The following is a 72089-nucleotide window of genomic DNA, read 5'->3' as shown; positions in this document are numbered from 1 at the left end:
ACAGGGTGGAACGATTCTGCTCTGAAAAGTCTATTTCTTGCTGGGCTCAATGAAAGGGTTAAAGACCTGCTAATTGCTTATCCTACACCTGAAGATTTGCAACAGGCTATGCAATTAGCTATACGGGTGGATAGGAGACTGCGTGCAAGGGTTAATGAGAGCAAATCCTCTGCTATGTCAGTTTCTGGTTATGAGAATGTGTGTACTAACAGCGGTGAACCGATGGAGATTGGATCGGTGGCACCTCGCTCTCAAGAAAAAGACCGTCGATTTTCTGAAGGCTTGTGTTTCTATTGTGGAAAATCTGGTCATTTGATTAAAGGCTGTGAGCTTCGTATGAAGAAAGAAAAAAAAATGGTCAGTCATGCCCGTATTGCCTGTTTAAATTCCAAGGGTGTATTTTTAGCTGCTTCCACGATTGCTCAGGAAAAATTAATGGAATTTCGGGTGTTTGTTGATTGTGGGTCTACTCTGAATGTAATTGATGGGGGATTCTTGGAAAGACTCAATTTAAAACCCGAACCTTTATCATCCCCCATTGCTGTGGTTTCTGTGGATGGTTCCCCTTTGAAGAATATTACTCTCAAGGTCTGTGAATTTCCTCTCACTATTAATGGTGTTCACCATGAGAAATTGGATTTGGTAGTTTTGAATAACTTGCCTTCTCCAGTAATATTGGGATTGCCCTGGTTAAAATTTCACAATCCTGTACTGGATTGGTCTACCAGTGAAATTAAATCCTGGAGCCATAAATGTTATGACAAGTGTTGTAACGGGCATATTGCAGCTTTGGATAGGGGAGAATTGCCTGTTCCTATTCAGGATTTTTGGAGAGTTTTTTCTGAGAAGGAATCGCAGGTTTTGCCTCCCCATAGAGACTATGATTGTTCTATTAAATTTGTCCCTGGAGCGACTCTTCCTAAAAGTCGTTTATTTAACCTTACTATTCCTGAGAGGAAGGCTTTGGAGGAATACATACAGACAAGTTTGGCCGCCGGTCACATTAGGCCCTCTAAGTCTCCTGTGGCGGTTGGATTTTTTTTTGTAAAAAAAAAGGACGGCGGTTTACGTCCTTGTCTGGATTTTCGTGAGATTAACAAAATTACTGTACGCAATCCTTACCCACTGCCATTGATTCCTGATCTGTTTAACCAGTTAATGGGGGCCAAGTGGTTCTCTAAAATTGACCTTAAGGGGGCATACAATCTGTTGCGCATGAAGGAGGGTGATGAATGGAAGACTGCTTTTAACACTCCTGTGGGTCATTTTGAGAACCTGGTTATGCCTTTTGGTCTTACTAATGCTCCTGCATTTTTTCAGAATCTTATTAATGACATCCTTAGACCTTTGATCGGCAAAAATGTGGTTGTGTATTTGGATGACATTTTGATTTATTCGCCGGATCTGGAGTCTCATTGGCGGAGCGTACGTGAGGTATTACAGTTATTAATGGACAATTCGCTTTTTGCTAAGCTGGAGAAATGTAAGTTCGCTGTACAGAGAATTAGTTTTTTGGGTTACATTATCTCCAGCGAAGGTTTTGAGATGGACCCGGTTAAAGTTCAAGCTGTACAGGAATGGCCTAGGCCTATTGGTTTGAAATCGATACAGAGGTTTTTGGGTTTCGCCAATTATTACAGAAAATTCATAAAAATTTTTTCTAGTATTGTCAATCCTCTGACCGATCTCACCAGGAAAGGTGCTGATGCGGTTCAGTGGTCTTCTGAGGCCATTGAAGCTTTTGTGTATCTCAAGGAGAGGTTCACCTCTGCTCCCATCCTTATGCAGCCTGATGTGACTAAGCCGTTTTTGGTTGAGGTTGATGCTTCCTCTGTGGGGGTTGGCGCAGTATTGTCTCAGGATAACGGGGATGGATTACATCCCTGTGCCTTTTTTTCAAAAAATTTTTCGGAGACTGAACTGAATTACGATATTGGTAATCGGGAATTATTGGCTATTAAACTCGCATTTGAACACTGGCGCCACTTCTTGGAAGGTGCGGAATTTCCCGTTCAGGTTCTTACGGATCATAAAAATCTGATATATCTTGATGCTGCCAAGCGCCTGAATGCCCGTCAGGCTAGGTGGGCACTGTTTTTCTCGCGGTTTAATTTCTCCGTTACTTACATCCCTGGTACTAAGAATGTTAAGGCGGATGCCTTGTCTCGCAGTTTTTCTCCCATAGTCGGTGCTGAGAAAGAGGAGAACATTTTACAAGAAGGTGTTGTGATAGCTGCTTTGGACTCCGTTTTGGAAGATGAGATTCTTAAAGCACAGGAGAATGCCCCATCTAACACTCCTCATGGGAGGTTGTTTGTGCCTGGGACCTTTAGGAGAGATTTGTTTGTTGAGTGTCACGAATCTCGGTTGGCGGGTCATCCCGGAATCTCTGAGACCAAGAGACTGGTGGGTCGCAGTTTTTGGTGGCCTGGATGGCAGAAGGAAGTCATTAAGTGGGTGCGTCAATGTACTATATGTGCTAGATCTAAGTCCTCACATACTCCTGCTGCGGGGTTGCTTTGTCCTTTGGAGATTCCCAGTGCTCCTTGGACACATTTGGCTATGGACTTTATAACTGACCTTCCCCCCTCTGAGGGTTTTACTGTCATCTGGGTGGTCGTGGACCGTTTTAGCAAGATGTGTCACTTGGTTCCCTTCGTCAAACTGCCCTGCGCTAAAACTCTCGCTAAGGCCTTTGTCAAGGAAATTGTCAGACTTCATGGCGTTCCTACTGACATTGTTTCTGATAGGGGTCCTCAGTTCGTGGCTCGTTTTTGGCGTGCCTTTTGTGACAGGTTGGGAGTTCATTTGTCGTTCTCGTCCGGATATCATCCTGAATCTAATGGCCAGACAGAAAGGAAAAACCAGGATGTTGAGCAGTTCTTGCGTTGTTTTGTGGCAGACAATCAAGAGGGGTGGTCTGAGTTTCTGCCACTTGCTGAATTTGCTCTGAACAATCATACATCTTCTTCTGCTGGTTGTTCGCCTTTTTTTTGTTGTTCTGGGAGACATCCGTCGTTTGGGTCGTTCTCCAAGTTGGGATCTGCCGTGCCTGAGGAGGAGAATTTTTCCGGTGATTTGGAGAGAGTTTGGACGGATGTGCGTGGTAATCTTCAGGAGGCCAACAGAAAATCTAAAGACTACTTTGATAGGAAACGACAGGAGGTTTTGTTCGCTGTTGGTGACATGGTCTGGTTGTCCTCTAGGAATCTGCGGTTGAGGATTCCTTCTAAGAAATTGGGTCCCAAGTTTGTAGGGCCCTTTAAAGTGCTTCAGGTTGTCAACCAATCTGCTGTTAGGTTGGAGGTTCCTACCTCCTGGAGAATTAATCCGGTATTTCATGTCTCTCTGTTAAAAAAAGCTGTTGTGTCGGATGGTGACGCCTCTGCCTCTGTTCCTCCGGTGGTGGAGGACGGGGAATATGAAATTTCTCGCATCCTTAACTCTAGACGGTATAGAGGTAGTTTGCAGTATCTTGTGGCCTGGAAAGGTTTCGGACCCGAGGATAACTCTTGGGTGAGGTCAGATGATGTTTCCGCGTCCAGACTTATCAGAGCGTTTCACAGGAGATTTCCTGATAAGCCTGGTCCTAGGGGATCCGGAGGATCCTCTTAGAAGGGGGGGTACTGTTAGAACCTTGCTCTTAGTTTTTTTTTCCTTTGCTGGTCACATGACCTTGTTGGCCTATTTAATCCTGCTCCGCCCTCCTGGCTTTGCTGGACTTCATTGTATAACTACTTTCTAGCTAGCCTGTGCTCTGTATCTAACTCTGTTAGTTTGCTTGGTCTACGGACCTCTATGTTCTATATATTTTGTTTGTTCGTCTGTCTGCTACTATTTCTGTTAGGAGGTGTCCCATTTTCCTCCCAGTCCTTAGTACTTGTAGGGATTCCTTCCCCACATCTATAGGTCTCCGTACAGACTAGCTTAGGACTTTAGCAGGTCTGATCGCAGGATCAGGTTCCCTGTTACATCGTAGGGATTCAGCTGAGTTCTATCGTAGGGACAGATCTCCTCTCTTTCCTTAGCTCTGGTAGCAGAACATAACAAGAGCAGGTGACTCCCACGGGTCAGAAGGCAGGGACTGACCGGTACAGCAGATGAGCACGGCAGGCAGGCTTACGGGTGATCTGGGCAGACGGACAGGAAGGCATGGCAGGTAACAAGCAGGAGCCTCCAGGTAGGCGGGCTGGTAGGCACGGCAGGTAACAGGCAGGTGCTTTTAGGTAAGCGGGCTGGCAGGTAACAGGCAGGAGCCTCCAGGTAGGCTGGCTGGTAGGCACGGCAGGTAACAGGTAGGTGCTTCTAGGTAAGCGAGCTGGCAGGCACGGCAACTGGCATGAGCCTCCAGGTAGGCGGGCTAGCAGGCATGGCAGGTAACAGGCAGGTGCTTTTAGGTAAGCGGGCAGGCAGGCATGGCAGGTAACAGGCAGGAGCCTCCAGGTAGGCCGGCTGGTAGGCACGGCAGGTAACAGGCAGGACTCCTTAGGACGGCGCGCGTGGCCCCTTTAAGAGGGAGGGAGTGCGTGCGCACGCGCCCTAAGTACAGTGCCCGGGAAGCTGCACGTGCCGGCACCAACAGAAGCAGGAGCGCCGGAGGACGCCGGGCAGGGAGCGCGGCGGTAAGTGGGACGGCGTCTCTGCCTGTCAGGGGGCAGGGACGCCGATACTACAGTACCCCCCCTTTACACCCCCTCTTTTTTAGGCCTGAAAGGAATTTTTGAAGGAGAAGCGGGGCATGGATGTTCTCCCTGGGTTCCCAAGTTTTTCCTCTTACCCTCTTGGTGGCCAGAATGTTCTCTACCTCATAGACGTCCTCAGCGGAGACCGGAGCTGTGGAGGTACCTTGATTGTCGGAAAAAGAATTAAGCACAACTGGTTTGAGGAGAGATACGTGAAAGGAGTTTGGAATCCTTAAGGTGGCTGGGAGTTTTAACTTGTAAGATACTGGGTTGATTCGCTGGAGGACTTCAAATGGGTCAATGAACCATGGACCCAACTTATCGGAGGGTATTTTGAGACGAACATGTTTGGAGGAGAGCCAAACCTTGACTCCCGGATGGAATTGAGGCGGATCCATGTTTCTTAATCCGCTCGGAGGATTGAAGAAGTGCGGACCTAGTGTCCTCCCAAATGGTAGAAAATTCGCTGACCAGAGACTCCGCAGGAGGGTTGTCCAAAGCAGCGGAAACGGGAAACGGAATCTGGGGATGTTGACCTTAGACCACAAAGAACGGGGACTTGGAAGAAGATTCGCTCTCATGGTTGTTGTAGGAGAACTCGGCCCATGGTAGGAGCTCCACCCAATCGGTATGGTGAGCGTTGACGAAGTGTCGGAGGTAGCTGGTAAGGATCTGATTGATACATTCCACTTGGCTATTGGACTGCGGCTGGTAAGCAGAGGAGAAATCCAGGGTGACATCCAGCAGTTTACACGTAGCTCTCCAGAAGCGCGAAGTGAACTGGACCCCTCGATCAGACACTATGTGGAGGGGTAGGCCGTGGAGACGAAAGATGTGATGGATGAAATCCTTAGCCAGCACAGATGCAGACGGGAGACCAGGCAGGCAGAGGGATGAAGTGGGCCATTTTAGAAAAGCGGTCAGCGACCAACCAAATGACCGTACAATCGGCAGAAACAGGGAGATCAGTAATAAATTCCATAGCAATGTGTTGCCACGGGGCAGCAGGTACGGGAAGAGGCAGGAGACGGCCGGCAGGAAGGTGTCTGGGAACTTTATTGCGAGTACAGGACGAACAGGCCGTGATGAAGTCTACCACATCCTGGCGCATGGTAGGCCACCAGTAATGCCGGGTAATGAGCAGGAAGGTCTTCTTCTGGCCAGCATGGCCAGCTAGTTTGGATGAATGACCCCAGTGAAGAACCTTCTTACGATCCGGAACCGCTACATACGTCTTACCGGGTGGGAGACGAGAAAGGTCCAAGGGGGCCACATTCATCACTTTGGAGGGGTCGATGATATGCATAGGCTCCTCCTCTTGATCGGGCGACAGAAAGGATCGGGACAAGGCGTCGGCTTTAACGTTCTTGTCCGCCGGGCGGTAATGTAGGGTAAAGTTGAAGCGGGCGAAGAACAAAGACCACCTGGCCTGACGCGGATTGAGTCTTTGGGCATTCTGTAGATAAGCCAGGTTTTTGTGGTTAGTATAGATGACCACCAGGTGCAGAGTCCCCTCGAGCAGGTAACGCCACTCCTCCAGCGCCAATTTGATGGCTAGCAGTTCTCGGTCTCCTATGAAATAGTTGCGCTCAGACGAGGAGAAGAGCTTGGAGAAGAAGCCGCAGGTTACCATTCTCCCGGATGGAGATTTCTGGGTGAGCACCGCTCCGGCTCCGGAAGAGGAAGCATTAACCTCCAGAAAGAACTGTTTGTTGCTATCTGGACAGTGCAGCACAGGAGCGGAAGAGAAGGCTTGTTTTATGGAAAGAAAGGCCTGCTCAGCTTCGGACGGCCATTCCTTAGGATTTGCTCCCTTTTGGGTGAGCGCAGAGATGGGAGCAGTCCGGGAAGAGAAATGTGGAATGAAGATACGGTAATAGTTGGTGAAGCCCAGGAATCGCTGAATCGCCTTCAACCCCTCCGGACGGGGCCACTTTAAGACAGCAGAGACCTTCTCGAGGTCCATCCGTAGACCAGTCTTAGAGATAATATAGCCCAGGAACGGAAGGGAGGTCTGCTCGAAGAGGCACTTCTCGAATTTAGCATAAAGGTGATTCTGCCTGAGCCTAAGCAGGACCTGATGAACATCCCTCCGGTGTGTGGGAAGATCCGGAGACAAGACCAAGATGTCGGCCAGGTACACCACCACGCAAGAATATAAGAGGTCATGGAAGATGTTGTTAACTAATTCTTGGAGGACGGCGGGAGCATTACAGAGGCCGAAGGGCATCACACGATATTCATAGTGACCGTCCCGGGTATTGAATGCCATCTTCCACTCGTCTCCTTGGCGGATCCGGACCAAGTTATACGCCCCACGAAGATCGAGCTTGGTGAAGATCTTCGCGCCTTTAAGGCGGTCGAACAGCTCAGAGATAAGCGGCAGGGGGTATTTGTTTTTGATAGTGATTTGGTTGAGACCTCTATAATCGATACATGGGCGTAGTGAACCGTCTTTCTTTTTTACTAAAAAAAATCCGGCTCCAGTCGGGGAGGAAGATTTCCGGATGAATCCCCTAGCCAGATTTTCTTCGATGTACTCCAACATGGCCCGGGTTTCAGCCAACGACAATGGGTAAATATGCCCACGGGGTGGAGTGGCACCGGGTATCAGGTCGACAGGGCAGTCATATGGCCTATGAGGTGGCAGTGTCTCTGCCTCCTTCTTGTTGAAGACATCAGCATAGGACCAGTAAGGTGCCGGTAGACCGGGTAAATTAGTCGGAGTAGATGGAGGTCGAGCCGGAACCACGCAGGTCTTATGGCAATCCTGCCCCCAACGAAGCACCTCACCGGATTGCCAGTTCAGAACGGGTTCGTGTTTCTGTAGCCAGGGTAGGCCAAGCAAAAGAGGGTGAGAGAGTCTGGAAAGCACATGGAAGGAGATCCTCTCTGAGTGCAGCATTCCCACCTGCAGGGTTACGGGCTCTGTGACAAGCAAGATGGTCACCGGAAGGAGTCTTCCATCCACGGAAGCGACTGCCAATGGTTCAGCCAGAGATTTGGTAGGAATTTGATATTTCTGTACAAGGGACAGGGAAATGAGATTCCCAGAAGCTCCGGAGTCCAGATGGGCAGTCTCAAAGAAGCGGTCCCTCCACAGGAGATAGAGACGGACAAAGTCAAGAACAGAGAGGATTTACTCTTGCCCAGGACGACCTCTCCGAGCGGTCCTAGACACTGGAGTTTCCCGGCTTCACCGAGCAGGAACGGATCAGGTGCTCCTTCTACCACAGTACTTGGCGAGCTTCTTGGCGAGACTTGACCATCTTGGTCTGGTCGATCTGCATAGGTTCGGGCGAGCGTGCCCGGGGAGTTGCTGATTGGGAAGCCGGTTTCTGGAAAACAGGAGCCAGACGAGGAAATCTTCTCTCCCGGGTAGTCTCCTTAGCACGTTCTAGAAAACGGATGTCAATCCAGGTTGCTAGTGACTCCAGGTCATCCAGGGTGGTAGGAATGTCCCGGCCGGCTAACTCGTCCTTAATCCGACCGGAAAGGCCCTCCCAAAAGGTGGACACCAGGGCCTCGTTGTCCCAGGCAAGCTCAGAAGCGAGGGTACGGAACCGTATGGCATACTGGGCCATGGTGAGACTCCCTTGGCGGAGACGGAGCAATGAGGAGGCAGTAGAGATCCTTCATCCGGGTTCATCGAAGACCTTCCGGAAGGCAGTGAGGAAAGCCGGAAGATCGGACACCAGGGAATCCCCTCTCTCTCATGGAGGGTTAAGCCATGCCAATGCTTCCCCGGTGAGGTGAGACATGATGAACGCCATCTTGGCCTGGTCGGAGGGAAACTAATGTGGCAGAAGTTCAAAGTGCAGCGTGCACAGGTTCAGAAAGCCCCGACATAGGACGGAGTCACCTCCAAAATGAGGAGGCGCAGAAAGCCGGGGTCCTAGGCTGGATGCGTGGTATTGGTAGGTAGCAGCGCTGCCGGAGCGGGTGTCGCTCGACTTGGGGCGGACACAGGTGGAACTGACAGCGTGTCCAGGCAAGAGTTGACAGACCGCAGGTAGGTCAGGATGGTTTCCTGTTGGGATCTCTGACGAGAAACCTCCTGGTACAGGTCAGCAAGCGAAGGGGCCTGGGGGCCACCGGGTTCCATGGCCCGTGCAAACTGTTACAGATCCGGGTGGTGGAACCTCTGTGCTGCGGTGCAGGGAGGGACCAGAGGGGCGTAACTAGGTATCAACTCGGACCGACCAAGGTCGTACGGCGGCTCAATCGACTCCGTGACCAGGGAAGGACCGAGCAGAGGGACCAGTTGTTACTCTGGGGACCGACCTTGTATGAGAGCAGGTGACTCCCACGGGTCAGAAGGCAGGGACTGACCGGTACAGCAGATGAGCACGGCAGGCAGGCTGACGGGTGATCTGGGCAGACGGACAGGCAGGCACAGCAGGTAACAAGCAGGAGCCTCCAGGTAGGCGGGCTGGTAGGCACGGAAGGTAACAGGCAGGTGCTTTTAGGTAAGCGGGCTGGCAGGCACGGCAGGTAACAGGCAGGAGCCTCCAGGTAGGCTGGCTGGTAGGCACGGCAGGTAACAGGCAGGTGCTTCTAGGTAAGCGAGCTGGCAGGCATGGCAGGTAACTGGCAGGAGCCTCCAGGTAGGCTGGCTGGTAGGCACGGCAGGTAAAAGGCAGGTGCTTCTAGGTAAGCGAGCTGGCAGGCACGACAGGTAACGGGCAGGTGCTTCCAGGTAAGCAGGCAGACAGAGCCCATAGACAGACTGGCCGACTGGACTGTAGACAGACTGTCGGGCTGGAGAGTAGACAAGCAGGCGGACTGGACTTGTAGTCAGGCTGGCGGGCTGGACTTGTAGTCAGGCTGGCGGGCTGGACTTGTAGTCAGGCTGGCGGGCTGGACTTGTAGTCAGGCTGGCGGGCTGGACTTGTAGTCAGGCTAGCAGCGGGACCTGAGGGCTGAAGCAGAGTATAACACACAAAGCTACAGCCTTGCACGGGCACCTCCATTTTGGAGGAGGTGCCCTTTATATGAGAGGGCCTCCGACCATTGGCCGGGGACTCCTTAGGATGGCGCGCTCGGCCCCTTTAAGAGGGAGGGAGTGCGTGCGCGCCCTAAGCACAGTGCCCGGGAAGCTGCGCGTGCCGGCAGCAACAGAGGCAGGAGCGCCGGGGGACGCCGGGCATGGAGCGCGGCGGTAAGTGGGATGGCGTCTCTGCCTGTCAGGGGGCAGGGACGCCGATACTACAGCAAGCCATATGTTCCCGACCCCTGATCTAGACGATGTGATAAATTACTGGTGGCTGAATTCACATTAGACACAATTGGTCTTCCTGGCGGATGACCTGTGTTTTTGTGTATCTTTGGGAGGTAATAAAAGTATTGTTTTGTTGAGAATGGAAGGATTAAAAAATATTTCTTTTTTATTAATTATCCTGCTTGCATGTGCATTGAGTATGAGTTTTTTGAGGTCAGATTCCAGTTTGGGGAACGGGTTGTGAGTGATCCCTTTATAATATTTTTCTTCAGAGAGGATTCTTTCCGTTTCATTATGATAATCACTTTTATTGAGAATCATTATTCCTCCTCCTTAGTCCACAGTTCTGAAGACAAGGTTGTGGCTATTTTTTAATAATTGTATTGCTCTTTTTTTTCTTTTTATCCTATTGAAAATAAAGGCCATTTCCTAAAACCTTTCATGACTCAATGACTACTGATCTAACCCAACTCCAGAAAAAAAGAGCAATATCAGTAAAAAAAAATCATTCATTACAGCGGATCGCTAGGATAATTACGTTCCGCCCAGAGGTTACACTGGGAGTCAGTGCTTATCAATCATTGACATAGAATCACTTCAGTCATCTCATTCAGGATAAAAGGATGGATGGTTTGGAGCTTGTATATCCAGAAGAGCCCCTCTTTTTTAGTAAGTTAAACCTATTTTGTGCACACTTCGGTATCTGAGTATCTGATCTATTGGTATTATTGTTATAAGTTTTTTTTTGCTGGGGCTGATGGGTAGCACAATGCCTGGACAAGCTGTGTTGCATGAATTTATTATTAATATTAGACTTACAGTCATGGCCGAGAGTGTTGGCACCCTTGAAATTAAGTATTTATCACAGAAAATTATTGCAATTACACGTTTTGTTATACACGTTTATTTCCTTTGTGTATATTGGAACAACAAAATAGAGAAAAAAAGGCAAAATTGACACAATTTCACACAGAACCCCAAAAATGGGCCGGACAAAATTGTTGGCACCATCAACTTAATATTTGGTTGCACACCCTTTGGAATAAATAACTGCAATCAATCTCTTCCTATAATCATCAACAAAATTCTTATACTTCTCAACTGGAGTTTTGGACCACTTTTCTTTTTGCAAACTGTTGCCTTCTCCCAACAGCAATTTTAAGTTCTCTCCACAGGTGTTCAATGGGATTTAGATCCAGACTCATTGTTGGCCACTTCAGAACTCTCCAGCGCTTTGTTGCCATCCATTTCTGGGTTCTTCTTGAAGTATATTTGGGGTTATTGTCCCTCTGGAAGACCCATGACCGAGGACGCAAATCTAGCTTTCTGAGACTGGGCACTACATTGCAACCCACAATCCTTTGGTAATCTTCAGATTTCATGATGCTTTGAACACAGTCAAGGCACCCAATGCCAGAGGCAGGAAAACAACCTCAATACATATTTGAACCTCCACGATATCTGACTGTAGGTACTGTATTTTTTTTTTGTAGGCCTCATTCCGTTTTCGGTAAAGAGTAGAATGATGTACTTTACCTAAAAAGCTCTATCTTTATCTCATCTGTCCACAAGATGCTTTCCCAGAAGGATTTTAGCTTACGTACATTTTGGCAACCTGCAATTTTTTTTTATGTCTTTGTGTCAGCAGTGGGGTCTTCCTGCCTTAGCGTTTAATTTCATTCAAATGTCGACGGATAGTTCACGCTGACACTGATGGATCATGAGTTTGCAGGACAGCTTGAATTTCTTTGGAACTTGATTGGGGCTGCTTATCCACCATCCAGACTATCGTGCGTTGCAAACTTTCATCAATTTTCATGCCGTCCACATCCAGGGAGATTTGCTACAGTACCATGGATTTTAAACTTCTTGATTATGTTGTGCATTGTGGACAAAGGAACATCAAGATCACTGGACATGGACTTGTAACCTTGATATTGTTCAACAATTTTGGTTCTCTAGTCCTCAGACAGTTCTCTTCTCCTCTTTCTGTCCTCCATGCTTAGTGTGGCACACACAGACACAAAATGCAAAGATTGAGTCAACGTCTCCCTTTTTTATCTGGTTTCAGATGTGATTTTCATATTGCCCACACCTGTTACTTGCCACAGGTGAGTTTGAACGAGCATCACATGCTTGAAACAAAGTTATTTACTCACAATTTTGGAAAGGTGCCAACAATTTTGTCCGGCCCATTTTTGGAGTATTGTGTGAAATTATGTTCAATTTGCCTTTTTTTCTCTGTTTTTTTGTGTTGTTCCAATGCGCACAAAGGAAATAAACATGTGTAATTGCAATAATTTTCTGGGAAAAAAATATTTCATTTTCTGGAACAATTTCAAGGGTGCCAACACTTTCGACCATGACTGTATGTTTATTGAGTCTGTTATGAAGGGCCTGTGTTGTTCTACCTTCATATTGTTTATGACAGCAGCAAGTTATCAGGTAAATAACATAATTGGATTGGCAGGTTAATGTGTGTTTGATATTAAATGTTTCTTTGGTATGTTCAGACATAATGCAAAAACATTTATTACTAATAGTTTGCAACACATGAATGAACAGATGCCTGCATCCAACTAACAGGAACAGATACAAAGTTTCTACTAACAAAGAAATCTCTGCTACATACTTTGTCTATAATAAAGCAATAGCACCACCTACTGGACAAATCCACATACTACAATACACAATGAACTATTATTAGAAAGATTCCCAAAAGCATGTTGGCTAGGGCATATCAACACACATAAGTGAGAGTGTGCCCGCACAACTCTATCAAACACAGGAAAAACTAGAGAAACTAGGAGTTTTTTTGAAAAAATATGACAAAATCTTTATTAAAGACATGTAAGTACATTGACAAAACATACAAATATATAAAACCAGTGTGCAAAGAACCAGTGCAAAATGCCCCTTATGGAATAACCAGCCGAAGATTCAAAAAATGGGATGACCCATGTGGTATGTGGGATGGAAAATCAGGGAACACTAACCTAGTGGCAGGTTGCTGGCATAAAAATGGTATATAGACCCTGTGGTCATAATATGAGCACAAAAAATGCTGCAATAGTGCAAATAAGAATGGCCAGCAACCAAAAGAGAGAGATTGTGAGTGACTGAAAATCCAAAATCACTTACCCACAGGCTGATGATCCTCAAACCTCCAGGCCGGTATACAGGGCTGTTTTGTTGCTTCCCAGATAAACTATTGTAATTCTAAAAAATTCCAATGAACTTCTATTACAACCATTAAAAAATTACATTTTTAGTTATGAACTTATAATTTTTTAAATTGATCTTATATACATATATACATTGTAAGATGGTCGCTGGACAGGTCCTAGAGTGCAGATATGTATCATCAAGGTTGGTAGCCTTGGTGATGTAAGCCTGGAAAAGCAGGCTCCAGCATGTATAGTTGCCTGTGTGGTCATAACCACACCCAGACCCATGACATTCGAGTCGTCAAGGACCTATTACACCCTATAATAAAAGGGTGGGACTTTGCTTTATTTTGGGACTTGTGGGGGAAAGTGGGGTCGTCTGATTGCTTGGACGACAGCCAGGTTGCCTCTAAAGAAACCTTGTTGCAGGTCATAGTTGATGGGTTTTCCCTTTTGTGTGCTTATTGGCTATGAGGATGAGGCAGCATACTCGGAGGATAACATCCCTGAGCTGGAGGTGTCCGGGGAAACTTTGGAACCGCCCAACTCAGAGACTTAACTCTAAAAGGGGCATTTGATAATATAAATGTGATATTGCTCAAGAGCCCAGTGGCCGACACCAGATACTCATATTTTGCTATGAATGGGGAGTTATTACAGTACAGACCAAAAGTTTGGACACACCTTCTCATTTAAAGATTTTTCTGTATTTTCATGACTATGAAAATTGTATATTCACACTGAAGGCATCAAAACTATGAATTAACACATGTGGAATTATATAGTTAACAAAAAAGTGTGAAACAACTGAAAATATGTCTTATATTCTAGGTTCTTCAAAGTAGCCACCTTTTGCTTTGATGACTGCTTTGCACACTCTTGGCATTCTCTTGATGAGCTTCAAGAGGTAGTCACTGGAAATGGTCTTCCAACAATCTTGAAGGAGTTCCCAGAGATGTTTAGCACTTGTTGGCCCTTTTGCCTTCTCTCTGCGGTCCAGCTCACCCCAAACCATCTCGATTGGGTTCAGGTCTGGTGACCGTGGAGGCCAGGTCATCTGGCGTAGCACCCCATCACTCTCCTTCTTGGTCAAATAGCCCTTACACAGCCTGGAGGTGTGTTTGGGGTCATTGTCATGTTGAAAAATAAATGATGGTCCAACTAAACACAAACCGGATGGAATAGCATGCCGCTGCAAGATGCTGTGTTAGCCATGCTGGTTCAGTATGCCTTCAATTTCGAATAAATCCCCCACAGTGTCACCAGCAAAGCACCCCCACACCATAACACCTCTTCCTCCATGCTTCACGGTGGGAACCAGGCATGTAGAGTCCATCCGTTCACCTTTTCTGCGTCGCACAAAGACACGGTGGTTGGAACCAAAGATCTCAAATTTGGACTCATCAGACCAAAGCACAAATTTCCACTGGTCTAATGTCCATTCCTTGTGTTCTTTAGCCCAAACAAGTCTCTTTTGCTTGTTGTCTGTCCTTAGCTGTGGTTTCCTAGCAGCTATTTTACCATGAAGGCCTGCTGCACAAAGTCTCCTCTTAACAGTTGTTGAAGAGATGTGTCTGCTGCTAGAACTCTGTGTGGCATTGACCTGGTCTCTAATCTGAGCTGCTGTTAACCTGCGATTTCTGAGGCTGGTGACTCGGATAAACTTATCCTCAGAAGCAGAGGTGACTCTTGGTCTTCCTTTCCTGGGGCGGTTCTCATGTGAGCCAGTTTCTTTGTAGCACTTGATGGTTTTTGCAACTGCACTTGGGGACACTTTCAAAGTTTTCCCAATTTTTCGCACTGACTGTTAAGTTCTGCTACCAAAGCTAAGGAAAGAGAGGAGATCTGTCCCTACTATAGGACTCAGCTGAATCCCTACGATGTAACAGGGAACCTGATCCTGCGATCAGACCTGCTAAAGTCCTAATCTAGTCTGTACGGAGACCTATAGATGTGGGGAGGGAATCCCTACAAGTACTAAGGACTGGGAGGAATATGGGACACCTCCTAACAGAAATAGTAGCAGACAGACGAACAAACAAAATAGATAAAACATAGAGGTCCGTAGACCAAGCAAACTAACAGAGCTAGATACAGAGCACAGGCTAGTTAGAAAGTAGATATACAATGAAGTCCAGCAAAGCCAGAAGGGCGGAGCAGGATTAAATAGGCCAACAAGGTCATGTGACCAGCAAAGGAAAAAACCTAAGAGCAAGGTTCTAACAGTACCCCCCCTTCTAAGAGGATCCTCCGGATCCCCTAGGACCAGGCTTATCAGGAAATCTCCTGTGAAACGCTCTGATAAGTCTGGACGCGGAAACATCATCTGACCTCACCCAAGAGTTATCCTCGGGTCCGAAACCTTTCCAGGCCACAAGATACTGCAAACTACCTCTATACCGTCTAGAGTCAAGGATGCGAGAAATTTCATATTCCCCGTCCTCCACCACCGGAGGAACAGAGGCAGAGGCGTCACCATCCGACACAACAGCTTTTTTTAACAGAGAGACATGAAAGACCGGATTAATTCTCCAGGAGGTAGGAACCTCCAACCTAACAGCAGATTGGTTGACAACCTGAAGCACCTTAAAGGGCCCTACAAACTTGGGACCCAATTTCTTAGAAGGAATCCTCAACCGCAGATTCCTAGAGGACAACCAAACCATGTCACCAACAGCGAACAAAACCTCCTGTCGTTTCCTATCAAAGTAGTCTTTAGATTTTCTGTTGGCCTCCTGAAGATTACCACGCACATCCGTCCAAACTCTTTCCAAATCACCGGAAAAATTCTCCTCCTCAGGCACGGCAGATCCCAACTTGGAGAACGACCCAAACGACGGATGTCTCCCAGAACAACAAAAAAAAGGCGAACAACCAGCAGAAGAAGATGTATGATTGTTCAGAGCAAATTCGGCAAGTGGCAGAAACTCAGACCACCCCTCTTGATTGTCTGCCACAAAACAACGCAAGAACTGCTCAACATCCTGGTTTTTCCTTTCTGTCTGGCCATTAGATTCAGGATGATATCCGGACGAAAACGACAAATGAATTCCCAACCTGTCACAAAAGGCACGCCAAAAACGAGCCACGAACTGAGGACCCCTATCAGAAACAATGTCAGTAGGAACGCCATGAAGTCTGACAATTTCCTTGACAAAGGCCTTAGCGAGAGTTTTAGCGCAGGGCAGTTTGACGAAGGGAACCAAGTGACACATCTTGCTAAAACGGTCCACGACCACCCAGATGACAGTAAAACCCTCAGAGGGGGGAAGGTCAGTTATAAAGTCCATAGCCAAATGTGTCCAAGGAGCACTGGGGACCTCCAAAGGACAAAGTAACCCCGCAGCAGGAGTATGTGAGGACTTAGATCTAGCACATATAGTACATTGGCGCACCCACTTAATGACTTCCTTCTGCCATCCAGGCCACCAAAAACTGCGACCCACCAGTCTCTTGGTCTCAGAGATTCCGGGATGACCTGCCAACCGAGATTCGTGACACTCAACAAACAAATCTCTCCTAAAGGTCCCAGGCACAAACAACCTCCCATGAGGAGTGTTAGATGGGGCATTCTCCTGAGCTTTAAGAATCTCATCTTCCAAAACGGAGTCTAAAGCAGCTATCACAACACCTGTCACACTGTCACAGAATACTGGAGGTAGGGGGCCTAAGCTGACCCTAAGCTGGGGCCCTGACTAATCCCTCAACCTGGAGGTACTGTTAAAGGTACAGAGGTCCAGGCCGCCAGCGTAACCCCTACCTCCTGAGGATCCCTGCACCTCAGTAATCTAGTCCTGAGAAGGACCCCGATCACAACAATTGGGAACCAGAAATAATATGCCCACACACAGTATTTAGACGAACGAGACAGTACAAGGGAAAAACCAAAACCACCTTGCATACAACTTCTACACAACTACAACAGAGGGAACACCAACGGGAAAGGAGATAAATGATAAAGAGAGGAAAGGGAAAAAACACTTCCAAATACACTTATCTCAGCAACTCCAAACACCACGATCCGCTCTGTAAGTCTGAATGAAAAGCTTTCACCGACACCTCCCAAACAGACCTGCAGGAATATGAAGGAGTCTCACTAAAGAAGCATTGATTGCAGCTGGGCGAGGCTGGACCTCAGCTAGCCCAGAGAGAGAGAGAATTAACTCCTTCACTGCCGAAAAAACACAAAGCACCAACAAGTCAGCTGCGAGAAGTCAGGCTGTGTACTCGTGACGATCTTCGTGGCAACACACCCGTGACAGTACCCCCCCTTCTACGAGGGGCCTCCGGACCCTCAGGGCCAGGTTTATTCGGGTGAGTCGTGTGGAAGGCCCGAACTAATCGGTCTGCGTTAATATCCGACGCAGGAACCCACATCCTCTCCTCAGGACCATACCCCTTCCAATGAACCAAGTACTGAAGGGACCGGTGATTAAAGCGTGAATCAATGACCCTCGATACCTGGAACTCCAAGTTACCATTGACAACCACAGGAGGGGGAGGTAAAGGTGACGGTACCACCGGCGCCACATACCTCTTAAGCAATGATCTGTGAAACACGTTGTGAATTTTAAACGTAGGGGGGAGGTCAAGACGGAATGCCACCGGATTAATAACAGAACTGATTCTGTACGGCCCGATGAACCTGAGACCCAGTTTCCAGGAGGGAACCTTAAGTTTAATATTCCTGGTAGACAACCATACCTGATCGTTCACACTTAGGTCCGGACCAGACACTCTCCTCCTATCAGCCATACGTTTGTATCGGTTCCCCATAGTATTCAGATTCTTCAGCACCCCTCTCCATACTGAAGCGAGAGATGAGGAAAATCGTTCCTCCTCCGGAACCCCCGAAGAGCCCCCCCTACTGAAAGTACAAAACTGGGGGTGAAAACCATATGCCCCAAAAAACGGGGACTTACCAGTGGACTCGCTCCGCCTATTATTGAGAGCAAACTCTGCCAGAGGTAGGAAAGAAGCCCAGTCCTCCTGGTTCTCTGACACAAAACACCGAAGATATGTCTCCAAGCTCTGGTTCATACGTTCCGTCTGACCATTGGTCTGAGGATGAAAAGCCGACGAGAATGACAAATGCATCCCCCGCCGTGCACAAAACGCCTTCCAGAACTTGGACACAAACTGAGACCCCCGATCAGACACCACCTCGGAGGGTACCCCGTGAAGCCTCACAATCTCCCCAATGAACACCTGCGCAAGAGTTTTAGCATTAGGGAGAGCCGGAAGAGCGATAAAATGTGCCATCTTGCTGAACCTGTCCACTACAACGAGTATGACCGTTTTACCCGAAGACGGAGGGAGGTCCGTAATAAAGTCCATAGACAGATGAGTCCAAGGACGCTCCGGGATCTTCAAAGGTAAAAGGGCCCCAGACGGACGTGTATGTGAGGTCTTAGAGCGCGCACAAACCCCACAGGACGCGACAAAAGTTACCACCTCTTTATGTAAGTTAGGCCACCAAAACCGACGCGAGAGGAGATCCACAGTTGCTTTACTCCCCGGGTGTCCTGCAAAAACTGAGTTATGGTGTGCCTCGATCACCTTTTGTCGCAACTGATCTGGAACGAACAGTCTCCCCGGAGGTCCAACAGGGGCGTCCCCCTGAGCCTCCAATATCTCCTCCTCCAGCTCAGAGCATACTGCCGAAACCACCACCCCCTCCTGAAGAATAGGAATCGGGTCGTCCGTATTCCCGGCCCCAGGGAAACTACGAGATAAGGTATCCGCCTTTACATTTTTAGACCCAGGACGATATGCAACGACGAAATTAAACCTGGTAAAAAACAATGACCACCTAGCTTGTCTGGGATTCAGACGTTTAGCGGACTCCAGATATAGCAGGTTCTTGTGATCGGTGATGACGGTGACCGGATGAACTGCCCCCTCCAAAAAATGGCGCCACTCCTCAAAAGCTAGCTTAATGGCCAAGAGTTCCCTATTGCCGACATCGTAATTCCTCTCAGCGGACGACAATTTTTTAGAGAAAAAGGCGCACGGATGCCACTTACCAGGGGACGAACCCTGTGACAATACTGCTCCCACCCCTACCTCGGAAGCGTCTACCTCTACAAAGAATGGCTGAGACGCATCAGGTTGAATGAGTATGGGTGCCGAGGCAAAACATTTTTTCAAGGAGGAGAATGCTTGACAAGCCTTGTCAGACCACCTAGAAAAATCCGTCCCCTTTTTAGCCATGTCTGTGAGAGGCTTAACCATGGACGAGAAATTACGAATGAACTTCCGGTAATAGTTAGCAAACTCCAGGAAACGTTGTAGTGCCCTAAGATTCTCCGGCCGATCCCACTCAAGAACTGCCCGCACTTTCCCAGGGTCCATACGAAAACCGGACGCTGAAACCAGGAAGCCTAAAAACTGGAGTTCCTGTACGGCGAACACACACTTTTCCCACTTGGCATACAGTTTATTATCCCGCAAGATCTGTAACACCTGTCTAACGTGCTCCTGATGAGACACCAGATCCGGCGAGTAAATTAAGATATCATCCAGATATATGACAACAAACTGTCCCACCAGGTGGCGAAAAATATCATTAACAAAGTGTTGAAACACCGCCGGGGCATTAGTCAGACCGAATGGCATGACAAGGTTCTCATAATGCCCCTCCGGAGTGTTAAAAGCCGTCTTCCACTCATCCCCCTCCTTCATCCTAATCAGATTGTACGCCCCCCTGAGATCCAACTTAGAGAACCATTTGGCGCCCACGATCTGATTAAAGAGATCGGGAATAAGTGGGAGCGGATACGGATCTCGGACCGTAATCCGATTAAGTTCACGGAAATCCAGGCAAGGGCGTAGGCCTCCATCTTTCTTCTTAACAAAGAAGAACCCCGCGGCCACCGGTGAAGATGAAGGTCTAATATGCCCCTTAGCCAGACTTTCAGAAATATAATCCTTCATGGCCTGCCTCTCAGGACCAGAAAGGTTATACAACCTAGCTTTAGGTAACTTGGCCTCAGGGAGCAGTTTTACAGAACAGTCATACTCGCGATGAGGAGGTAGTTCCTGACACCCATTCTCCGAGAATACATCCTCAAAGTCCGCCAGAAATGGAGGTAAGACCCAAGGAGTAACCGCACCGATGACCGTGTTCATGCAGTTTTTATTACAGAATTTACTCCATTGGCTTATCTCTCTGGTTTGCCAATTAATAACCGGGTTATGCTTAGCTAACCAAGGAAGGCCCAACACTATAGGAGTGGGAAGACCCTCCAACACGTAGCAAGACAACAGTTCTTTATGTATTGCCCCCACTTGAAGTTTTACGCCATGCACAGCTTGCAAAAAACTTCCCTGACCGAGAGGCCTGGCATCGATCGAGAATATGGGGATGGGTTTAGCCAACTCACTCAATCGCATACCTTGAACCCGGGCAAACCGAGCATCAACCAGATTAGCCCCGGCCCCACTATCCAGAAGAACAGATATCCTCTCAGTTCTCGCACCCACCACCACCTCCGCCGGTACGAGAAACTGAGACGAACCTAGGGACGAAATACCTACTCCCAGATTGCCGTCCACCACACAACCTGGGATCAACAGTTTTTTCGACGACTCTTTACTCTGCAAGGGACGGGATGGACACCCCCCAATAAAATGTCCCTTTTTCCCGCAGAGGAAACACCTTCCTGTCTTATGGCGCTCCACCGGTCCCCTTCCCCGAAATGATGTCCCTCCTAATTGCATAGGCTCCTCCGGACTGACCAGGGGAACCACCATATGAGGGGACCTTGTAGGAGGTGGAGACATTACAGGGGGTAGAGTTATCCCGCACCTCTCCCGAAGCCGTCTGTCAACGCGAATGGCAAGGGCCATAGCGGCTTCCAGTGACGCGGGAGAGTCATACTGTGCCAACACATCCTGTAATTTGTCGGATAAACCATGACAAAACTGGCTCCTAAGAGCCGGGTCATTCCACTGGGTGTCCGTGGCCCACCTACGGAACTCCGAACAGAATTCCTCCGCCGGACGATCTCCCTGCTGAATCCTACGTAACTTAGACTCAGCAAGGGAGATCCGATCTGGGTCATCATATACGAGTCCCAGAGCAGCGAAAAACCTATCCACTGACTGGAGAACCGGGGAGCTTGGGGGAAGAGAGAACGCCCAAGATTGTGGGTCCCCTTGTAGGAGCGAGATGACAATTCCCACCCTTTGTTCTTCGCTGCCCGATAACCGAGGCCGCAGCCGAAAGTACAATTTGCATGCCTCCCGGAAAACAAAAAACTTGTCCCGCCCCCCAGTGAACCTGTCAGGGAGAGCTACTTTAGGTTCTGGTCCGGCTTGCTCCAGAGGATGCAAAACCTTGGACCTAACGTCCGCCAGCCCCATGGACAAACTCTGCAACTGCCGAGCTAGACCGGCTACTGGATCCATGGTAGCTGGAGAAAAACTAAGTTGGTCGGTGAAAATGTCACACTGTCACAGAATACTGGAGGTAGGGGGCCTAAGCTGACCCTAAGCTGGGGCCCTGACTAATCCCTCAACCTGGAGGTACTGTTAAAGGTACAGAGGTCCAGGCCGCCAGCGTAACCCCTACCTCCTGAGGATCCCTGCACCTCAGTAATCTAGTCCTGAGAAGGACCCCGATCACAACAATTGGGAACCAGAAATAATATGCCCACACACAGTATTTAGACGAACGAGACAGTACAAGGGAAAAACCAAAACCACCTTGCATACAACTTCTACACAACTACAACAGAGGGAACACCAACGGGAAAGGAGATAAATGATAAAGAGAGGAAAGGGAAAAAACACTTCCAAATACACTTATCTCAGCAACTCCAAACACCACGATCCGCTCTGTAAGTCTGAATGAAAAGCTTTCACCGACACCTCCCAAACAGACCTGCAGGAATATGAAGGAGTCTCACTAAAGAAGCATTGATTGCAGCTGGGCGAGGCTGGACCTCAGCTAGCCCAGAGAGAGAGAGAATTAACTCCTTCACTGCCGAAAAAACACAAAGCACCAACAAGTCAGCTGCGAGAAGTCAGGCTGTGTACTCGTGACGATCTTCGTGGCAACACACCCGTGACAACACCTTCTTGTAAAATGTTTTCCTCTTTCTCAGCACCGACTATGGGAGAAAAACTGCGAGACAAGGCATCCGCCTTAACATTCTTAGTACCAGGGATGTAAGTAACGGAGAAATTAAACCGCGAGAAAAACAGTGCCCACCTAGCCTGACGGGCATTCAGGCGCTTGGCAGCATCAAGATATATCAGATTTTTATGATCCGTAAGAACCTGAACGGGAAATTCCGCACCTTCCAAGAAGTGGCGCCAGTGTTCAAATGCGAGTTTAATAGCCAATAATTCCCGATTACCAATATCGTAATTCAATTCAGTCTCTGAAAATTTTTTTGAAAAAAAGGCACAGGGATGTAATCCATCCCCGTTATCCTGAGACAATACTGCGCCAACCCCCACAGAGGAAGCATCAACCTCAACCAAAAACGGCCTAGTAACATCAGGCTGCATAAGGATGGGAGCAGAGGTGAACCTCTCCTTGAGATACACAAAAGCTTCAATGGCCTCAGAAGACCACTGAACCGCATCAGCACCTTTCCTGGTGAGATCAGTCAGAGGTTTGACAATACTAGAAATTTTTTTTATGAATTTTCTATAGTAATTGGCGAAACCCAAAAACCTCTGTATCGATTTCAAACCAATAGGCCAAGGCCATTCCTGCACAGCCTGGACCTTAACCGGATCCATCTCAAAACCTTTGCTGGAGATAATGTAGCCCAAAAAACTAATTCTCTGTACAGCGAACTCACATTTCTCCAGCTTAGCAAAAAGCGAATTGTCCATTAATAACTGTAATACCTCACGCACGCTCCGCCAATGAGACTCCAGATCTGGCGAATAAATCAAAATGTCATCCAAATACACAACCACATTTTTACCGATCAAAGGTCTAAGGATGTCATTAATCAGATTCTGAAAAAATGCAGGAGCATTAGTAAGACCAAAAGGCATAACCAGATTCTCAAAATGACCCACAGGAGTGTTAAAAGCAGTCTTCCATTCATCACCCTCCTTCATGCGCAACAGATTGTATGCCCCCTTAAGGTTAATTTTAGAGAACCACTTGGCCCCCAATAACTGGTTAAACAGATCAGGAATCAATGGCAGTGGGTAAGGATTGCGTACCGTAATTTTGTTAATCTCACGAAAATCCAGACAAGGACGTAAACCGCCGTCCTTTTTTTTTACAAAAAACAATCCAACCGCCACAGGAGACTTAGAGGGCCTAATGTGACCGGCGGCCAAACTTGTCTGTATGTATTCCTCCAAAGCCTTCCTCTCAGGAATAGTAAGGTTAAATAAACGACTTTTAGGAAGAATCGCTCTAGGGACAAATTCAATAGAACAATCATAGTCTCTATGGGGAGGCAAAACCTGCGATTCTTTCTCAGAAAAAACTCTCCAAAAATCCTGAATAGGAACAGGCAATTCTCCCCTATCCAAAGCTGCAATACGCCCGTTACAACACTTGTCATAACATTTATGGCTCCAGGATTTAATTTCACTGGTAGACCAATCCAGTACAGGATTGTGAAATTTTAACCAGGGCAAACCCAATATTACTGGAGAAGGCAAGTTATTCAACACTACCAAATCCAATTTCTCATGGTGAACACCATTAATAGTGAGAGGAAATTCACTGACCTTGAGAGTAATATTCTTCAAAGGGGAGCCATCCACAGAAACCACAGCAATGGGGGATGATAAAGGTTCAGGTTTTAAATTGAGTTTTTCCACGAATCCCCCATCAATTACATTCAGTGTAGACCCGCAATCAACAAACACCCGAAATTCCATTAATTTTTCCTGAGCAATCGTGGAAGCAGCTAAAAATATACCCTTGGAATTTAAACAGGCAATACGGACGTGACTGACCATTTTTTTTTCTTTCTTCATACGAAGCTCACAGCCTTTAATCAAATGACCAGATTTTCCGCAATAGAAACACAAGCCTTCCGAAAAACGACGGTCTTTTTCTTGAGAGCGAGGTGCCACCGATCCAATCTCCATCGGTTCACCACTGTTAGTACACACATTATCATAACCAGAAACTGACATAGCAGAGGATTTGCTCTCATTAACCCTAGCACGCAGTCTTCTATCCACCCGTATAGCTAATTGCATAGCCTGTTGCAAATCCTCAGGTGTAGGATAAGCAATTAGCAGGTCTTTAACCCTTTCACTGAGCCCAGCAAGAAATAGACTTTTCAGAGCAGAATCGTTCCACCCTGTTTGAGTGGACCAACGACGAAAATGAGTACAATATTTTTCCACATTACCTGATCCTTGTTTTAAACGTCTCAACTCAGTCTCAGCTGATGCCACACGGTCAGGATCATCATATAATAATCCTAAAGCAGAAAAAAAACTATCCACTGATCTGAAGCATGTATCACTAGGTTGCAAAGAAAAGGCCCACTCCTGAGGCTCTTTGCGCAAAAGTGACATTATGAACCCTACGCGCTGGGATTCATCCCCAGAGGACTTGGGTCTCAAACGAAAATACAATAAGCAAGCATTTTTAAATGAAAAAAATTCTCGATGTTCACCAAAAAATAAATCCGGCAAACATACCTTAGGCTCCAAGAAATATGCTCCAGGACAGTTACTCACGTGCTGACGGAGCTCGGCCACTTCCAGAAAGAGTCCCTGCAGGTGTTTAGCCAAATCCTGAACCGACACCATGATGGAACAAAAAAAAAAAAATCTTTCCTTAGAGAATTTGCAGGCTGGACTTACTGTTAAGTTCTGCTACCAAAGCTAAGGAAAGAGAGGAGATCTGTCCCTACTATAGGACTCAGCTGAATCCCTACGATGTAACAGGGAACCTGATCCTGCGATCAGACCTGCTAAAGTCCTAATCTAGTCTGTACGGAGACCTATAGATGTGGGGAGGGAATCCCTACAAGTACTAAGGACTGGGAGGAATATGGGACACCTCCTAACAGAAATAGTAGCAGACAGACGAACAAACAAAATAGATAGAACATAGAGGTCCGTAGACCAAGCAAACTAACAGAGCTAGATACAGAGCACAGGCTAGCTAGAAAGTAGATATACAATGAAGTCCAGCAAAGCCAGAAGGGCGGAGCAGGATTAAATAGGCCAACAAGGTCATGTGACTAGCAAAGGAAAAAACCTAAGAGCAAGGTTCTAACACTGACTGACCTTCATTTGTTAAAGTAATGTTGGGCACTCGTTCTTCTTTACTTAGCTGCTTTTTTCTTGCCATAATACAAATTCTAACAGTCTATTCAGTAGGACTATCAGCTGTGTATCCACCAGACTTCTGCACAACACAACTGATGGTCCCAACCCCATTTATAAGGCAAGAAATCCCACTTATTAAACCTGACAGGGCACACCTGTGAAGTGAAAACCATTTCCGGTGACTACCTCTTGAAGCTCATCAAGAGAATGCCAAGAGTGTGCAAAGCAGTCATCAAAGCAAAAGGTGGCTACTTTGAAGAACCTAGAATATAAGACATATTTTCAGTTTTTTCACACTTTTTTGTTAAGTATATAATTCCACATGTGTTAATTCATAGTATTGATGCCTTCAGTGTGAATGTACAATTTTCATAGTCATGAAAATACAGAAAAATCTTTAAATGAGAAGGTGTGTCCAAACTTTTGGTCTGTACTGTATATCGTGTCACCAAGCAGAGGGGTGAGGTGATCGAACAGTTACTGGTACCAGGGCCCTACAGACACAAGTTGTTAGACATGGCCCATACTCATGTGTTAGGTGGTCGTTTGGGTGTAGACAAAACCCAGGAACGGAGGTTCTACTGGCCTGCTTGTCACCAAGAAATCATTAACTATTGTAGATCCTGTCCCACCTGCCAGCTGACCTCCCCAGTGGTTCACTTCTGTAGTCCCTTAGTCTTATTACCGATCATTGAGGTCCCCTTTGATCGCATAGCTATGAGTTTAGTGAAGCCCCTGGTCAAGTCTGGCAGAGGGCATTAGTATATCCTGGTAGTCCTGGACTATGCTACAGAGTAGGCAGTACCATTACAAATTTCCTCTGCTAAGTGTATAGCTTGGGAGTTGGTCCATATCTTTTCCAGACAGGTGCTGCCTAAAGAGATCCTAGAGGACCAAGGGACTCCATTCATGTTGAAGGTGATGAAAGAGTTGTGCAAAACCCTGAAAATCACACAACTCAGGATATCAGTTTACCATCCACAGATGGATGGTTTGTTGGAAAGGTTTAATAAAAAAAGCTCAGAAGGCCATGTTAAAGAAAGTCGTAGAAAAGGACAGCCGAGACTGGGACTGTCTACTGCTGTACCTTTTATTCGCCATCAGGTAAGTCTCACAGGCCTCTATTGGTTTCTCCCCATTTGAACTGTTGTATGTTTGACACCCCCATGGACTCCTGGATGTAGCGATGGAGACCTGGAAGGTAGAGTCTACACCCTACAGGAGTGCAATCGAACATGTGGCCCAGATGCAAGAGAGAATTGCTGAGGTGATGCCCATTGAGAAAGAGCACGTACTCAAAGCACAAGAGGCACAATCGATGGTGTACAATAGATCGGCAAGGGTAAGACACTTCTACCCAGGGGATCGGGTACTGGTGCTGGTACCTACAGTGGAGACCAAATTTCTAGCCAAGTGGCAGGGCCCCCATGAAGTAGTTGAAAAGGTTGGTGACTTCAGCTATAAAGTCCACCAACCAGGGAGAAGGAAGCCCTACCAGGTGTACCATGTTAACCTGATTAAACCATGGCGAGATAGGGAGCCCATGGAAGCTCCATGTTTGGTGGCTATGTCTGAAGCCGACTTGAAAGAGGTCAAGGTGACAGAGTCGCTGTCACATTCCCAAAAGCAGCAGTGCCGAGAGTTGCTACATGGGAACAGAGACCTGTTCTTGGAATTACCGGGTTGTACTCAGATCATAGAGCATGAAGTTCTCACGTTCATGTTTGAGTGAACTTGAAGCTGTATCGGATCCCCGAAGCCCGCCGATAGGTGATCTCGAAAGAGGTGAAGTGGATGCTGAACCTGGGAGTCATTAAAGAGTCTAAGAGTGGCTGGTCGAGTCCCATAATCTTAGTGCCGAAAGCAGATGGAGAATGGCGGTTTTGCAGTGACTGTAGGAAGCTGAATGAGGTCTCTAAGTTTGACACGTATTCAATGCCCCATGTCCATGAACTAATTGAAAGGCTAGGGCCGGCCCTCTACATTACCAATCTTGACTTTGCAAAAGGGATTTGGCAAATTCCCATGCCTAAAGACGCCAATTAGAAGACGGCCTTCTCAACTCTGGATATTTCCAGTACACAAGGATGCCGTTTGGGTTGCAAGGAGCTCCGGCTACCTTCCAGAGAGCCCTGGACCAGATTCTAGCTCCCTACAAGAAGTACACAGTGGCCTACCTGGATGACATTGTGATGAGGAAGCCATCTGGGCAAAATCCAGGCAATACCTGATGCTCTAAGAATGGCATGGTTTTAAGTAGACCCGAAGAAATGTGCCATGGATGGAGGAAGGCAAATAGTTGCGCTATGTCGTAGGCAGAGGCAAAATCAAGCCCCAAATAAAGTTGATGCGATCTATAGTTGGCCACAACCTCTCAAAGAAGCAGGTCAGAGCGTTCCTGGGCATCGTGGGCTACTACCGCCAGTTTATCCCTAACTTCAACATGATAGCCACCCCTCTGACAGCTCTCCTTAAAGGGACAAAGACGGCTATAGCTAAGTGGTCTCCAGAAGCTGAGAAGGCCTTCCAGGAACTGAAGCTAGACATGTGTGAACAGCCAGTTTTGGTGGTACCAGACTTCTCCAAGGAGTTTGTGGTCCAGACGGATGCGTGAGATGTCGGCCTGGGTGTTGTCTTGTTACAGGAGGTAAACGGGGAAAAGTACCCCATAATGTATCTAAGTCGGAAGCGGTCTTCCTGAAGAACTACACCATTGAGGAGACGGCATGCATGGCCTTCAAGTGGGCTTTGGAAATTCTAAGGTACTACCTCTTAGGCAGGAAGTTCAGGCCAGTGTCAGACCATGCCCTGCTGAAGTGGCTATGGGAGAAGAAGGGGAACAATGCCTTAGTGACCAGATGGTTCCTAGCACTTCGAAATCTTAGCTTCCATGTAGCATAAGCCCGGTAAACTTCATGACAATTGTTGACGCTCTGTCGAGCGTCCACTATTTGATTGTGGGAGGTGCTAGTTTCGCTAATTCGGATCTGACATGGGTAGGTAAAATAATAGCAATTAAAATGATAATCCTCCCTAGAATTCTATACATATTTAGAACTCTACCACTTCCAAATCCTCTTAATTACATATCTAGACTTCAAAATCTAATCAACAATTTTATCTGGAATTACAAAAGAGCAAGAGTTTCAAGAAATATTTTTTATAAAAATAAATCGAGAGGAGGTTTAGGCCTCCCCAATTTAACGTGCTATTTTTTTCAAATTTAATTAAACAAAGTCAAAGTTGGCTGAGAAAAGACATTTCTTCTTCATGGTTAGACTTATAATAATCTATCAATGGCAATCATTCCCTTCAGGACTTGCTTATAAATCACTTACTTACTGTATTTTTCGGACTATAAGACGCACTTTTTTCCTTCAAAATTTTGAAGGAAAGTGGGGAGTGCGTCTTATAGTCTGATATACATAAATACTGTGGCTGTGGGTGGTGGGCGATGTGGGGGAAGCGACAGTGGCGGAGTAGCGATGCACAGGAGGCAGCAGCCGCCTGCTGCAGCCTACACTGTGCCCGCTACTAAAGAAAATGAACATTCACTGCTCCCCACGCCCATGGGCGTGGGAAGCAGGGAATATTAATTTTCCTTAATAACCGGCACACTGTGTCCGCAGTGTGGCTCCTGGTATGTATGGCACCATTCATCCCTGTATGTATGGCCCCCCTTATCCAGGCATGCTTGGAACCCCCTGATCCCCGTCACGCTGCATAGAAAAAAAATAAACAATCATACTCACCTCCTCTGTCCTCCAGCGCTGTGTTCCGCTCTGTGCCGGAACAGTCACTGCTCCCCATGCCAGGACTGCCTGCGTGGGGAGAAGTGACCATTCATTCTCCCTAATAGCATGCACACTGTAGCCGCTGTGCGGCTCCTGCTGTGCTCAGCTGTCAGTGTGCCCTCTATTAAAGGCCATGAATATTCACCACTCCCAGGCGGCATGCTAACCGCCGAGCACAGCAGGAGCCGCGCTGCAGCTAAAGTGGGCACACTATTAGGGAGAATGAATGGTCACTGCTCCCCACGCATTCCCGGTGTGGGGAGCAGTGACTATTCCGACACATAGTGGAACACAGCGCTGGAGGAGAGAGGAGGTGAGTATGATTGTTTATTTTTTTCTGTGCAGCGTGACGGGGATCAGGGGGTGCCAACCATACCAGGATGAGGGGAGCCATACATACAGGGATGAAGGGGGCCATGCATACAAGGATGAGGGGAGCCATACATACCGGGATGAGGCATGAGGGGGGTCATACTTACAGGGATGAGGCATGAGGGGGGCCATACATACAGGGATGAAGGGGGCCATACATACAGGGATGAAGGGGGCCATACATACAGGGATGAAGTGGGCCATACATACAGGGATGAAGGGGGCCATACATACCAGGATGAGGGGGGCCATACAAACAGGGATGAAGGATGAGGGGGGCTATACATACAGGGATGAAGGGGGCCATACATACCAGGATGAGGGGGGCCATACGTACAGGGATGAAGAGTGCCATATATACCAGGAATAGGAATGAAGGTACCATAAATACCAGGAAGGGGGCCATGCATACAAGGATGAGGGGAGCCATACATACAGAGATGAGGAATGAGGGGGGTCATACTTACAGGGATGAGGCATGAGGGGGGCCATACATACAGGGATGAAGGGGGCCATACATACAGGGATGAAGGGGGCCATACATACAGGGATGAAGGGGGCCATACATACCAGGATGAGGGGGGCCATACATACCAGGATGAGGGGGGCCATACATACAGGGATGAAGGATGAGGGGGGCTATACATACAGGGATGAAGGTGCCATACATACCAGGATGGGTGTGAGGGGGACCATACATAACAGGATGAAGGGTGCCATACATAGCAGGAAGAGGGATGAGGGGGCCATGCATACCAGGATGGGGGATTGGGGTGCCATGCATACCAGGATGGTGGATTGGGGTGCCATGCATATCAGGATGGGGATGAGGGCCACGTATAACAGAAAGGAGGGGGCCATATATACCAGGATGGGGGATATTAACAGAATTGGGGGACATTACCCCTATAACAGTGTCAGCAGCAGACCCCCTACCCCTTAACAGGGCATCATGGCCACATTTTTTGCTTACATTTTTTTTTCTATTTTCCTCCTCTAAAACCTAGGTGCGTCTTATGGTCCGAAAAATACAGTAATCCATCTCTTCATGAGCCAAATCACCCTATTTTTCAAGCTACAATAATCGCTTGGAAAAGATTGGCGAAACCCATTAAAAAAACCTCAAAATATAACCAAATTAGAAATTTTTCTTTGTCTTGTATCACACTTCTCAATAGGAGCACAATTCCCTCCTCTTGGGCTTTAGCAGGCCTTAAAAAATTAATGACATACATGATGGAGACAAATGTTTACCCTTCAAAGGCCTTAAATTCAAAATTAAGTTTCAAGTGCAGATTTTTTTTTTATACTTTTTGCTTTTAAAAGATATGGGGCAGAATCTCTTGATCAGCAAATTCCCCCTTTTCTAAGGAGGTTGGTACACTTTTGAGCAATATTAACCATAAAAATTTTTGGAACACAAGAATTCTGTATAATTGTTTTAACAACCATATCTCTTTTGAAAAGAATTCTTAAATGGCCAAATGGGAAACTGCTTTAAGTATCTCATTCTCTCCAGATCAATGGGAGAATGCCCTGAAACTTTCTTACAATTCTAATATTTCAATGTCTCTGCCTGAATCCTACTATAAAAAGCTAGTTAAATGGTAACATGCCCCTACTAGGCTAGCCTATATTAATCAAGAATACTCGTCGCTATGTTGGAGGAATTGTGGACACCCGGGTAATTTACTCCACATTTTTTGAAATTGCCCAAAAAATAAAAACTATGGAACCAAGTGTTTATTTTCACCAACAAACTACTTTTTAATTATAATAACCCCTCAGATGGCTCTCCTCTCACTAAACATTGAAGATTTAGACCTTTCATCTAGATACTTTTTAACTCATATCTTTCTTGTGGTAAAAAACTCAATTGCCCTTTTCTTGAAAAAACCTGTTCTGCCAAAATTTTCAGATATTCTTGAAAAAATCTCTTTACATAAATCCTTAGAACTTAGGCATGCTATAGTAAACAACCTATACAAGAAATACAAAAAAAAATGGGATTGCTGGGATCGTGCTTTTCCTCTACCTACTTAGTTTCATTGCAGAATACTGTGTCCTATGTAAGGCGGCGGGGTTCACACCGTGCAGTAACTGTGGCAGTGACCCAAGCAAGTCCAACATAAACAGCTTTATTCAGCAACTCACGGGTAAACAGAAAGTCCTCTGGTTCGCAGCCGGGTTAACATAAGTTCATATACAACGGTTGCCGTGGGCAACGGCCGCGCCGGGCCGCTTAGAGCCTGACGGTTGCAGAGACTTCTCAGGCTTGGGCTCAGCTACACACAGGCCCGCCGAGCTTTCCTTCTATGCTCCTAGTAGGTCCCAACACTGAACAACACTAATCCTTAATGCAGGGTTTTTAAAGGACCTGTGGCAAGAGCCACTGGAAAACCCGGGTTGGAGGGAGGAGGCCATCCCACTGTCTTACTGTAGCCTCCTCCAAGAAATGAAGGCCCTGCTGGGTTTTTCTTAATCTGTCTTAGCCAGATAGCCTGACCAGGTCAATGCTCACCTTCATTCCTGCATTGCAGCCGCAGCTGTGTCTGTGAATACAATGCACTCCAATGGATTTAATAGGTCTCTGTACACATTCTGGGGATATATAACGTTCCTCGTATACGATCTCAGTCACTGCCTCACACCTACCTTACAATCTGTACTCATTTGTGAAATTTATATTACAGTATACTGTTTGTGCTTATTTACAAATATTTGTTATTGTTGTTTTGATATGTTGTACTGTTATCTGTAATTATCTCAACTGTATAAACAAAGCTCTCCCTTCTTTTTTTCCTACCCTATTTTCCTTATTCCCTCTTAATAAATATTTTTTCCTCTTATTCCTTATTTTTTCCTCCCTCCTTTACCACTCCCCATATTTCTTAAAAATTCAATAAAAATTATTGAAATACAAATACTGATATAAAATACTGACCAAACACTCATGTGCACGTGGCCTTAGGGCCCGAGATCGGAACACAGTGCACGGCCTGGCCGGTGGCTCTCCCAACCCAAGCATGACAGCTGCATAGAAATACATGCAGCTGTCACGCTCTGGTCGGGAGAGCCGCTGGCCAATCCATGCACTGCGTTCTGATCTCTGTCCGATTTATACAGCCGTCTGACTGTGTCCTTATTGTTTGCAACGTTGATGTCACATTGACAGCGTTGCAGACAATAATTGAACTCAACAGCTGCGCCCAAGTTGACAGCATAAGCCGCTGAGTTCAGTTATTAGAAGTACAGTTGTGCTCAAAAGTTTACATACCCCGGCAGAATTTTTCCTTTCTTGGACTTGTTTAAGAGAATATGAATAACAAAAAAACTTTTTCTCCACTCATGGTTATTGGTTGGGTGAAGCCATTTAATGTTAAACTACTGTGTTTTCTCTTTTTAAATCTTAATGACAACCAAAAACATCCAAATGACCCTGATCAAAAGTTTGCATACCCCAGTTCTTAAAACCGTGTATTGCCCCCTCTAACATCAATGATAGATTGGAGTCTTTTGTGGTACTTGTGGATGAGGTTCTTTATTTTCTCAGATGGTAAAGCTGCTCATTCTTCTTGGCAAAAAGCCTCCAGTTCCGGTAAACTCCTGGGCTGTCTAGCATGAACTACGCGCTTGAGATCTCCCCAGAGTGGCTCAATGATATTGAGGTCAGGAGACTGAGATGGCCACTCCAGAATATTCACTTTGTTCTGCTGTAGCCAATGACAGGTCAACTTGGCCTTGTGTTTTGGATCGTCGTCATGTTGGAACATCCAAGTACGTCCCATGCGCAGATTCCGGGCTGATGAGTGCAAATTTGCATCCAGTATTTGCTGATAACGTGCTGCATTCATCTTTCCTTCAACTTTTACCAAGTTTCCTGTGCTTTTGTAGCTCACACATCCCCAAAACATCAGCGATCCACCTTTGTGCTTTACTGTAGGAATAGTGTTCCTTTCATCATAGGCCTTGTTGACCTCTCTCCAAATGTAACGTTTATGGTTGTGGCCAAAAAGTTCAATTTTGGTCTCATCACTCCAAAATTACCTTGTTCCAGAAGTTTTAAGGCTTGTCTCTGTGCTGTTTAGCATATTGTAGGCGAGATACTTTGTGGCATTTGCGCAGGAATGGCTTTCTTCTGGCGACTCGACCATGTAACCCATTTTTCTTCAAGTGCCTCCTTATTGTGCATCTTGAAACAGCCACACCGCTAGTTTTCAGAGAGTCCTGAATTTCAGCTGATGTTATTTGTGGGTTTTTCTTTGCATCCCAAACAATTTTCCTGGCAGTTATGGCCAAAATTTTTGTTGGTCTACCTGACAGTGGTTTGGTTTTTACAGAGCCCCTGATTTTCCATTCGTTAATCACAGTTTGAACGCTGCTGACCGGCATTATCAATTCCTTGGATATTTTTTTGTATCCCTTTCCTGTTTTATACAGTTCAACTACCTTTTCCCGTAGATCCGTTGACAATTCTTTTGCTTTTCCCATGACTAACAATCCAGAAACATCAGTGGCTGGATGAAAGATGCAAGAGTCTGTCTGGATCCCAGAAACTCACTCAGCTTTTATGCACACACACTGATTACAAGCAAACAGGTCACAGGTGAGGATGTTACCTTTAGTAGCCATTCAAACCCAATTTAGTCAAATTCTGTGCATGTTATCAGGCCAAAATCACCAGGGTATGTGAACTTTTGATCAGGATCATTTGGATGTTTTTGGCTGTCATTAAGAATTAAAAAGAGAAAACACAGTAGTTTGACAATAAATGGCTTCACCCAACCAATACACAAAGGCTCTGGAAAAGTGCTATGGCTCCTCGTCCCCAAAGGAAATTCAGCAAATTCAAATGCCCCCCTCCCTTCTGAGCCCCAGTGTGCCTAAACTACATTTAGCATATGTTTAGCATTTCTGTAGCGATGAGAGCCCGCCTACTTTACGGGTGTGTGTCTCCAGAAGCACAAGCTGGGAACAATGTATGGTCACCACAACGTACTGGTCACTACAATGCAATTTTCACTGAGCAACATCCACTGCTGCTTGTTTCTGGAAAACACACATGGAGTTAAATCATCACTACACCTGTAGATAAATTCCCAAAAGGGTATTATTTCCAAAATGGGGTCACTTGAGGGGGGATTCTGCTCTTCTAGCACTTAGGGGCTCTGTATGTGGAGTCCGCAAACTATTCAAGGCAAATAGCGGCCATTCCCTCCTGAGTCTTGCCATGTGGCTAAGCAGTACTGTACAGCCACATATGGGGTATTTCTATATTCAGAAATTGTGGGACAAATTTTGGTGCCATTTTTACCCATTTCCCTGTGTGAAAATGTAAATTCTGGGGCTAAAAAAAAATTTTGGTTGTAAAAATGCACTTATTTTTTCTTCACTGCCCAATGGTATAAAATTCTGTGACCCGTAGACGAACTACAAGGTAATTTCCAGATGGTACTGGGTAACCACTGTACTACATAAATGGTTTCCCGGGGTCTCTGATTTATGTTGGCGATGTGGGGCTCACCCAGGCACTATGGAACATATTTGATGGTCCTGCCCTTCCATTGGTGCCTTCTGGGAGGGTGTCCTTAAGGCAATACATGAGAAGACAGGGGTATCAATACCTAGGAGGCCTGAAGCTATTTTATTATATATGTTCCCTCAGCCTAAGAACGTTTTCAAGAAATTGTTGTTAAAACACCTTCTTCAGTCAGCTATGGTTGTAATCCCTCGCCACTGGAAATCGGTCGACCCCCCTTCGCTGGAAGAATGGTTTGCAGAAATAGCCAGAGTTCATAGGATGGAGTCTCTGATAGCACAAACTCATGATGAGATTAAGTGGTTTCATTGGGAATCATTCTTATCATCCTCAATGTACCATAGAATGTTGAGATAGTCCACTAAAGGCCCCCCTCGCGCTTTGATCTGTTTCCTATTCTGCCTATCCACGCTTATACCATTCCTGATTGTTTGAAAATACTTCGTCCTAGTGTTAGGAAATTGTCCCACATAAGGTCTAATGAATCAGCTCTTCTTTTTTGGTAATTCTCGTGGTCTTCACAAATGTCCCCTTACTCTCTCTCTCCTTCTTTGGTCTGTGGCTATTTGAGACAGTCCATATTTGATTTATCATCTGTATGTTCTTCTTGTTCTCTTATAAGTGGCGGTTGGTTAAAATGTCTATATAATAATTTTTTTTCAGACCCCTGTATATTGATTGTCTATTCCAATTGTTGTACTTTGTAGTGTTCCTTTTCCTTCTTTATTCGATAAAATCAATAAAAACTTGAATGAGAAAAAAAAAAATTTTGTGACCCACCTGTGGTGTCAATATAATCATTGCACCCTTATTTGAATTCATTGAGAGGTGTAGTTTGTAAAATGGGGTCACTTATGAGGGGGAATTCTGGTGTTCTGGCACCTCAGGGGCTCTGCCAATGTGACATGGCACCCTCAAACCATTCCAGCAAAATCTATACAATAATATTTTGCTCCTTCCCTTCTGATATTTGCATTGTGCTTCAAAAGTAGTTCCCAATTACATGTAGGGTATTGGTGTGCTCAGGAGAAATTGCACAATAAACTGTGAGCTCCATTTTTTCCTATTAGCCCTTAGAAAAATTAAAAACTTGGGGCTAAAACATTTTAGTGGTAAAAATGTAATTATTCTTTCTTCACTGCCAAATGGTATAAAATTCTATGAGGCATGTGTTGTCAATATGCTTACTGCACCCCTAGATTAATTCATAAGGGGGTATAGTTTGTAAAATGAGGTTACATATGGGGGGGGGGGGTTCTGACATGGCACCTCAAACCATTCCACCAAAATCTGAACTCCAATATGGCGCTTCTTCCCTTCTGAACTTTGCACTGTGCCTCAAAAGTATTATTTGGCCACATATGGTGTATCGGTGTACTCAGGAGAAATTGCACAACAAATTTTGGGGTTCATTTTCTCCTGCTATCCTTGTGAAAATGAAAACATTTGGGGCTAAAACACCATTTTTTTTGGATTTTTTTTTTTCATTTTCACCAACTTTGTAAAATTCTGTGAAGCACCTGTGGGTTCAAGGTGCTCACCACACATCTAGATACATTACTTGAGGGTTTAGTTTCCAAAATGGGGTCACTTGTGGGGGGTTTCCACTGTTTAAGCACATGAGGGGCTGTCCAAACGCAACATGACACCCGCAGACCATTCCATCAAAGTCTGCGTTCCAAAACGTCACTCCTTCCCTTCCGAGCCCTGCTGTGCACCCAAACAGTAGTTTTCCCCCACATATGGGGTTTTGGCGTACTCAGGAGAAATTGCACACCATATTTAGGGACCATTTTCTCCTGTTACCCTTGTAAAAATAAAAAAATATGGGTCTAAAGTAAAATTTTTGTGAAAAAAAATTAAATGTTCATTTTTTCCTTCCACATTCCATTAATTCATGTGAAGCATATGAAGGGTTAATACACTTCTTAAATGTGGTTTTGAGCACCTTGAGGGGTGCAGTTTAGAATGGTGTCACTTTTGGGTATTTTCTGTCATAAAGATCCCTCAAAGTGACTTCAAATGTGATGTGGTCCCTAAAAAAAAATAGTTTTGTAAATTTTGTCGGAAAAATGAGTCAACTTTTAACCCTTCTAACTTCAGAACAAAAATAAATTATGTTTCAAAAATTGTGCTGATGTAAAGTAGTCATGTGGGAAATGTTAGTTATTAACTATCTCTTTGGTTTAAGGGAATAAAAATTAAGTTTGAAAATTGCAAAATTTTCACCAAATTTCTCATTTTTTCACAAATAAACGCAAGTGATATCGAAGAAATTTTACAACAATTATGAAGTACAATATGTCACGAAAAAACAATCTCAGAATCAGGGTGATCCGTTGAAGCGTTCCAGAGTAATTACTTCATAAAGTGACAGCGGTCAGAATTGTAAAGTTTGGCTTGGTCATGAATGTGAAAACTGTCTTGGGGGTATAATATCCTACTTATTTTGACCTTGAGGAATGAGCACACATTCAGATACTGATTGCCTGCTGTGTCTATAGTGGCATCTACAGGGTTATATGGCTGGCATAGCTATTCCCAATTCTGGCCTGTTGGAGCAGAGAATACATGTAATACACATGTGAGGCCCATTGGTGGCAGCACATAACCCAAATGCTACATTCCCCATTCACTGAGAAGCAGAGCTCTTGAATCCTGGGAGGACTTGATGCACAAAGTACATAAGAAAATTACATCAGTTTAATGACAAGATTAATACGTTTTAGTTGGTGAAACCATAAGTAATGTGAACACTGGTTGTTATTGGCCGGTCACTATGAATGTAATGGCTCATGAATGCGGTATGGCTGCCTGTCCAACCCTCTGCCCACTCCCCTCTCTCATAGCTGGAGGGCAGTGACCCCTCATACAGTGGTGGTACTGTATGACACATCACACACTGACCTACATAGTGTACACCCAGAACAAGCTGAACCTGTAAGGACACGACACGGTACATGCTCCAGTGTGAACAGAGGCCTTTTGCTCCATCCTTTCGGTACAGTAGGAGTTAAACAGTCAGTAGAGCAGAGTTTTCACGTTGCATGCCGGGACCTGTAGTCATAGGTCACTATCAGAAAACTGCTTCAGCGACACACAGACTACACTTCCCAGAAGTCGCCAGGAGTAAAGGCGCTGTGATTGGTCAATTAGTAACCTTAAGTTTACTTGCTGGGGAGTGTGGTTGCACCGTGCAAGATCTGGCTAAAAGGTGAGGCGAATGGGGTTTGATATTTAGTATGATTTAGGAAAGCGGCTGCCTCAGGTAACAGGTCGCCATGGAGCTGACTGACTTTCTGTGTCTCTCCTAAATCCCGGGCTGCAGCTAGAAGCAGCATGTGCAGTATGTATGAGACTAGGCAGCGCATATGGGAACCTATGGTGAATGGGGTCTGTGCAGTGTGTGGGGTACAGACCTAGGGCATCCTGTGCTGCTAACCGCTGCACTTCATAGCATATTGCCTTAGGTCTGCACTACACAGTGTGCCTGCCAGTAATTAGTGCTGGAATTCATGAATGACCTCCTGAGTGGAGAGGAAGGAACCTTATTCTGTATGGCGACTCCTGGGAAGAGGGTAGTCCCCCAATAACTGCCCCTTGCATCCAGCCACCTTTCCTAATGTGGCACCCCTGATCAGTAACCCCGTGATACCCACTCATCTGCCTCTTTTCTGATACTTATCAAATTATTCAAACCTGTTTGTGAATTGTTGCAATAAATCATAAATATTAAGAAGCTGTTGTCCCACATTAAGACCCAATGGCTCTAATTCATCAAGGAGCTTTCACCAGAATTCTAGCAGAGAACGGCTTGTTGCGACTCTTGACATTTTCATGCCATTCCTGGCGAGCACTGACAACGTCTAGAGAAGTGTGGGGAGATCGCGAGGGATGGGGCATGGTCAAGTGCGCCCCACAAACTCATCATAATTCAGGCCACAGAGTGCTGTAAATGACGACAGAAGCCTTTGCTGGCTAACGTTTCTGGCGATGGTGCACGGCAATGAAAAGATGAATTAAAGAGAATCCTTCAGCAGGTTTTTGCCGCCTAATCTGAGAGCAGAATATTATAGACAGAGATCTGATTCCAGTAATGTGTCACTGGGCTGCTTGCTGTTCTTGATTAAATAACTGTTTTATCAGCAAGCGATTATAACTATAGGATTAGTAAACCTGCTGCCATGTTATGCTCCATATTCATGAGCTCTGGTTTCACAGAGGATCAAAGATAGCAGCTATGGGGAGCTGCAGAAGTGCCCCAACTGCCATGACGAGATGGAAGGTATATCATAGTCTGCATCTCCCCGGTATGGAGCAGGCTCAGCTCCTGAGGCTGCTCCATACATTAGCACCTGACATGTAAAGTACCAGTAGGTCATATCTCATGTAGGGGTTAAGGAACTTTTTTTTTTTATATTATTGTAAAAGTCTGCACAAAAAATGTGTGTAAAAATGCATCAAAAACACTACTTGTGAACAAGCCCTTAGAGTTCTGCATTATATGCGGAGAATATTAACAGTTTGGTTGTCATCTGTTGGCCTTAAACAGTGGAGGCACACAATTTGGTGGGAGTGCAACCACGGCCAGGAGGAATTGAATGAAAGTCGGCTATCTTTATCTGTGTCAGACTTTTAATGGAGCAGCCGCTCTCACCAACTTCTGACGACCATCTTGCCACCGTGGAGCACCGGACACTCAAGATCTCTGCTTCGGGAGATCAGTGATGGGACAAACACCAGTTGACAATATAACCTATGCAGTGGATAAGTGATCATTTTATGTAGACTGGAATATGCACCTTTTAAGCATGAATTCACATTGAAACTCCTCCAAAACGAAGCATACAATGTTATGTCTGTAAATGAGTTTTAACAAACCCCATTCACTCAAAGTGTGAAAATCCGCCATGATCTGATGCTGTGGGTTTTCAAATTGTCGGCATGCCCTATTTATTGCTCATTACTAAGTAATACGTGAACTGGACAAAATCAAAAATAAAGTCCACATGTAAAACATCCAAATTCTAGTCTTCAAATTTTTGTTTTGTGTGGCAGCGTTTCTTATGCCAGAAATGTTATTCCAGTTCCTGAAACCTTTCTGCTGAGGCGCACACCACTGATAAGATGCGCCAAATTAATTTAAATGGTGTTCGCCTCTTAACGAATTCGGCACATCTTATTCCTGCACGCCCATCATCATGACGGCATGCACAGCGCCAGTCTTAATGAATCAGGGCCGAAGTGTTCACACTGCATTTAGTGGTTTGATGTCCATTGGGCTCGTGTCGAAATCCCTGAAAACCGGTATTCAGTCGTGTCCCTGATGGAGCTATTCATTAACACGAGAATGATGGCGTTCAATTGGACTCCATTTGTGCTCTTGCGCAGCAGTGTATGTGTGTTCAGAGGTGGACAAGAAGGTATTTAGGTCACAATTTGCACACAAAAAATTCAGCACTGATGTAAAACATTTGACATATTGGTCTCCTGCTCTTATCTAACATTGGGATGTGTACTAACATGCCTAAAATATTCCGCAGTTTGATGGAGAATTCTGGTGCTCTTTGAAAAATAACTCTGCTTGGGCGCAGTCAGACGGTCGTATAAATTGGACCGAAATTGGAACACAATGCGTGGACTGGCCAAGCGTCAAAGCTTCATGTATTTCTGTGCAGCTATCTCTCTCGGATCCGGAGAGCTGCTGGTCAGTCCATTCATTGCCTTCCGATCTCTGTCCGATTTATGCGGCTGCCTGACTGCGCCCTTGCTGAGTTCAGTTACAATGAGTTTTTTTTTTTTTTTTTTTGGTGTTTTGCAAATTACAAAGCATTATATGATCTGTACTGTAAATAAAATAAGTAAAAACCACATCACATTTAACATACTCTTAGTTAGATATTCAGATTTTCAGTCTGAATTTTCCAGATGGAAAACCTTCTGCGTATCATAGTACCATCATTGTGAATTAAAATGTCTGAAATTTCACCCACATGCTGCAGGGAAAATGTGCAGCATAAACTGAGAGGATCTGTGGATTTGATATTTGCTGTATGCCCATTTATGCTGAAATGCAATGGGTGAAGTTTCTGGTAAGGCCTCATTCACATGTCAGTGTTAAAACACGTACGTGAAAAAATGGTACCGATGTCATCAGTGTTTGGCCCGTGTGTCCGTATCTACCATTAGTGTGTCATCAGTGTTTGGCCCGTGTGTCCGTATCTACCATTAGTGTGTCATCAGTGTTTGGCCCGTGTGTCTGTATCTACCATTAGTGTGTCATCAGTGTTTGGCCCGTGTGTCCGTATCTACCATTAGTGTGTCATCAGTGTTTGGCCCGTGTGTCTGTATTTAACATCAGTGTGTCATCAGTATTTTTCATGGATGGATACATAAATAAATTACAAAGCTTCTCCTATACTTTGCAGTGTAAGGCTGCGTGCCCACGATGCGTTTTTCAAGCGTTTATGCTGCGGAATTTCCGCAGCGTAAACGCTTGGGAAATGCTTGGTAATCCTTCCCCCATGGTCTCCAATGCAATTCCGCACTTTCAATGCCCATGCTGCGTATTTTTCCGCAGCGTTTATGCTACGCTCAAAAATACGCAGCATGTCCATTAATTTTGCAGACACGCAGCGTAATCGCCGCCATTGACTTGCATTAGAACGCGCCAATTCCACAAGCCTGCATCTGTACTTGCGTAATTGGCGCGTTCTAATGTGCGGATGCTTCCCCGGTGTGGAGGACAGGAGACTCTCCACCACACCCAGGTACCATTAAAAGCTGTAAAAAAAAAAAAAAAAAAAATAGAAAAAAAGAATAAAATAAAGATTATATTCACCTTCCGACAGCCCCCGTACTCCTTCCCTGTGCTTGCCGACAGATCGCGCAGGACTGAAGGACCTGCGCTGACGTCAGTCATGTGACGGCAGGTCCATCAGTACAGCGTACCGCGATCTTCCGGCAGCCAGCACAGGAGCGCAGCAAGTCTCGGGGGCCATCAGAAGGTAAGTATAGGTTTATTTTTAACCATTCTCTCGGGACACACTATATAAATCCATGCCATTTGCATGGATTTATATAGTGTGACCTAGTTGTCAAGCACTTTCCAAGTGATGCTAAAATCGCTTGGAAAGCGCTTGTCAACCCGCAAGGGGAAATGCTAGTGAAGAACGCTTCACATCCGCATGTCCCTGGCATGAAAAAACGCATGTACAATCCACATGCGTTTTTTTTCTGCCAGGGAGATGCAGAAACGCTCAGGAAAAAATCCCGAGCATTTCTGCATCGTGGGCACAAAGCCTTAAACACGGATTGCATCCATGTGCTGTTTGTGATTTTCACAGACCTGTAAACCTGTATTGGCCCTTGACTTGTATTCCTGTGATGCTGGGAAAAAAAAACATGTCTCTTTGTGTTTTCCACGGACACATGGTTTGTGAAAAAACACGGACATGTGAATAGCTTAGTGGGTACTTGTGGTATCCGAAAAGAAAAAAAAACTGATACAACATATATGGGCATCTGAATGAGGCATAAAGCAAGGATTTCTGCAGAGAAGTCCTTGCCGCTGATAATAATGTGGATGAGCAACTGTTCCCATGAAGAGAAAAAAAATGGCAAGCTTTTTTTTTTTTTTTTTTTTTTTTTAAACTTTATCAGCTTTTAGTTTGTTTCAAAAACTGCATCAAAAGGGTACGGCTGAACGTAACCCAAGTCTACAATCATACATGCAGTTATAGTAGAGAACTTTACCCTAATCCTGGAAATGGATGCAAAGATGGGAGGCATAGGAGACTTTTCTTATGTCTTCATCTTTTTGGAATGTATTTGGCATAAAAACTGCATGTGTGGTTTTATAGCAAATCTTCAGTGAACACATCTGCTGAGGCTTCCCTGATCCTCGACTGGTTCCAGCAATGACTCCCTTCCTGGGGTCACATGCTAACGAAGCTATCCCATCAAAATTTTTATCCTCTTAATATATTGCAGTCTTCATTTTTATATTGCACTGTGTATATAAAATTGCTAATTTTACCTTTCTATGCAGTTAATTATTCTGTTTTTATTAGGTCTATGATATCATGTGATTAAAAACTGACTAACTGAATCCTTCTTAGCTTTATGTAGAAACAGGAGGTCCATTTTCCCTGTAGGAGTCATCAGTCACAGCAAAAGTCCCTGGGAGGAGGGAGCAGCTGTCAGGAGTTGAAGAGCAGAATGAGTTCTGTAGGGACTTTCTGTTTCTACATAGAGCAGAAAAAGGAGAAGAATTAGCTGGGTAGAAAGGCCGAATGAGCAATTGTAAGTACACAGTGCTATATAATATTGCAATATATTGAGGATAAAATCTTTTGATAGGAGTGCTTCTTTAATGTGACATGTCATCAGAAGGGGCTGGAGGAACAGGAAAGCCTCTCTTATGGACTGGGAGGGTGCATTATTATGCAGATCCGCCAGTGGTCCACCTCAAGATGTGCAAACAAGGATTTGATTCGGAATTTTCAAATTAAAGAGTGGGTAAAATCTGCAGCAGAATTTGCCATGCTAGAGATGAATAAATTTGCACCACAGGTCCCTTTTTGGAGAAAAAATGTTTAGCATATGGGTATGATTTGTTCAGATGTAAGCTGATATTCTATGGGCAAATCCACAGGGGGGAAAGGATATAGGAAAGATTCTACTTCTCTTCTATTGAATGCACTCCTTGGCGTAGCGTAAAAAAATCAATAACCCAAGAGGTACTGTATCTATCTGATGTAGGCTAAGTTTCCACAGTGAGCTCTTGACACTGAATATTTTTGCTGAGCGAAAAAAATGCTGAGTCTTACAGTTCCAGCAAAGTGTACTGGACTTTTATTAGTGGTGCAAATGTACCTGATTCAACAGTTTTAGAAAATGAAGCCACACTATGCAAAACATGATTTAAAAAATAAATAAATAAATAAATAAAATGTAAAACAGAACCCTATTTATTTTCACATGGCTGATTAAAGAAGGTGCTATTATTATTATTTTGAAAATAAATTTTTTGGCACAGTGCTTCTTGTATGTTTTCCTAAAAGTATGTTGTAAGCCGGTAGTATTCATGATGATTAATAGATGCCGGTGCTGGACACTGTTTGGAATGTGATGCTCCATCCAGACGCACTCCTCTCATGTAATAATAGGTAGCATGGCAGCAATGGGCTTAATGTTGTCAGTTCTTGCTATTCCTTGCCAATAAACTACTTTAAGGGGTGCTTTGAGCGAGATGCATGTCTGGTGATGTTTTTTGTCTACTAATGGATAAGGAGAGGAGGCTATAATATTGGGAAGGCCAGGGTCACACAGCTGTTGATTCTCTCATGCGGGAGTATCTGGCCGATAATGCTAATGTCACTTGGATCAAACTCATCCTAGTGTTCTCTTAGTGTGATCCATGAGAGAATCGCAGTACCTGTACGGGGACCTTAATTCATCCACCTTTTCCTTTCACTGTGTCCACGGATGTCGGACTGTACTTGGGTGACATCCGAGTGCAGTCCGATGTTTCACATGCACCCATAGACTTGTATCCGTAAGATAGTGCATCAATGTCAGATCGGCCGGGGTACCACACCCGACACCCCTGCCGATCAGCTGTTATCTGTGTCGGCGGCCTCCGGCTGGAAGTACTTGTGGAGCTGGCCATCTAGCTGTAGTGGCCACTACACATCCACCTCCTATTCAATTCAATGGGAGGCAGATGTGCAGTACCCCGTGGCGGCTACTACAGCTAGACAGCCAAGCTCCGCAAGTAAGCACTGGTGGCTGCCGCCGGCACCTATAACAGGTGATTGGCAGGGGTGCTCATTTCCTGTTAATTACTTAACCATCCAAAGGCGGGGACAGTGACGCCGGCGCTGATTGGGTGCCAGGCTCACGTGTGCTAATGTGGCGCCCCTGAGGGTTCGGTCGCCACAGAGTTATCGCATCTCATCCAGAGGTGTGGTATCTCACTCTCAGGTAAGGAAGGAGTATGGCTCAGGACCCTAACACTACATCCACTACACCACATTTCCGGGGGACAGGGCGACAATGCTCCTATGGGAGAGCACAACTGTCCCTGATCCCTGGCTGGAGTGGGGAGGAACCACCTAGAGAGGGGAAACTAGGTAGTGGATGGGTGGAGGAGAGCACTGGAGTAGGAGCATATAAAAGAGAGTAGCCATCTTAGATCAGTGTTCAGTCAGAGGAGGAGAGTGTAGGAGCAGGGGCTCTGTATGGGCTCTGCTCCAGAGGCAGGCCTAGTCGGGAGGCCTGAGCCTGAAAGGAATGAAGAAAGGAGAGGGGAGCAGGAAGGCTCCAGGACAGGAACCAAGGGGACCCTAGGGGTACGGGCCGTGCAGCTGCCACCCGTACGCCCGCCGCTGCCAGTAGGTAGGGGGGTCAGGCCAGAAGAAGGGAACCGGATCCCTCAACCAGCAGAGACTACAGGGCTCAACTGGGAACCGGAGGCTGCAGCACTTCAAGTACAGCATGCCTTCCACACCAGCCACCAGGAAGGTAGCCACATAGGGCCAGTGGACGGAACACATGTCGCCCGCCAAGGCCCGAGGACACTGGACAGAGGTGCCGCTAGGTGTGAGGTACAAGGAGAGAGGCCAGAGAGGACACACTGAAGGGGGTCCTGCTAAATGCTCCAGAGATACCTGAGGGTCGACCGAGCCCCTTACTGCGTGAGCACAGGACGCTGTGGGCTCTTACACTGGTCCTGTAAATGGAACTGCTTAATCGTGAGTAAAAGATCTGGGACTGCATCATCTGGACTCAGTGCAGGGTGCCGCGATGTAAGAAGAATCACAATCACCACCATCATCCACTCATGCTGCTCTGAAGCTACACTCTTCCTGTGGGAAGTTATACTACCTTGCTGCGCATATCACCAGCTTCAGTGGACTGCTCCGCAGCGGCGGTTACCAATAACCGCAATCCACAGGTGGCGTAGTCGGACATTGATATTAGTACACATAGACTGCCCTGGGTCACGGACCGGGTCACCGCCACGGTGACTACAACCCCCAGCATCCACAAGGCCCGGCTCCGGGTACCCCATGGCCCAGGGGGCGCGTCAATAATACCTGCATGAGAGTCTCGGGACCTCAAGTGCCGACCATGCTGGAACGGCGCAGGCACAGGAGGTGAGTATAAGATTTTTTATTTTATCAGTGCCAAACGTTTAGATCAAGAAGGGGTTGTCCTAGTAGTGGACAACCCATTTTAAGGCCTTTACTGGCAGCCGAGCAATGGAGACTTAGAAGCATGTGATGGAGCAGTGTCTTGCATAAAAATCATGGTTTTCTAGAAAGATGTAGACTTTTTTCCTGTACCACTGCTTGAGGAAAGTGTCTTCTAAAAACTGGCCATAGGTTTGAGAGTTGATTTTGAGTCCATTTTCAACCTGAAAATGTCCAACTAGCTCATCTTTAATAATGCCAGCCCATAGCAGTACCCCACCTTGCTAGCGTCTGAGTTGCAGTGGAAGTCTGTGCCCGTTACTGATCCAGCCTCTGGCCCATCCATCAGGTCCATCAAAAGTCGCTCTCATCTGATCAGTCCATAAATTTTTCGAAAAATCTGACTTCAGATATTTCTTGGCCCAGTCTTGATATTTCAACTTCTACGTTTTGTTCAGTGATGGTCGGATTTCAGTCTTCCTCACCTTGGCCATGTCTGAGAACTGAACACCTTGTGCTTCTGAGCACTCCAGGAAGGCAGCAGTTCTGGAATATGACAGCACTGGAGGATAATCGGTTCCTGGTCACTTCACGTTTAATTCTTCTCAAATCTTTTAGTTAATGAGCTTTTTTTTTTCCTCTACATGTTTGCGACCCTGTTGACTATTGGCAACAAAACTTTTAATGGTTCTGTGATCACGCCCCAATATGTTAGCAATTTCATGAGTTGAGTGCTGCATCCCTCTGTAAGACTAACCATTTTTTATTACTTTTCAGAGTCCGTTAAATCTCCTTTTTTGGCCAATTTTGCATGATGAAAACAAGCTGCTTAATAATTCTGCACATCCTGATGAGGCTATGTGCCCACGATGCAGAAATGAAGCGGAAAATTTCCGCTTCATTTCTGCATGTCCTTGCCAGTAAAAACACGTGCGGATTTTAACACTCGTTTTTGACATGCGTTTTTCTAATGCATTGAGTAGGCAATTCCGCATGCGTAAATGCACAAATAATGGACATGCTGCGGATTTTTTCGCACATAAAATCCGCTGCGGAAAATTCCACAGCATGGGCACAGAACATGCGGCTTGTCATTGGGGACCATGGGGCATGTATTACCAAGTGTTTTTCAAGCCTTTCCCCAGCAAAAATGCTTGAAAAATGCATCATGGGCACGCGGCCTAAAGGGTGTCGTATCCTTCGATCATACCCTACCTCATTACACAAATACACATCACCTGATCTGCTTCATCCAATAAGCATTCAGATTTATACAGTTTGAAGTTGGAAAATCTGCATAAAAATGATGATCTGGTCAAAATACTCACTTGTCTAATAATTCTGCACACAGTGTATAGCAATGAGCTATTAAGCGCTGCTCTCTGCTTGAGAACTGAGAGGATTTTTATTAAGAGGTAAACTGCAAAGTTACATACAACTTTACCCATTTTAGAAGATGAAACAACCCCTTCTAAATATTAGCTTTCTATCTATGTACTGTTTTTCAGGCCTTATCAGAATAGAGAAACTCTGAAATTACCTATGCTTCTTGGGGGAGCTGCCTCATAGACCGGTGTACTTCTGCATTGTATTTTTGGCAATCTGCTTAACAGCCTTCTCTGGACTTTACATATCAATTAAAGGTGAGCATGCTAAGGAAAATTGTAGACAAGTTTTCATTTTAGAAGCTTATCAATTTTTACAATATTTATTTTTATTGATCCTGGACCTTAGATTTGCAGGTGACATTACAGCCATACAGTTGAAAGCAAAATGTGTGCTTAAAGAGGTTGTCCACTACTTCTTAGGAGAAGTCATGAATGTCTGATCGGCCAGCGTCTGACACCTGGTACCCCTGCCGATCAGCTGTTATCTGTGGTGGATGCCGACCGGAAGTACTCACTTGTAGTGGCCGGGGCTTGGTACTGCACATCTGCCTCCTATTCAAATCAATAGGAGGCAGATTTGTAGTATCCTGCGGCAGCCACTAGAAGTAGACAGAGCAGCTTGGCTAGTGAGTTCGGCCGGCGCCGCCATCACTGATACCAGCTAATCGGCGGGGGTGTCGGACCCCGGCCGATCAGACTTTGATGACCTATTCTAAGGAAAGGTCATCAATGTGAAAGTAGTGGACAACCTCTTTAAAGTAAATGCCTGTGAGTATGAACAATTATTTCAAGTGTTAAGGATGCTGAAATACGTGACTAAATATTCTAGAGAATAGAATCCCAATTATTCTTATTGAGCACAACTGATAGCAGTATCAGACGGTAGAATGGGATCTGTATGAAGCACAGGAGTTACAACTAGTTTAAAAAGTCACGGCATAAATTTAAAATCTGATTAATACATTCATATAAATGGGGTAGAGTTTGAGCCCTGAGAATATTAATCAATCTAAAATTTAAAACTGTATTTGATAGGTATCCCATCTCATACAGTGATGACAATTCAAAAGGCTATGTCATAATTTAAAATCAGTGGGGGTCCAAGCTATAGAACCCCATTGAGCCGGAAGATGAAGGCTATTTCGCTCCCAAAATTGCTCAGATCGGATGCCGCTTTTCTTAAAGTGGTTGCTTGTCCTAGCAATATGTCATCACATTCAAGTGGTAATACCCCTTTTTAAAGGGGCTCTGTTGTCAGATTTTACAGTACAAACTCCTTGCATTTTTAAGTTTAGAGGCTAGTGTACTTACTGTGACGCTAGTCACTACTCACAGACACAGTGAGGTGGGGAAGTTAGGGAGTCCGAGGCCAAAGCCAGAAGGGTATGTCATAAACAGACGGGTGAGGCGAAGGCATAGTCGGGTCACGGTCTGGAGTCAGAATTCCAAGAAGATGGCGAATTAAGACAGAGGAGTTAAGCTAACGGCTAGTCAAAGGCAAAATCCAAGGTCTGTCAGCAAAAGATCAAAATACAGTACAGAGGCAAACACACCAAGCAGAGCTACAACTCGCAGAGACAAGAGGCAGACAGCCAGCTAAATAGCCTGGAAATCATTCCAAACAGAAGACACCTGTAGGAAGCCTAGCACGCCCTGGCACTGATTGGGCGGCTGGACTGTCACTCATCACACTGACAGCTCAGCACGCCCAAGCCTCAGATTGGACAGCTGAGCTGTCTATCTAGATGCTGACAACTTGGCACGCACCTGACCCAGATTGGACGGCTGAGCTGTCACTCGCGACACTGAAAGAAGGAATCGTGACACTTACATTGAAGAAAACATGTCAGAATGACTATATAATCTTGATATTAGGTGCAGGGAAACTTTAAAAGGACTAGACAGCCTTTCTTAAAGGATTGCTGTATGTAAAAATTAAGTTGGTTGTACTTTAACCCCTGCTTCTCCAGTCAGTGACCGCTGCCGCCTATCACCGGGCTCAGTAGTGTGGCCAAAGTGAATGGCATGAGACCCCTGAGCTCAGTGATTGGCTGCAATGACCATGTACTGTAGTCAGGATGTCACTGCTGCAGCCATGTCAATAATGACCAAGGGTAACCGCACAGATCCGGCCCTTGAGCATCAAGGGGTAAGTACTACTGACTTTTGTTATTTCTGCATAAAGCAAGCCTTTGGCTTACAAAAGTGAAAACCAGAAAGCTCCTTTTTAATATAGAATTATATATTTAGAATTTATTACTTAATTTATGCTTCAAAATAATGTCATGTGGATATTATATTATGCAGAGTTCATTGAAAATGGTAGTTCTGACACTAGTTGTGTTCCAGGTGCCGAGAATTTGCTTGCTGACTTGGAGCCATGGAGATGCCATCATATTACTCCAAGCTCCTCGGAGAGCTGAATGAACAGCGTAAAAGAGATTTCTTTTGTGATTGCAGCATCATTGTGGAAGGTCGAATATTTAAAGCCCACAGAAATGTTCTGTTTGCCAACAGCGGCTATTTCCGGGCTATGTTAGTCCACTACATCCAAGACAGTGGAAGACACAGCACAGCTTCTCTTGACATTGTGACATCTGAGGCCTTCTCAACCATCCTGGATTTCCTATACTCAGGGAAACTAAACCTGTGTGGTGAGAATGTCATTGAAGTTATGAGTGCAGCAAGCTACCTCCAGATGACTGATGTAGTTAACTTCTGTAAGGCATACATACGATCTTCACTTGATATCTGCAGGAAAATTGAAAAGGAGAGTTCTTTTGGACAAGCAGATAGTGGTAGTGATGGTCCTAGCAGCGGAATAGGTACGATTGGGTCACTGACAGTAAAAACTCGGAGTGATTGTCAGAAAGATCCCCCATGTGGGGACTGTAGTAGCTGCAACTCTGAAGAAATTATGGTAAAGGATCCTACAAGTGCAGCCTCTCCAGGAGACAAAAGTCCTACCAAAGTGATGGAACCTAAAGAAGAGTTTGACTCTGATGTAGTGGAAGTAACTGAAGGCCTTCAACCATATCCAATGCAGCAAGGCCTGGAGCAAGGGGAAGAAAGTCCACAAGGTGGCCCAGGAATGGACATATCATGTAATAATTATCATATGAAGCAGTTTTTAGAGGCGCTTTTGCGCAATAGCTCTGCCCAGAGGAAAGAGGACACTGTGCATCACTTTCCTCGTGACTTTGAGTCTAGGCAAGAGGAAGCAAGTGTCTCAATGAGCTCCATGATGGATATGCAAGGTGACTGGTATGGTGAGGACGCAGGTAATAAATCCATCTAGGTATCATCTTTTTTTTCTATTGTATCTTTGTGTCTAATTGTACTGTTACCTGTTGTAAAATATTGACAGGTAGCCTGATAAAATAAGCAGTAGTCTTTTACTTTAATAATATTATTCACATTTTTTTAAAATTTCCATTGAATAAAATGGTTTCAATTAATCAATAGAAAGGCAATACTCTATGATAAAGCTGATCTGCAAAAAAAAAAAAAAAAGCCAACTTTGTTTTAAGTAGAAATAATATATGTGTTCTTTAAATCAGGGGATGTTTTAGTGGTTCCAATCAAGCTACACAAGTGCCCTTTCTGTCCATACACCGCCAAACAAAAGGGTATTTTGAAGCGTCACATTCGTTCGCACACAGGAGAGCGACCATATCCTTGTGAAATCTGTGGCAAAAGGTTTACACGTCAGGAGCACCTGCGCAGCCATTCACTTACAGTGAGTATATTCTTTTCTGTATGTAAAGGTGCATTTACTAGATACTTGTAGGGCTTTTATTGTTATGTGCTCCGTCTTTCTGCAGCAGTGTGTGTACTTTTGAAGTAAATTATTAAAAGAGCAATTCATCCCAGTTTTTATTCCTGCATACTGGGGTAAAGTGTTTTGAAAAGTCACTCTTTTTCTTTTTTTGCGCAACGTGGAGTTGCGCAATATTTTTCACACCAGTTTAAAGCCGTGCCACTAAAATGAGTAGAACTGGAAAGGAGCCAGGTGAGATGGGCAGCGGCCACAAATTTAACAAAGTGCTGGCGTTTTTGACGCCAGAAACGCCGCTTCAGACTCTGACTGGAGTAGCATTTCTGGCAAGGCACATGCCACTGAGAAGGCATGCACCTCTTAACAAATTTGGTGCATCGTGCTCCAGCAAGCCCTTCATTAATATTGGTGTGCACAAGGCCAGTAATGAATTGGCCCATAAGTCTTTGTTATTTCTGTGTAGTGAAAATAGGAAGGGGTCATAGAAAGAGACCTATTACGTTTGTCATCTAAGTTGAAATCTTTCTACTGCATACATTGTGATGATCCATTAAAAGGTCTAAACCCTTTCAGTGTCACTGCTTACAGCAGAATACAACAGCCTGATGGAAGGCCAAAAGAAATCCCAAAATAGAATTAGCATTTTAAAGAATTTATTGTATAGTTCCCACTTGCTATGTGACAAGTCGATAAGTCCAAAATAGTGTAACAGGGAATTATGATCTTTTATTTTCTGCATTCGATGAACCTAAAAAAATGTCAAGATTACCTTTGTTTTCCCAGGTTCATCGCTCCAACCGTCCTATCATCTGTAAAGGTTGCCGTCGTACTTTTACCAGCAGTTTGTCTCCTGGTTTGAGGCGTTTTGGTTTGTGTGACAGTTGCACATGTGTCACCACTACAAATGATGACTCCCAGCATCCAAGCCACACAGAAGCTGCTTCAGAAAGCATGGACAAGGATGAAGGAGATGGAGATGGAGACTGGCCTATTTACATTGAGTCCGGTGATGAAAATGACGTGGCGGAGGAGGATGTTGAAGATAAAGAACAGATACACAGGGAAGTACTAATGTGATGCACACGTGAGAAGATCATGCTGTCACCTTTACACCGGCCATCTAGGTAGCATCATACTAGAAAGCTCATGCCGTCCTTTTTTCTACCACTGTGGGTGGTCAGCGGGTCCTAAGCCGCCTTGGTTATGCACAGTGCTACTAGTTCAGTAGCAGCGGGACATTTTATATTTTACTCTTGGTTATTTTAGTGCTGTGCACTAAACTCCTTTGTTATCCAATGTCAGATGACTGTCTTAATTTTGATATGCATCTCCTGGAATGCTCTTCTTATGCCTGCGAACTGGTGAACTTGGATGAGACCGACCCCAGTCTATACTCTGTTATCACTTTACATTCAACACAAATTGGCAGTCAAGTGACTCTCCTTAATTTCATCAGTGAAAAGGTAAAGTATTAGCATCTTCAGACGTTTTTACACCTTCACCCAGCCTGGACTGGTTATCTTATGTAGATGGTTGAACAGCTCTGTCTTACAAAATGTTCCTTTCAGTAATGTAATGGAGTAAAGCAAAACTCTTTTTTCCGCCATATGTGATGTTGTATACATTCACCATTATTTTTAAGTGGCCATTCATGGATTGTATGTCACTGTAAAGGGAACCTGTCACCTTATTCATATACTGCCCAAAACACGGGAATCATGAATCAGAGCTTGATTACATGTTTACAGCCAGGTTTATCTGCTCTGAAGCGCTCCAGCGTTTCAGAAAAACTATACTTTGAAGAGCCGACAGGGGATCCTGTGTGCACATACCCTTATACTACTCTACAATCTATTCATTCCTATTTCTTGGCTCTTAAAAACAAATCTCATCATGGGAAAATTCACCTTAGCGGCTAATATCCAGGACATATTTTTGCAGATAAATATGGAGAGAGTTGTCATTGCCACTTGTCATTAAATGAGAAGAAGACCTCACGAAACTAGGGAAAGACCAAGATATCAATGTTAATCTTGTAAAGTATTTGGGCTGGGGCTACTTTTGTTGCAGGATCCTAGTGATCGCAACAAATCGTAAATATATATTTTTTCAATCACTGCATTTCTGGATGTGACAGTGACTGATAAATGTGCTACAAAACTTTTCATAGGGCAACATAAAGAGCCTGTAACAGCAATATTCACACCATTTTGCTCTATCATATATGTGAAAACACTAGCAATGATTTTACAGAAATGTTTCTCTAATTGCTCCACTGAAGGTTAAGTGCAGCCTGCAGCATAAATAAGAAACTGTTTGAAATATAAAGGATATGATTGCAAATTCTAATGAAAACAACTTGCTGGTTCAGGGCCTATGCACCATGTGCACTGCTGTCTTACACTCTGAAAATACACTGTTTTCTCAGTGTAAAAAGAACTGTATGTTCTACACATAAGGTTTGGCATATTGCACTACATTATGTGTATCCAATAAAAAGGAGGGAGAGCTCAATTTCTCTCATCACTGAAATGCTGATGTTGAAAGACATAAAATTAATTGAGGGGGACTAACACTCCAGATAAAACTCTGTTGCCAAGTTTTCGTAAAGTAGCCTTTAACACGTCCCTTTTGTGTAGACAAGTGGCACAGGCACTAAATGGTACCCTCCCTTCTCACAAAAGGTTCAGTTTGTTAAAGGGGTTCTCTGGCATGAAATAAAGTATTTAGTCACTGTATGTGACTGCAGACTGCCAAATCCTGACAGTGTGCAATGCACACATTCTTTCCGTTGCTCCGTAGTCCCCAGGTGAATGGACAGTTGCATGCCTGCATGTAGGTGACTTGCATATTTTCGGTCACATGGCAACTAGTCTCATCCAGCTTCTCTGAATAGAAGGGAATTGGGAGAAGCAGGGTAAGACTAGTCGGCACGTGACTGCAAGTATGCAAAGAGCATATATGCAGTAACATGACCACCCACTATTGGGGCATACAGGGGAATCGTGATATCGCATGACTTTGCAGTTTGACTGCAAACTCTTCATTTCAGACCAGAGAATTAATGTAAATAATGACAGACTTGCACATGAAGAAAAAAAGCTGTGAACCTTAACATTTTCTTTTTAAATTGGAGACAAGTTTCATTTACTACACACTGCCAACTTTTGTAACAGAAAAGAAATGTTTTAATAGCATTTTTTTCACATGACAGGTTTCCTTTAACACTGCTGGGAGGAAATTAACTTTTTCTCCCAGCAGCATTTGGGTTTCAGGCACAGGGGTGGTACATAGTGACACTGACTGACAGCCGGCCGGCCCTAATGATGAACCTGCTATCAGTCAGTATATCTCTCTATATACAGAGCGGTGACTGAACCAATGCCACCACCTGGTGGCTGATACCCGAACGCTGCCAGGAGGAATAAAGAGAATTTCCCTCAGGCAGCGGGACTCTCTATACCGGCGCCGGGCAGGTTCAGAAGGCTATTAACCTGCAGATTAACATATCTGCAGGTTAATAGCGTTTTTTCACGTGACAGATTCCCTTTAAGTGTTTAAGGCTTTAAGGAACACTAAACATAGAAGTGAATGGTATTTGTAAACCGAAGATTAACTTTCTTCAACTGTTTGTACGTCTGCAGGATATTCTGGATGTTACTGTGTTTGAGAACAAAGATAATTTTTCACTTCATTAGTGATCGCCTGAGGGAGCTGCACAATATTTGTCTTATTGCAGACATAACATTGGGGGAAGGCTCTTGCTGCAGCCAGTTACCTGACAACCAGACAAAAGATACTGAGATTTCTTTAGAGGGGTTGCTGTTTTAAATGTAATGTGAGGCGAAATAGGATCAAAGGAGAGGAGAAGATTAAGGGAGGAATTGTTGGACTTCTGTTTTTAGTTATTTTTTTGGTATATTTTTTTTTATGCATCATTCATATTTTTAAAGGGGTTTGTCCTAAATGGAAACCCCCACTTTTTTTTCCTATTCAAAGCAAACTTTTATGGTATATGCACAAGAAAAAAAGTGACTTTTTTTTTTTTTTTTTTTTCCTTGCTCTCATAGAATTTTTATGGTATGACCATGTATCCCTGTGGATGAGAGGGGTCCTAGCGGTTAGAACACCACTATTTAGACTTAAGATCTTAATTCGTACAGGCTCTTGTGCTACTTTACCTAAGAAAATAAAATGTAGGAGATGCGAAGGACAGAATACAAGTAGTTTTCCATAAAGTGGCTGGTGAAAGTATTCAACCCCCCCCCCATTGGCATTTTTCGTGTTTTGCTACCGCACAACCTGAAATTTCAGGTTTTTTTTGTTTTTTGAGGGTTTGCATCAGTTCATGCAAACAACATGCATATAACTGTGAATATTTGATTCTTTATTTTTGTGAAGCAAACAACAAATAGAACAAAATAAATGAAGACTTCAGTGTGTAAAACTATTCACCCCCCTAAAATCAGTTCTTTGCAGAGTCTACTTGTGCGGCTATTACAGCTGCAAGTCACTTTGGATAAGTCTCTGAGCTTTCCACATCTTGCCACTGGGATTTTTGCCCATTCCTCAAGGCAAACTGCTCCAGCTCCCTCAAGTTAGATGGTTTCCTCTGGTGAACAGCAATCTTCAAGTCTGACCACAGATTCTCAATTGGATTAAGGTCTGGGCTTTGACTAGGCCGCTCCGAAACATTTACACGTTTCCCCTTAAACCACTCGAGTGTTGCTTTAGCTTTGGGTCATTGTCTTGATGGAAGGTGAACCAAAAAGTTAAATTTTTGTTTCTCATCTGACCACAGCACCTTCCTCCATACATTTGGGGAGTATCCCACATGTCTTTTGGCAAACTCAAAATGAGACTTACATTCAAAAATTGTAAGTAAAGCCTTTTTTCTGCCCACTTTTCCATAAAGGCCACCTCTATAGAGTGTATGGGTTAGTGTGGTCATATGGACAAATGCTCCAGTCTTTGCTTGGGAACTCTGCAGCTCCTTCAGGGTTACCTTTTGGTCTCTGTGCTGCCTCTCTGATTAATGCCCTCTTCCCCAGGCTGAGAGTTTTGGTGGGTGGCCCTCTCTTGCAGGGCTGTGGAGTCGGTAAGCCAAACCTACGACTCCGACTCCTCAATTTCCCTTACACCGACTCCACGACTCCGACTCCCACATATATTGCTTATATTTAAGTGTAAAATTTATTGTAGTACAATGTGAACATCAGACATTTAATGATTTTTATGATACAATAATCAAGATATTTAGATAGAATATAATGATGGAGGGATAGAGTGTGATAGACAGACAGATGACAGCTGCAGACAGCAAATAGTACATTGCACATATAGTTCACACATATTGTACAGAGAGCACATAATAATCACCTACAATATTAGCATTAGTTACCTTCCTGTGACAGAGATGAGCAGTAGTACTTTCACTTTCTCCAGCTTGGAGCCCAGGAATCGGATCCTGTGCAGGGCAGGCACCCCTCCCCCTCCTCTCTCTGGTGAAGATGGCAGAAGACAGGACAGAGGAGGGGAGATTGCCCCCTGCAGTCTGGAGCCCGTGCAGGACGGGAGCACTGCAGCTTACAAGTGAGTTTTGATAGGTGCGTGCCCCTGCTTCTAGGGAGGGGGGGGCACCTGCCCCCCCTGCCCCTCGTTGGCTACGGCCATGATTCACACACAGCGTTTTTGCGGATTCGTTTTTTGCAGTAAAATGCAGTGACTCTGGGCATCCCAGCAAAGTAAATGGGTTTCAAGATCTGACATTCAGACACATTGTTTTGTGAGGATCCGTTTTTGGGCTCAAAAACAGATCCTCACAAAGAATGAGCATGTCAGTTTGTTCGGTATTTTTCTAATCTGCTTTTGCTATTGAAAACATTATCTATGAGCTCAAAAACCTTTCAGGTGATGCGGTTTTTTAAAAAGATGATCTGCTTTTGCAGCTGAAAAACGTATCCTCAAAAAATTTATTATATATTTTAGGAGTCGGTCCATTTTATACCGACTCCACCAAAATGAGCACAGACTCCACAACTCCAACTCCACAGCCCTGCTCTCTTGGCAGGTTCGTTGTGGTACCATGTTTTTTCCATTTGATGAAAATCGATTTGATGGTGCTCTGGGGGATCATCAGAGATTGGGTTATTTTTTTTTTTTCTATAACCCAACCCTGACTTGTACTTCTCAACAACTTTGTCTCTGACTTATTTGGAGATCTCCTTGGTCTTCATGGTGTTAGTGGTGCCTCTTGCTTAATGGTGTTGCGGCCTCTGTGGCCTTTCAGAAAAGGTGAGTGTATATATTGACCATGTGACACTTCGATTGCACACAATTGGACTTCCTTTCATCAAGCATGTGACTTATGAAGGAAATTGCTTGCTCCAGAAATTTTTAGGGGCTTCATCGCAAAAGGGGTGAATTCATATACACATGCCAATTTTTAGTTATTTGATCCCATAAATTTAATTTATGCCTATAAAGACCAAGGAGGTCTCCAAACAAGTCAGGGACAAAGTTGTTGAGAAGTTCAAGTCGGGGTTGAGTTAACCACTTCGCACCAGAGCCTGTTTTTGCCTTCGTGACCGGGCCAATTTTTTTCAATTCTGACCACTGTCACTTTATGAAGTAATTACTCTGGAACGCTTCAACGTATTCCCCTGATTCTGAGATTGTTTTTTCATGACATATTGTACTTCATGATAGTGGTAAAATTTCTTCGATATAACTTGCGTTTATTTGTGAAAAAATCGGAAATTTGGTGAAAATTTTGAAGATTTAGCAATTTTCAAACTTTGAATTTTCATGCCCTTAAATCAGAGAGATATGTCACACAAAATAGTTAATAAATAACATTTCCCACATGTCTACTTTACATCAGCACAATTTTGGAACCAAAATTTTTTTTTGTTAGGGAGCTATAAGGGTTAAAAGTTGACCAGCGATTTCTCATTTTTCCAACAAAATTTACAAAAATATTTTTTCAGGGACCAAATCATATTTGAAGTCACTTTGAGGGGACTTTATGACAGAAAATACCCAAAAGTGACACCATTCTAAAAACTGCACCCCTCAAGGTGCTCAAAACCACATTCAAGAACTTTATTAAGCCTTCAGGTGCTTCACAGGAATTTTTGGAATGTGGAAGAAAAAAATGAACATTTAACTTTTTTCACAAAAATGTTACTTTAGACCCAATTTTTTTTATTTTCACAGGGGTAACAGGAAAAAATGGACCCCAAATTTTTTTGTGCTATTTCTCTTGAGCGTGGTGATACCCCATATGTGAGGGAAAACCACTGTTTGGGCGCACTGCAGGGTTCGGAAGGGAAGGAGTGCCATTAGACTTTTTGAATGTAAAATTTGTCTGAATAATTAGCAGACGCCATGTTGCGTTTGGAGAGCTCCTGATGTGCCTAAACAGTGGAAACCCCCCACATGTGACACCATTTTGGAAACTAGACCCATTAGGGAACTTATCTAGATGTGTGGTGAGCACCTTGAACCCCAAGGTGTTTCATAGAAGTTTATAATATTGAGCCGTAAAAATAAAATTTTCACATTTTTCTCACAAAAAATGTTTTTCATTCCCTAATTTTGTATTATCATAAGGGTAACAGGATAAATTGCACCATGAAATTTGTTGTACAATTTCTCCTGAGTACGCCGATATCCCATATGTGGGGGAAAACCACTGCTTTGGTGTACGGCAGGGTTCGGAAGAGAAAGGAGCGCTATGTTGGCTGGGATAGGTTGCAGAAACCATGTCACATTTGAAGAGTCGCTGACATGTCGAAACAGCAGAAACCCCCACAAGTGACCGAGTTTTTTAATTTTAAAATTTATACCATTGGGCAGTGAAAAAAGCATAATTATATTTTTATCACAAAAAAATGTTTTACCCTCAGATTTTACATTTTCACACAGGGCAATGGGTAAAAATGGTGCTGAAATGTGTCACACAATTTCTTCTAAAAGTGGCAATACCCCATATGTGGCTGTATCGTACCGCTTAGCCATACGGTGAGATCTGGGGGGGACGGAGCGCTATTTGACAATTGGAGAACAAATTATTGTAGAATAGGCATTTGGATTTGGGAGCACAAAATTTTCTGAATTTCTTTTGGGGGGCAAGGGCCATTTCGCTTTTCCAGAGCCTTTCTGCTACCAGTAACTTGGATTATTTTTAACAGATGAAGGACCTGAGTGGGGACTAGCTTTTTTTGAGGACCGAGTTGAAGCTTTTATTGGGAACATTTTACATAACATTTATCCGGCGCTCTAGGCTGAGCACTTACATCGGGGTTTCCATCTAAATTTCCAAGTGATGTAATTCAGATGAAACCCCTGCCGGATCCATTCACTGTAATGAGGCAGCAGAGTTACTCTGGACTCCGTCTGGCCTCTGTTTAGCGGTGTCCTTTTTTTCAGTAGTGCACAAAACTGTGGCCAACCGCACTTTTATGCACGCCTAAAACAAATGACACCGTGGGATCCCAGGCTAGACGGCATCCACAGTGGCCTATATCTGCCTCATTACAGGGAATCTTCCGTCATGGGTTCCGGCTGAATCACGTATTTCAGAGGTTTACACGGAAACTCTGGTGTAAGTGCTCAGCGCAGAGTGCAGGATAAATGTGAGCAGAGCCTTACTGCGATCTTTGGGAGACATAATAAACAAATCAGTAGCAGGTGAAGAATTGGTTTTATTTATTTTTTACGCCGTTCCTAGTGTGATATAACTGATTAGATTACTTTACTCTTCGGGTCGGTGCGCTTACAGAGATCCCAGATTTATATCGGGTTTTTATGACTGACAGCTGTCACACACTAAAAGACGCATTTTTTTGCAAAATCTAGTTTTTGCATCGCCATATTTTGAGAGCTATAATTTTTCCATATTTCGGCCGACAGTCTTGTGACGGCTTGTTTTTTGCGGGACGAGTTGACATTTTTATTGGTACCATTTTTGGGTACGTGACATTTTTTGATCGCTTTCTATTCCTTTTTTTGGGAGGTAAAGTTAACAAAAACAAACACTTCAGGAATTGTTTTTTGAGGTGTTTTTTTATGCCGTTCTGCGTGTGGTAAAAGTGATCAGGCAGCGTTATTCTTCGGGTCAGTATGTTTACAGCGATAATACACTTACTGTATTTTTTTTTATGTTTTGGCGCTTTTACACAATTCAAACTATTTTATAGAAAAAAATATTTTTTTTGCATTGCTTTATTCTGAGCGCTATAACTTTTTTATTTTTCGGCTGATGGAGCTGTATGGCGGCTTTTTTTTTGCGGAACAAGATGACGTTTTCAGCGGTACCATTTTTATTTCTATTTTGTTTTTTGATCGAATTTTTTTCCACTTTTTGGCGATATGATGTAAAAGCATATTTGTTTGCTCCGTTTTTAATTTATTTTTATTATGGTGTGCACAGAAGGAGTTAATTAGTGTGACAGTTTTATAGCTCGGGTTGTTTTGGGCGCGGCGATACCAAATATGTGTACTTTTTTTTGGTTTTGTAAAAATATACGGATTTATTGGTTTAATATTTTATTTATTTTGTGTTTTTTTATTTATTTTTTTTTTCACATTTTTACTTAGTCCCTGTATGGGACATTAATTTTTTTTTTTCTGATCTCATGTAATGTAATAGACATGTATTACATTACATGAGATCTTCGCTGACTGTTTCACAGTCAGTCTCCTGCCTGGCTTCAGCTGCAGGCTGAGCCAGGCAGGACACCATATATGGCAGATCTGGAGGCGGTCATGTGACCTCCAGCTGCCATAGCAACCCCAGGTCCTGGAAGCTATCAGGGGTCGTCGGAGAGGTAAGTAAGACGACCCCCTCTCCTCCTTCTATCTTCTATATGCTGCGATCACTATAGATCGCGGCATATAGAACATAGCAAAGGGTTAACATCACTGGGACCTGATCCAATCAGGTCCCGATGATGTCCCCTGTCAGAGCTAACGCTCTGCACCGGAATCGCAGCGCTTGCAGGACCCTGGGGGTCCTGAGTGCTGCGAGACCACCCACCGTTTTTAAACGTCGGCGCTGCACAGAGCCCAGCAAGCACCGACGTTTATCTACAGTGGGCGGTCGGGAACCGGTTAAAAAAAAATTTAAAAAAAAAATTTAAAAAAATCCCAATCTCCGATGATCCCCTGGAGCACCATCAAATCCATTATCCTCAAATGAAAAGAACATATTACCACAACAAAACTGCCAAGAGAGGGCCGCCCACCAAAAGTCTCAGCCTTGATAAGGAGGGCATTAATCAGAGAAGCAGCACAGAGACCTAAAGTAACCCTGAATGAGCTGCAGAGTTCCCCTATTTGTTGTTTGCTTCACAATAAAAAGAAAACCAAATGTTCACAGTTGTAGGTATGTTCTTTACAAGAACTGATGCGAACCCTCAAAAAAAAAAACTAAAAATCCAGATTGAGGTGGCAAAACACAATAAATCCCAAGTGGTGAATACTTTCACAAGCCACTGTACCCATATGAATTGTTTTTAGATCAAATACAAGAGCGCAATAGGGTCTAATCCTAATATAAAAAAAGGGGGAAGAACAAGTAAGATACGCTCTCCTTTATGAGGTTGTATGAGGCACAACCTCTGCAAAAGCCAGATGCTTCAGCTTTCATGTGAAGTATCAGGAATGAGGCAGGATCTGCAGGCAGCAATGAAGCATAGTGGAGATTCCTTGCAAGTTTGGGGCTGCATTTCAGTAAATGGAGTTGGGGATTTGGCCAAGATTAATGGTGTCCTCAATGCTGAGAAATACAGGCAGATACTTATCCCTCCAGCAGTACCATCAGGGAAGCATCTGGCTCTAAATTTATTCTGCAGCAGGACACTGACCCTAAACATACAGCCAATGTAATTAAGAACTATCATCAGCCTAAATAAGATCAAGGAGTCCAATAAGTAATCATATGGCCCCAACAAAGCTCTGATCTCATTACCACAGACTTTTCTATATCTTCATGTATTTCCCGACAGACTTGATGATTATTTCTCCAAGATGTTTGACAACCTCCCCGCCGAGTTCCTTTTAAAAGTTGTGTGTAGGTTTTCCTGCAGGAATAGATGCTGTTTTGAAGGCCAATGGTGGACACACTTAAATACTAATCTGATTTAGAATTATTTTTTATTAATTCCTTTTGCATTTTAGTTTATTTTTATCCATTTAACGATTAAAGGGGTTGTCTGGCTTTGGGGTTCAAGTCTGCAGTCACTCAATGTGTGGCCATATCGCCACACATTATCATATACCTGGCTCCTTGAAAATAACCATTGCACTGGTCAAAAAGTTGGAATTTCTGTTTTTCCCTAAAGCCAGATCCTAATAAATATACCTGCCTTTGCCAATGCATCAAGCCTTCATCTTTTCATGAAATTATAGACTTGTATGGATAATTTTTAGCCAGGATCCAGATCAAAAATATTTTTAAGTACACATGGTCCACAAACCAACACGGACATGTGAACAGCCCCATAAACCATGATATGTGCTTTCCTTGAAAAACACAGAACGTGTATGTAAAACAGACATTTGAATGAGCCTTTTTACTGACAGCCTATTTAATCATGCTTTCTGCATTTGGCAGACATTGAGGCCATTGCTAGGTGGTACGTGGAGTTACATTGCCGGGATTGGTAAGAGCGCTGATCCTAGTAGCCCGGCTGTGTCCATCAGTCAGGATCTTGCAGGATTGTACACATACAATCGCCATGACAGACTATAAAGATCCATCTTGGAGCAATAATTAGTGCTTGTGATGGAAATATGTGTTCTTCCAAAATAATAAAACACCGTGCTGCATTAAAGCCCATTTAGACAAGCATCAGGTGATTGGATCAATTATGCCTGCATAGAAATCCTGATTATTGTGCCTCGTCTTGTGTAAATTGTGCTACTGACACAATTGTGCTGTCCCCATACAGCATTATGCTATTAGCGACTGTTCTCATCAGGCTTCTTTGGCCTGTGTACACTGGCTTCTAAACTAATGAAGATTGACTGACTAGTATTTGACTGATTTGGTGTTTGTTACGGGCTGAAGTCATCTAGTTTGAATGGATCTTTACAGTCCCATTATTACAGCCCATGTTTATCCTGCTGAAGTGACGTTTCGTATTGTCCTTTCCAATTTGGGTATAAACAAAATACAAAACGTCAGTTTTTGTTCTTTCGAACCCTTTACAAAGCAATGGCTCCCAAATGAATGACTTCAGATTGATCATGTGGCGATTCATTCTGAGTGAATTGTCACAGGGAGAGTGGGCTTTAACAGAAGGATCTTCAGGCTATGTTCCCACGATGAGCTTTTGATGTTGCAGAATTTCTGCACCATTTCGGCACCTATTATTTAGATGAGGCCACTTGTGGTTTTTCATTGCGTTTTTATGTGCATATTTTTTAACGTGCGTTCTCATTTTTGATGCAGCGGTTTTTGTCTCTGCTTGGTGTGTCATGCTTTAATTAAAGCGGTCTTGTTTTTGATACTTCCGGTTTTCTTTTTTTGCATTTTTGATGCTTTTTCACCTGGAAATGCACTTAAGACATGTGCATTTTTAGCTGCGGAATTTCTGCACCTAATGCAAGTCTATTGGGAAACTGCGCACAGAAAACATACCAGCAAGAATAATTGACATGCTGTGATATGAAACACGCACTGCAGGTCAGTTTACGCAGAGTAAAATAAAAGCACATTGATTTCTATAAATCCCCTCCACTTTGCTCGAACTGTAAGATGCTGCGCTTTTGACCGCAGCAAAAATATGCAGCGTCAAAAACACACCAAAATCTCATTGTGGGAACATAGACTAAGGCCACGTGCACACACCGTCAGTATTTGTAAGCCAAAACCAGGAGTGGGTGATAAATCCAGAAGTGGTGACTTGTTTCTATTATATTTTTCCTTGGACTGTTCCACTCCTGGTTTTGGCTTACAAATACTGATGCAATACTTTCTTTGATTTATTTTGGGATACTGTTAACTATTTTAAGAATGTTATGGTGTTTTCTTGTTATTTTGGTTAATGTAATTCTCCTGGTCAAAAATCAATTGAACATGTGACCTACACATTTTGTCATGGTACCAATGTAAGAGCTACATTTGTAAGTTCTCCCCTTTTTTCCCTCTCCTTCCCCTCCTCTCATACTTCATCCCTCATTCCCTTCATTAAAGAACAACTTACCCCTGTCCTTTTCCCTTCTCCCTTTCCTGTTTTTATTTGTAAATGTAATACAATTATTGAAACCCAAATATGGATGTAAAAAAATTCACCACTCAGTGTGTGTGTGTATACGTGGCCTAAAGAGGGAAACACGGGAGAATGTAGTTTCCCCACTTCCGTTCGAGCCAAACATGACCGACCATTTTACGTCAGTGGCACATGTACACACACAGTGCCACTGGAAATGGTGATGACAGCAACTAATCATTAAAACTGTGTAATAAGCGGACAGGAGCCATAGGTAAGATGACAGCATATAATAATACAAATTCCTATCAAAAACCTGATATCCAATTTCTATAAATTTAACAGCTTTTTACATGTACAGTAAATGCCATATAAAATTCTAGAAACTGTTAAAAACCAGGAACTTGGCATCTCCTCCTTTACTATATACCCCTCTCAAATAAGGTATGACAGATGTCTTGTGGAAAATATCCTTTTAAATAGAGCAATGCCTTCTTTACATTTTAATGATTTGATACAAAATTTAGGTAACACTCATACTTTCCAAAGTCATATGCATTCAGGGGTCTTTTTTTTTTTTTTTTTTGTATTGAATCTTTTTTGGATCTGCTATTTTCTTGCTTGTTACGACTATGAATATGTGCTCCAGAATAATTTTCTATGGACAGATTCTGCATCTTTCTATGTAAGGTCCTCTGTGTCCAAATGTGATATGTCCACTATCTTTGTGAAGAGTAAGGGGATAACCATTAAATGTATGTTTCTTTGTAAATATGTTTTTTAAATAAAGGAGCGCTTTTAATGCTACTCCAATGCATGTTAAGGTAGAAATGTAATGACATTAAAGAGAATTGAATCCACTTTTAATATGGACTGGACCAAATGTCAGTGTCTTCTCTGAAATCATGAGCAATGTAGACTTTTATTTTCAGTTCTGACACATGAAAAATTATATTCTCTGAAGCTATTCTATATATTTCATACACAGCATCTTATCATATGAAACTGTATTTTAGGCCGACGGTTAATGATGCAAATGTAGTACATATTTGATATTTATTATACTTTAGCACACATTGGCAAATAAATCCATTCCTTGTCGGTCTGTCTTATTTTACAACAAATTGTGTATAATGTACAGCTTTACTCAATTTTTTACATGCCCTTGTCTTAGGCATGAAAGGTTTATCTGTGCCCACTGGAGGAGGGGCTATGAAAACAACCATTTTTGTATTTGCCCTAAATATCAATATCACAACTGCTCTCACGTTGCCACAGAGCAGTGGTCCCCACCCTTTCTGACCTGGAGAGCCACATAGAGCTCCGAGAGAGGGTCACGAGTCACATACTACTACCGCCCCTCTAATAGTAGTGGCAACCAAAGTCCCCATGAAGGGTATAATGGTAACCAAAGCTTTTCCACAGAAATCACCCCGAAGCAGTATGCCAAGATGCAGGGGTTCCCACAATACACTGTCGCATCCAGCTTAAAGCACCTCCTCAGACAGGTAGTATCATCCTGTCTCTAGCGTACCATGCTTAAATTATCTCAAAACCCCTAAGACCAGTATATGTGCATCCAGATCTGCTCTTCTGTGGGGGCTACTCATAAAATCCACTATTTTGAGATATGCTCTTCATACCTGTTTGCTAGACCTGGAGCTAATGCACCAAGCTGGCAGACAGCCGCAAGCCATAATTCATGGGATCAGGAGTCACATGTGGCTCCCGAGCTACGTTGCAGTCATATTGCAGGGCTATACCTGTTATTCAATTGGAGAGATTCTAATGGCCCCATAGTGATGTGAGTGACTGTGTCACGTTCTTCTCTTCGCTACGATGCTGAAAATCTATATCTCATAGCTATCGGATAGATACTAACCCCAATATTCCTATCTGGACCCAGAGCCGCTCTGGCTACCATCTGTGCTGTGTGAATGAAAGCTCCGTGCCTGGGAAAGCACACATCTCCTTTTTATATTTGTTTTTCCAGAAAGACCTTTCCTGTTATATTACCTATACTCTGCAGGGAGTCCTCTTCTTCAAAAGGGGGCTTGAATGGCTAGCTCTTCTTATCTTAGTTTTAATTACTTTTTCTCCACTAGTTAGTTATAAAGAAAATGACAGCACTTCCACTACAAGAAATAGGTGTGAACAGGTGCTTACTAAGAGGAGCTACCTCCATGTACAATGAACAAACAAAGTAGCACTCTGTAACGCTGAGTATGTAAATATGAAGTATGAAATATGAATAGCATTACTGCTGTAGAATATAGAAATAAATGAGAAATCTTAGCGCATAAATTGGCCAATTCATGTGTACCTGACAGCCGCGATAAGGCGTTTCTCGATGTCAGGACCTAACAATGTGAATACTTCTCTAAGGGACATCCGTCTGCTTATGTGTGGGAAAGTAAGATCCTGATGCAATTAAAACCACCTGCGGCATGGGGGTGGAGTGCTCAGTCGAAGCTTAAATATAGTAACAAAGAAAATGACGGCACTTCCACTACAAGAAATAGGTGTGAACAGGTGCTTACTAAGAGGTGCTACCTCCATGTACAATGAACAAACAAAGTAGCACTCTGTAACTCTGAGTATGTAAATATGAAGTCTGAAATATGAATAGCATTACTGCTGTAGAAAATAGAAATGAGAAATTTTAGCGCATGTAAATATGAAGTATGAAATATGAATAGCATTACTGCTGTAGAATATTTCTTGTAGTGGAAGTGCCGTCATTTTCTTTGTTACTATATTTAAGCTTTGACTGAGCACTCCACCCCCATGCCGCAGGTGGTTTTAATTGCATCAGGATCTTACTTTCCCACACATAAGCAGACGGATGTCCCTTAGAGAGGTATTCACATTGTTAGATCCTGACATCGAGAAACGCCTTATCGCGGCTGTCGGGTACACATGAATTGGCCAATTTATGCGCTAAGATTTCTCATTTATTTCTATTTTCTACAGCAGTAATGCTATTCATATTTCATACTTCATATTTACATACTCAGCGTTACAGAGTGCTACTTTGTTTGTTCACTAGTTAGTTATAACTGGCTTCATCATATGTTCAGAGTGCCAGCTCTTTGTCCCTGATGTTCTGTGCGTGTGTGTGTGTGTGTGTGGGGGGGGAATGTCCCCTCCCCGGGGATGTTTTATGGATTTAAATTTTCCTCTGACAGTGTCACCTATGTGATGGATGGACACAGCAGTCTCGATGTCTCCTATGTGGTGTATATACAGCAGCCTCAGTGTCCCCTATATGATGTACACACACAGCAGCAGTATGTAATTTATACAGCAGTCTCAGTGTCTCCTATGTTTTATATATATATATATATATATATATATATATATATATATATATATATATATATATATATATATATATATATATATTACTGCAGATCTCCCACTGATTGAGTTCTATAAATGTAACGTCAGCAATGATTGATTTCCCACTGTGAGTAGATCTTCAGTGTAATATATGTGTTTTGTGTGACTTACTGCTGCGAGTTCTTTACAAAACTTATTGCAAAGACTCGCTTGCGCTCCAGACTGACGCAAATCTGGAAAAGCAATTACGAGAAGCAATATCATCCATACCAGCTAACATCACAGCCGCACAAAAGAGAAGCAGTTTGAGCCACAACATTGTGGGTGAGTTAATGAAACGTTTGACCAAATGTAGCAGGGTAATTTTCAAGTTGATCATTTTGTACAGCCCCCGAATGAGGGTAGAAATATCCAATTAGCCCTTGGCAGAGAGTTCCGCACCCGATATACGGAATAAAAATTAAAATGGTGGTTACTCTTTTTAATTGATCTTTCTCCTTAAATACTTTAGTAACTGGCTTTTATAATTCTAAATGTAAAGTTATTTTAGTGCATTGATTTCTAATGTGATTTTTTTTAATGGTAATATCTTTCAAATCAGGAGTTGTTTTTTTTTAATAATTGATGATTTTTTTCTTGTAATAGAGAACCAGAATATCACCTGCATTCATTTGCTGATCAGAAATGGAATTAAAACTGGATGTTTTCAAAGAAAGAGTATACTCCACTCTCTCTTTTTTAAATCAGATATTTTTTCTATTGAAAAATATTCTTTTTTTTGCTTGTATCAATAACCTAAAATAAAACAATAAAGAAAAATTACAGAATAGAAAAAATAATTGACAGTGATTATTATCATTTTGACGTTTAGAATAGTAAATATACTTTACCAATATATTCCCAAATTAAAAGAGACTCATTTAACAAGCCTTCACCTCAGGTTATTTAAGATACATTATTTAACACTCACCCCTTAAATGCTCCTATAGTTACAAAGTGTTAGGAATCGTAGTTCTATGCTCCCACGTGGGAATAGAGTAGGACTACTTCGGTCGCAGGCGCCACCATTGTCCTGATCCTGGAGGCAGAGCTACTACATGTGCATGGAGACTGTCCCAATCTTTTCAAGCATCGTGTTCTGTTGATGTAGGATGTGTGAGGATGCGGGACTTTGTGTCTGTCACTGATTTCCCCGGTTGCCAGGCAATGCAGGACGCTGCTTTGGCTGGTACTAAGCAATGGTGGAATTGTGTTCTTTCTGCTGTGCAGGCTAGCAGGGAGTGGCTGTCTGGAGATGTTTGGAAGGTATTCAACAACTGATCATTAGGCAGGCTATATAATCCTGCTCAGTGCCTTGCTGTTTATTGCAGTTCCTATGTGCTTGGTGGTGAGTGGTGCTAGCATTAGGTTTGCTATCTTTGTAGGGGTTTTCTCATATTTTCTCTTCTGGTTTCACTTCCTGAGCTTCTTACAGAGGTACTCATCTGGTTCTTGACTAGGTGACTAGGCACGAGCTGCGTCACAAGACAACAGCTTCCCGGAGACAGTGGGCCTGGAAGGGGCTCTGCCAAAGTCCCCCTTCCATTTACTGGGAGCTGGGTGAAGAATATTCCTGGCCCTCAAGGGTTCGCCTAGCTGGACAGCTTGCGCCAAGTAAGTCTGAGGCGGCGCCTTTGATGGTTTGGAGCCAGTCTCGCTGGCTCCCTCTGCAAAGCTCATAACAAAATAAATATATATACAGTACAGACCAAAAGTTTGGACACACCTTTTAATTTTATAGATTTTTCTGTATTTTCATGACTATGAAGATTGTACATTCACACTGAAGGCATCAAAACTATGAATTAACACATGTGGAATTATATGCTTAACAAAAAAGTGTGAAAAAACTGAAAATATGTCTTATATTCTAGGTTCTTCAAAGTAGCCACCTTTTGCTTTGATGACTGCTTTGCACACTCTTGGCATTCTCTTGATGAGCTTCAAGAGGTAGTCAGTGTGAACCAGCTTTCATCTATGAAGAGCACAGGGCGCCAGTGGCGACTTTGCCAATCCTGATGTTCTGTGGCAAATGCAAAGCGTCCTGCACACTGTTGGGCTGTGAGCACAACCCCCATCTGTGGACGTGGTGCCGTCATACCACCCTCATGCAGACACATGCACATTTGTGGCCTGCTGGAGGTCATTTTGCAGGGCTCTGGCTGTGCTCCTCCTGTTCCACCTTGCACAAAGGCGGAAGTAGCGGTCCTGCTGTTGGGTTGTTGCCCTCCTACGGCCCCCTCCACGTCTCCTGATGTACTGGCCTGTCTCCTAGTAGCGCCTCCAGCCTCTGGACATTTCGCTGACAGACACAGCAAACCTTCTTGCCACAGCTCGCATTGATGTGCCATCCTGGATGAGCTGCACTACCTGAGCAACTTCTGTGGGTTGTAGAGTCCGTCTCATGCTACCACGAGTGTGAAAGCACAACCTACATTCAAAAGTGACCAAAACATCAGCCAGAAAGCATTGGTACTAAGATGTGGTCTGTGGTCCCCACCTGCAGAACCACTCCTTTATTGAGTGTGTCTTGATAATTGCCAATAATTTCCATCTATTGTCTATTCCATTTGCATAACAGCATGTGAAATTGATTGTCAATCAGTGTTGCTTACTAAGTAGACAGTTTGATTTACTTGGAGTTATATTCTGTTGTTTAAGTGTTCCCTTTATTTTTTTGAGCAGTGTATATATATATATATATACTGTATATACCTTTTTAAAAAAAAGGGAAGAGAAAAAAAGATGGATCTGTCAGGCAGTTTACTGACCAGATGCAGAGTCTTCTGGGAATGTTCCAGGATTTGGCGGGCACCGTGAACCAGCACAGTCAGACCCTGGCTCAAGGAGCCCTCCGACACGGGCAAGTTCTAACCCCAGTCCTGCAGCGGGGGTCATTCCCATAGAACCTAAGGTGCCCCTTCATGATTTTTTGGGGGGAGATCGGAAACTATTCAATAATTTTAAGGAGGGGTGCAAATTATATTTCCAACTTTGCCCTGTTTCTTCCGGGAATGAAGGTACTTGGGTAGGTATTGGTATTTCCCTTCTTAGAGGGGATCCCCAGTCTTGGGCATTTTCATTAACCTCAAGCTCACCCATACTTTCTTCAGTGGAGGAGTATTTTAAGGCTATGGGGCAGATTTATGATGAACCTGACCGGGTGGCCTTAGCTGAATCCCATCTTAAGGCAATGTGTCAGCGGGACCTCACTGCGAAGGACTACTGCTCCCAGTTTCATAGGTGGGCCATAGAGACTGGGTGGAACGATACTGCTCTTCATAGTACTTTCCTGTCTGGGCTTAATGAAACATTAAAGATATGCTAGTGCACCACTCTTCTCCCTGCTCGTTGAAGGCCGCCATGACTTTAGCTATGCGACTTGAACAGAGAAGTTGGGAAAGATTGTCCCTAGGGCAGAGTTCATCCATACCCTTTGCTGGTCCTGAGGCTGAGGGAGAACCCATTCAGGTTTGTGGAGTTGGTACCTCCCAGCAGTCAAAGCAGAAAAGATGGCCTTGGTGACAGTGTCTTTTATGTGGTTCCTCGCGCCATCTGGTTTGTGAATGTCCACGTCTGGAGGCGGCGGGAAAACGACCGTGCCTAACTGGATTCGGGGATCCCCAGTTGGGCGCTCAGGTACCCCTAGCACAGAAATTACTTTTACCTATTGTTATCACATTTAGCAGTAAGAGTGTCGAGGTGTTATGCGCTTCACAGAGGGACCCAGCAAGACTGGCACCAAACCAGCAAAGCCACAGATGCACTTGGAGCAAGCTGCCCAGCTAGGCGAGCCATTGAGGGCCGGGAATACTCCACCCAGCTCCCAGTAAATGGAAGGGGGACTTTGGCAGAGCTGGCATCTGGTGACACGGCTGATGCCTAGTCGAGGACCAGGTGAGTACCTCTGCAAGAACCCCAGGAAGTTTAACAGAAAGAGAAAATGAGAAAACTCTGCTAAGGTAGCAAAACCTAATGCCAGCACCACTCACCACCAAGGACATAGGGAACTGCAATAAACAGCAAAGCACTGAGCAGGGAGCAGGATTATATAGCTCGCCTAATGATCA

At 44.2% G+C, this 72089-nt stretch overlaps 1 protein-coding gene across 1 annotated transcript; it reads left to right on the top strand.

Moving 5' to 3' along the window:
- The first annotated feature begins 38217 nt into the window (after positions 1-38217).
- Positions 38218-65654, top strand: ZBTB8B (zinc finger and BTB domain containing 8B). Its single transcript, XM_073665679.1, has 5 exons — positions 38218-38268; positions 47761-47895; positions 49990-50921; positions 51201-51379; positions 52202-65654. Exons 3-5 carry the CDS (start codon positions 50021-50023, stop codon positions 52493-52495), a joined length of 1374 nt encoding a protein of 457 aa, XP_073521780.1. The 5' UTR covers positions 38218-38268; positions 47761-47895; positions 49990-50020; the 3' UTR covers positions 52496-65654.
- The last annotated feature ends 6435 nt before the right edge of the window (positions 65655-72089 follow it).

This window comes from Phyllobates terribilis, unplaced genomic scaffold (genome assembly GCF_046119375.1).
Source record: "Phyllobates terribilis strain yellow unplaced genomic scaffold, ASM4611937v1 Scaffold_2__4_contigs__length_985480577, whole genome shotgun sequence".
Taxonomy (NCBI): Eukaryota; Metazoa; Chordata; class Amphibia; order Anura; family Dendrobatidae; genus Phyllobates; species Phyllobates terribilis.
Note: the sequence above shows the minus strand (reverse complement) of the source record. Positions and strands in the feature narration are given on the sequence as shown.

Excerpts from the sequence above, each read along its gene's own strand:
- ZBTB8B (XM_073665679.1), top strand. The coding sequence starts at position 50,021 with ATGGAGATGCCATCATATTACTCCAAGCTCCTCGGAGAGCTGAATGAA. Across the intron at positions 50,922-51,200 it reads CTGGTATGGTGAGGACGCAG|GGGATGTTTTAGTGGTTCCA; the intron begins GTAATAAATCCA and ends TCTTTAAATCAG. Across the intron at positions 51,380-52,201 it reads TGCGCAGCCATTCACTTACA|GTTCATCGCTCCAACCGTCC; the intron begins GTGAGTATATTC and ends TTGTTTTCCCAG.